The sequence below is a fragment of the Microplitis mediator genome, chromosome 9, assembly GCF_029852145.1.
Source record: "Microplitis mediator isolate UGA2020A chromosome 9, iyMicMedi2.1, whole genome shotgun sequence".
Classification (NCBI taxonomy): domain Eukaryota; kingdom Metazoa; phylum Arthropoda; class Insecta; order Hymenoptera; family Braconidae; genus Microplitis; species Microplitis mediator.
In genome coordinates, this window is record NC_079977.1 from 900,332 (window position 1) to 951,781 (window position 51,450).

At 30.0% G+C, this 51,450-nt stretch overlaps 3 protein-coding genes across 7 annotated transcripts; all 3 read right to left on the reverse strand.

Annotated features, from left to right (window-relative positions):
* Positions 1–9,757: 9,757 nt before the first annotated feature.
* LOC130674458 (activated Cdc42 kinase Ack) lies at positions 9,758–16,461 on the reverse strand. Of its 2 annotated transcripts, none has more exons than XM_057479792.1 (3): positions 15,582–16,461; positions 11,910–15,462; positions 9,758–11,829 (listed from the first exon to the last, which is right to left on the reverse strand). In XM_057479792.1, the coding sequence occupies exons 2-3, from the start codon at positions 15,443–15,445 to the stop codon at positions 11,778–11,780; spliced, it is 3,588 nt and encodes a 1,195-aa protein (XP_057335775.1). In that variant the 5' UTR covers positions 15,446–15,462; positions 15,582–16,461; the 3' UTR covers positions 9,758–11,777. The 2 variants fall into 2 exon arrangements, with proteins under 2 accessions (XP_057335775.1, XP_057335774.1); XM_057479791.1 differs by having other exon boundaries at positions 9,758–11,834; positions 15,582–16,457.
* A 1,135-nt stretch (positions 16,462–17,596) lies between these two features.
* LOC130674971 (G-box-binding factor-like) lies at positions 17,597–20,282 on the reverse strand (the record flags this gene model as incomplete). Its single annotated transcript, XM_057480425.1, has 1 exon — positions 17,597–20,282. A coding segment is annotated over one exon (684 nt), but the record flags the coding sequence as incomplete, so codon positions are not given.
* On the reverse strand, positions 20,229–50,737 carry LOC130674386 (atypical protein kinase C). Of its 4 annotated transcripts, none has more exons than XM_057479704.1 (8): positions 50,426–50,737; positions 48,648–48,871; positions 26,843–26,893; positions 25,293–25,378; positions 24,856–25,129; positions 20,801–21,723; positions 20,442–20,557; positions 20,229–20,370 (listed from the first exon to the last, which is right to left on the reverse strand). In XM_057479704.1, exons 2-8 carry the CDS (start codon positions 48,811–48,813, stop codon positions 20,283–20,285), a joined length of 1,704 nt encoding a protein of 567 aa, XP_057335687.1. In that variant the 5' UTR covers positions 48,814–48,871; positions 50,426–50,737; the 3' UTR covers positions 20,229–20,282. The 4 variants fall into 4 exon arrangements, with proteins under 4 accessions (XP_057335687.1, XP_057335685.1, XP_057335684.1 ...); XM_057479702.1 differs by lacking the exons at positions 48,648–48,871; positions 50,426–50,737 and adding exons at positions 42,524–43,398; positions 43,477–43,648 and having other exon boundaries at positions 24,856–25,138; XM_057479701.1 differs by lacking the exons at positions 48,648–48,871; positions 50,426–50,737 and adding an exon at positions 42,524–44,027 and having other exon boundaries at positions 24,856–25,138.
* Positions 50,738–51,450: the final 713 nt, after the last annotated feature.

Here is a 51,450-nt window from a genome sequence, read left to right on the forward strand (position 1 = left end):
ATCTCTAACTCAAAAACGGATTATCAGAAACAAAAAAACCAAACGGCGTTGTAATCTGTATGCATGTGGTTATCGTTGCACATAGGGGATTTTGAAAATTTTGATTTGAAAAAAAATGGCGACATATTAAAAATTTTTTCGTTATTTTTTATCATTTTTTTGGATTCAAACAGCCCTAAAAAATCTTAAAAATCAAAATTTTCAAAATCCCCTACGTGCAACTTTAGCTACTGAATAGACGAATACGGCAAAAAAAAAAGTTGCGAATCGGTTGATATTTATGCAAATTACAGATGCCACCAGTTCAAAAAAAGTAGTTTCGAGAAAAATGCGTTTAAAGTTTTTAGTCGATGCAGCGGTCAGTTGACGCGCTGTCCCAAAAATGACTATAACTTTAAAAATATTCGGAATTTTCATATAAAACTTCAGATACATATTTTTGAACATATACACTTTGATTTGATAAAAAAAAAAAAATTTTTTTTTTTGAAATTTCAGTGGCTATCCCCCTTCATAAAATCGTATTAAAAATTTTCAAAAAAATAATTAATAAAAGTATCAAAAATGTAATGAACGATATATTTTTGACTCAAAGTCCGTGGCCTAAATCTGTGCCTTCTAGGATTGGTACTCTCGTATGATGAAAAATCGATTTCCTTCTTGATACGTCACGCCCAGTAGTACAATCTCCGTTTACTTTTTCTATACATCCATCTATACATTTACAAACACCCACACATATAAATATATATATACATATATTTATATATTATTTTTTATTCTTTTGTGCACGTATGCCTACGGAATTTTAAACAACCGGCATTGATGTGTTTTAACATTTATCTTTTTTTACTTCTTTATATTTTATTTCCCTCTTTTTTTATCTTCTACTTCTTAAACTGAAAAATTGGTCTAAAAATAGGCTTCGAAAATTTACATCTCTCTTTTATCCGCCAAAAATATTAAAATTCTAATAAAAATAATCAGACTCGTTAAAAATTAAATAAATATACTTTTGTTCCCGTGTAACAGCTTGTGATTTAATAAAATTTATATAAACCAGTGAGAATCACTGAAATGAAAAATAAGTGAGAGTAGTTACGCTTGAAATAAGTTACATATAGTCTATTTATTTATAATTTTTAAAAATAAACCGCGAAAAATTTTCCACGTAAAGACGGCTTAAAATTTACTGCCAAGGGGACTTTGTTTTGACATTAAATTTAAAATCTCGATGGGTTAAAATTTGAAGTAAAATTCACACTCCGAAATTCCGGTGAAAAAAAAGAATTTCCTATTTATTCCACTTGCAGATCAATTTTTTTTTAAACTACAGAATTTCGAGTGTAGATTCAAATAAAATCCATGAGATTTTTTTTTCGAATCCATTCACTCCAAAAAAAAATAATAAACCGTATGAAAAAATATATAAAATCATATATTTTTGCAATTAAAAATATATGATATATCATAAAAAAATATATAGATATTTTGGCGGATTTAATATAAAATTATATGCAGTAGTAAATATATGTATTCCATATATTTCTTATATATTTTTTATATTGAGCTATATATATATGTATACATCTGCATTTACTCTATAATATATTGTATTGATATATTTTCTTATATTAGAAAAATATATAATTTTTATATGATATGAAATATATGCCATCATATATGTATTTTTTTCGAATGCATTCACTCCAAAAAAAAATAATAAACCGTATGAAAAAATATATAAAATCATATATTTTTGCAATAAAAAATATATGATATATCATAAAAAAATATATAGATATTTTGGCCGATTTAATATAAAATTATATACAGTAGTAAATATATGTATTCCATATATTTCTTATATATTTTTTATATTGAGCTATATATATATATATATACATCTGCATTTACTCTATAATATATTGTATTGATATATTTTTTTTTATATAAGAAAAATATAAAATTTTTATATGATATGAAATATATGCCATCATATATGTATTTTTCAAATATGATAGACATATATATTTTTTATATATGATAAAAATATATTTTTCGTATATGATACACATATATATTTTATATATCCTAAACATATACGGATTCATATATAATGAATATTATATTTTTTAGTATAAAAAAAAATATATCACATATATTTTCTGATATTTATCATATATTTTGACTATATATGTTATTTTCCTACGGGAATAAACTGATAGAGAAATCTAGTGGGTGAGAGTTAAAAAAAAAAAAAGTATTGTAACATAAAACAAGTAGATGTACTGCAGACTGCAGTGTAGTTAAACAGGTGGACAAATAGCAAGTGCGTTAATTACAGTACCTCGGCGAGGGCAAAGTATTATATACAAGTAGAAAAGCCGCATAATACCCAGGCCGAACCACCGTCCTTGGTTACGGAATGTTTACGACAACATTTGTCGTATTATATGTATGTTTTCTCGTTATATTCATACATTCTCTTTACACTATATACTATATATACTGTTCAAATTAATCTACTGTATATTGTAGTTTAATGTTTTGTCGTGCGACATGTTCTGTGATTATGCTGATTTTAATTACAAGTCAAACGATATTACATCGTCCGCGATCCATTTTTTTGAATACTCGATTAATCATTTTTTCAAAAGTTATTTCTGAGCGTGAAATTTTTCTAGTCTTTTATCTCACGTTCTCTCAGAGTGTTTACACGTCGGTTAAATAAATGGGATCGCATTATTTTTAGTTTAATAATCAGTAGGGACAGATTTTTGCCTCAATTTTGAAATTAATGGTTGCTATGTTTGATATTACGCCGAAAATATTGGTCTTATAAAAAAAGTTTTGAAACAAAAGTTACAGGAAATTTAATTTTACAAAAAAAATGTCTCTTATGATTTTTTTATACGACCAATATTTTTACCGTAATTACAAATTAAGATTCATAATGAATGATTACAATTTTTGATAATTATGAAATCTTAATTTTGAAATTACGGTGAAAATATTGGTCGTACAAAAAAATTTTTGAAACAAAAGTTACAGGAAATTTAATTTTACAAAAAAAATGTTTCTTATGATTTTTTTATACGACCAATATTTTTATCGTAATTACAAAATTAAGATTCATAATGAATGATTCAAATTTTTGATAATTATGGAAATCTTAATTTTGAAATTACGGTGAAAATATTGGTCGCATAAAAAACGTTTTGAAACAAAAGTTACAGGAAATTTAATTTTACAAAAAAAATGTCTCTTATGATTTTTTATACTACCAATATTTTTACCGTAATTACAAAATTAAGATTCATAATAAATGATTTAAATTTTTGATAATTATGGAAATCTTAATTTTGAAATTACGATGAAAATATTGGTCGTATAAAAAAAGTTTTGAAACAAAAGTTACAGGAAATTTAATTTTACAAAAAAAATGTCTCTTATGATTTTTTAATACGACCAATATTTTTACCGTAATTACAAAATTAAGATTCATAATGAATGATTCAAATTTTTGATAATTATGGAAATCTTAATTTTGAAATTACGGCTTTCTTATTAGTCCTAAAAAAAAATTATAAGAGACATTTTTTTTAGAAAATTAAATATCCTGTAACTATTGTTTGAAAATTTTTTTTATACGACCAATATTTCCGCCGTAATATCAAAAATTTGACAGCATTAATTATCAATTATTATTTTTAAATCGAAGTTAAAATTCCGGCTCTAATAATCAGTTTCTTTGAATTTTTTTAAAAATCATATCATATCAAATTTTTAGAATACACGTTTTTAAATTTAAACATATACAATAGTTGGAATTCATTAATAAATTATATTCTATCTTCCGGTTGTTTTTATTATTTAAATTTAAAATTAAATAAATATTTGATAACAAAATTGAGGAATTTTTTTTATCGCTGCTTAAAAAATTAAAAAAACTTCAAAGTCGGAGTTTCAAGTTCTGTTTTTAATTCGAATAAATCAATTAATTTATGTAATTAATATTCATAATGATAATTATATAAAAATGACGTCACGAAAAAATGTTAACAGTTGGATGAACTAAAAGAATTTTTTAATTATGTCATCTACTATATGAATCACTGATTAACACCGACTTACGAACTGTCATATTATATACTTGTATCTATATATATAATATATATATAAACATATAATGTTGCAAAAAGTCTTGTTACCGCGACCCGACAAACGAAACCTCGATAACTTTTAATACTACAAAGAAAAAGAGAGATCTACAAATACATATGTAAATATATGTACATAAAAAAATATACATATATATTTTTGTACATAAAACTAGTACCGTAAGCCCTGAAAATAACAATTGAATGTAATGATAATTGTGCACTTGGAAACTAAGTCACAAAAGGTAACAACTTTTAAAATCCACGTGACACCTAGACTGTGGTTGTTAAATTCCCTTCCGATTATACATCCACACAAATATATACATACAGATATATACATACATATATAAGGACAAACAGTGAAACATACCAGATTTTCCAGTTTGTCGAATTTTTTAACAGCAAATTCCGAGGAAATTTTTTTTTAAACTTTAAAGGCGGGAACGAACCGAATTTTCAAATTCAAATTTTATAATTACGGATCTCTATCAAAAAAATATATATGGGAATCCGGCCTAGATTCCTATGTGGGTTCTCGTATGGTTTCCTATAGGAATATCAATTTTTATTCAGATACGCGTATCAATAGACGATGGACATGGAAATTTAGATACCCTATGGAAATTACTTGCATGGAAACCCTGATTTTTATAGGAATTTCCCACAAAGAAATCCATGTACCCGTTCCTTTATGGGAATCCAGATTTACCCATAGTTTCCTACATGAATTCTTATATAAATCTATACCGTGATAGAAATTTTCCGGAATTTTCTCTGAAAAACTCACACAGAAAAAAATAATTTCTGGGCGCAAGAATTTTTTTTTATTATAAATTGAGCACAAAAATTTTCTTTGGACGTGAAAAATTTATTGACTCAAAAAGTTTTTTCTTGCTTTGAGAAAATTCATTTTCTCCGTAAGAAAATTTCTGTTTTCAATTCATAATGGAAAAATTTTCTTGGGGCGAGTAAAAAATTCTTGTGCCAAAAAATCCTTTTTTTCTGTGCAGTTATAAAGTTCTAAAAATTTTTTCCAAAGTTTTAAAGACTTTTCCAGAGTTTTTCAGAGAAAATCCAGAAAAATTTCCACCAGGGTACACTCCTAAAATTAATTCCTATAGATTCCCATGCAATCTCACGTAAATTGGTCTGATAGATTTGAATAATTATGTCACTCGAATGATGAAAATCTTTAAAAAAATTTTCTTTCTCACATTTTTTCCGAAGCTGTGGAAATTTTTGTAATAAAAATTGATTAGTAAATTAAAAGAAAAGCAAAATTTGAAAATTCGGTTACTGCTGCGCAGTCTTCAGTTTAATGCGACTCTACTCTTTTACATATATATATATATATATATATATATATATATACATATGAACATACTAAAATATTGGTATTTAAATTATATAAGAAATTAGTAGACTTAAGGGTCAAATTTCGTTGACGGGAAGTCAAGAATTTTTTATCCCGTCATCGATGACGACGTTTCGGGTTCACGGTCGCTTAAGTCACGAATTGTTTATTAAACAATTTGGGTGGCCCACATCGACAGGCCTTGAGACCGGGATATCACAGTCATTCTTTAATTCGTTGTTCAAGTCATGCGTTCCCGGAAAATAATTTTGTTTATTTCCTCAATAGAAAATGTCACTTTCCTCATAAAAAGCGTAGGAACTTTTGAAAATAGATTTTAATTACGAGCGCATATTTAAAGTCGCTCGGCTCGGAGACGTCAAAAACAGAGAGAAGTTCAAGGAAAGAGTTAATAAAGATGACATCAAAAAATTTATGCAGAGGATTCTACAGACAATCGAAACGAAAATTTCTAGGACCATATAAATTTTTTTATTTATAAATTAAGAGGAAATGATAAACATATTTATATATATCAGACAGAGATATGAATCATTGAAATTTATAAAACTTCGTAACGGAGAATTAAATGAGTCATGAGGAAGATAATTTTGTTTGTTAGAGATTAAAATTTTTTTTTTTTATTTGAAATTAAATATTTATAATATTAATTAATTGATATTATTAATTATTAATTGTAATTAAAACTCAAAATTAAAAAAAAAATTAATCACAAAATAATTATTTGTTACCGTAAAAAAAATTATGTGTGAATGTACTCTCTAAACATGAATTAGTGGAAATTTCATTAATTACGTTAGTGAAGCAGTATTCACTTCATAATCAGTGTATTTAAATAACAAAGTAGTGAATTCTCACTAATAAATTTAGTACTATAATTTTCACTAGCAAATTAGTGATTTTCACTACTGAACTAGCGATATTTTCATAATTTCTACAAGTCAAACTGTTATTCACTTCTTAATTTATGAATTTCACAATTTCACTAGTAACTTTAACTAGCAAATAATTAAATATTTTACTAGATATAAATATAATTAATAATTATGGTGCTATTTTTAAAAATTTTAATAAAAAACTTTCAAAATAAAAAAAAATAGAAGTACAGAACAATTATATATTTATATGAAGAGTACGTCAATCATAACATCACGGATTTTTTATTTCTTCATCAGTTATTGTTTGGTATCATAACGAATATACTATTTACACTCACGCGATCACATGCGCAGGTCAGCGCAGTGGATCGCATCAAAGACTTTGAATCGGAAGGACGCAGGTTCGAGCCCAGCAGCCACCGGGATTTTTTCATCAATCAAAATCATGTATACTTCCTCTAAGTAATGATTCTAATACATTAATCACATTTCGGATCTAATTACAAGTGTCTTATATTTTTTTTCGCGATATAATATTTTTTTTCACCGATGAAATCAGTGGATTCCCATATTCACTTTTAAATTTAGTGGATTCTCATATTCACTTATCAAATCAGTGAATTCCAATATTGACATATTCATTTAGTGAATATTCACTAATTCTGCGTGGTACAATTGTAGCATTGACAATTAGTGAATATTCACTTTAAATTAGTGAAAAATCACTAATTCATGTTTAGAGACTAGCGGATATCAGATAAATTTAAAATTATAAATAAATAGAGTAAATAATTTTTAAAAATTGCACTTATTAATTTTGAAATTTTTTAAATGCGCATTTTTTTCAAATTTTATTTTATTAATTATTTACTCTATTTAATTATAATTTTAAATTTGTCCGATATCTGATACATTCACTTATAAAAAAATTACTCAATATTTTGAATTTTTAGAAAAAAAACACAAAAAATTTTGTAATAATTGAAACTATTTTTCAATGTCAAAATTGTCATTTCTGTCATGACACTATAAGATTATTTTAAAAAATATGAAATTTTCCGCAATGCGCAATTGTCATATATTTTCATAAATGTAAGCATATGTTTTATATATCTACCTGTTATTTATTATTATTATTTATCAAGAAAACAATGAAAATTTTATTTATGACTTGTGAATTTAAACGCTAATATATATATCATATATTTAAGAGAGTATGTGAAATGAAAAAAGAAAAAAAACCAAATGATGTATGAATTTAAAGCGGAATATACCTGCAGCTAATAGTTTAAATACTTAAAATATGAGTTTGTAACTTTATCGTACGATAATTATAATAAAGTTATCATATAAAATTTATTTACTGCAAAGAAAGAATCATTATTGTTAAATTCGCTCGTGTGTTATTACTCATGTCTCGTATAACTTTATAAGTTTATGAATTATTTATCGGCAATTGTGATAGGTCTATTAAAGCTTCACTTTAATTAGCAGTGATATGAAAAAAAAACCTCGGAAACTTTGTAATGAGAATTTATCCATCAAAAAGTTTTTTTTTTTAATTAATATTAAGCGTATTAACATTTTTGTATTTTAATTTAAACCCCAGTAGCCGATCTGTAGCAAATTGACATCAAAATGATCCACATTTTGATGTCAATTTTTATTATCGCAAGTAAACCTTCGGCTAGCAAAATTTTCTGCTGTCAATTTTACGCCTACTGATTGAAATTAACATCAAAAGGTAACAAAATTTTTTAGCTTCATAATTTATGCTGCCAAATTGACGGCAAAAAGTATCAGAATAAAAAAATTCAAATTAGCTGCATTTGGCGCCAATTTTTAAATAATTTTTTATAAAAAAACGAACAGATGTTAATTTGTAGCAAACGTTTGTAGAAAAATAAGAAAAATTGACTTACTGCGAAATTTAATCAGCTGATGGTAGAATGGAGACTCGTGCAATTTTAGACATCCAAGGAACCGCTTGATCATGAATTGCGCAATTGTTCAATTAAAGTAAATTATATGAATGTTATACTTAAAATATTCTAATTATAGAGAAATAAAAATGAATATTCTGTTGTTTATGGATATGGGAATATTTAATGAGTGGTAGAAAATTCTCACAAGTCCTTGAAGCCTGCTGCGAAAATGCCGAATATGTACTTCTGTGGTCAGTCTCTTGAAATGGAAACAGTTCCAACTGAGAGAGACAGATGACGACTCGTGCTCTTTCTCTTACGGGCAACGAACTCCTGCGCATCTTTTCTACGCACGCAGATTATAGAATTCCATTGGTCGCTTTCTTTGGAAATTTTTTTTTGCGCAGGCGCAAACTTTTGAGCGCCAATATTTAAAAAAAGAAATTTTCATCCCTTATAATTTAGCTCGAAATTGACAGCAACTTTTCAAGTGAATTTGCATTCTAATTCGGGTAGTAAATTTACGTCAAATTGTACAGCAAGTTGTATACAAATTGTTGTCAAAAACGGAAAAGTTCGAAGTTTTACATTTGAAGGAAAATTTAAGGAAAATTTTGTGAAGTAAACTCTGCTATTAGGGATAAAACTTGATTAAGATTTTTCCAGATTTCCAGATTTTTCCACACAAGATCTGCTTTTCTGTGCATTTTCTATGTGTTTTCTATAGATTTTCTTAGATCGCGATCTTGGTTAAAATCACGGCCTCGATGGTAATAAAATTCCAACGAATGATTGTACAGTGAAAGATAAATTTTCTTTTTCCACAAGTCAGTACCCTGATAGCCAGAGTTTCTGATCAAAAAGTTGGTGTACATGAGTTGCGACCAACTTGACGACAAGTTGTCGACAACTTACAGTTCGTGTAACTGTTGACTACAAATTGGCCACAAGTTGCTCAGAAACTTGGCGACAATCTGTTGCTGCAATCTGTCGCCAAGTTGACCGCAAAAGTTGGCATCCATAAGTTGACAGCAACTTTCCGAGACACTTGTCAACAATTTTCAGCTTGTGTAACTGTTGACTACAAATTAGCCTCAAGTTGATCAGAAACTTGGCGACAATCTACTGCCGCCAAGTTGACCGCAAAAGTTGGCACCCATAAGTTGACAGCAACGTTCCGATAAACTTGTCAACAATTTTCAGCTTGTGTAACTGTTGACTACAAATTAGCCACAAGTTGCTCAGAAACTTGTCGTCAGGTTGCCGCCAAGTTGGCTATCAGGGTAGGTCCAGATTTCCTATGGATTTTAAAATCTATTTACGCGGCAATATTTAAAAATAAATTTAAAATAATTTAAATCTAAATTAAACATTTATTTTACATGTTACATTTTTATAACATTAAATTATCACTCTTATAACATTTTGTTTTAAATTTAACTTTTAAAAAACTAAAGTTGAATTTTTTCATTATCAATTATGCGAAATATATTTTTGGTGATACAATTGGCTAATAATAATAATAATAACATACGCTTACTTATTCATTCTTAATCTCAAATAATGATAAAAAAAAATACGTTATAAAAAATACAGGTTTCTTTACTATTTTACTAAATAATCAGCCAACATTCCGCTTAATTTAATATCGATTACTAAAACAGTAGTCTAATTAAATCGATTAATTAACGCAATAAATAATGAGAGTAAAATACTTTTAAGAAACCGCCGGCAAATTAAAGTAAAACAATTGCTAGCAATAGTTATATTTTTATAAATATTTGTTCGTTGTAATTGTTTAATTAAACATGTTCTCGCTTACGTGAAATTAATTAAATTCAAACTTAATTACTAATTAAATACCGTTTAATAATTTCTCATTAATCTCCAGTTAACGATTTTAAAAATACCGCGAATTTTTAAATCCCGATCATAAATTCTACCATATGACAATTATATATATATATTTTATATATATTATCATACTTTTGTAATTTTTTCCGAGCAAAGAGAGCGTTTTTCAAAAATTTTAAATCACGTAATTTTTCATTACAATAAATAATTAAATATTTAAATATTTACATGATAACTTTACGTATCTTAAAATAAAATCTAATTTAAGAAAAATGTCATAGCTAAAGAATAATAAAATCTAGAGCCTTTAGTCGCGTTTATCACAGAAACTGATTAAATAAATATCAACATAATTATCCAAAAATTTTAATTAATTATCAAGAGCATTCTCAGCCAGTACCCCCTCGACTTTTTAAAAATTTTTTACCTTTAAATGGTATCGTCAAATTTTTTGCTGCGAGCAGCTACCGGTCTGGGAGGCAGCTACTCAATTTAACTCATTTTCTGTCTAAATCTGCTGTGGTTTTTACATCAGAAAATAAGATGTATATATAAAAAATGCCCGGCAGATTTAAACAAAAAATTACGGAGTTTAATTGAGTAGCGGCCTGCCAGACTGGTAGCTGCGCGCAGAGAAAAAAATTGACGATATCCTTCGAAGGTTAAATATTTCGCTGCGCGCAGCTACCACCTTGGCAGGCAGCTACTCAATTAATCTCCTTAATTGTCTGTCTAAATCTGCTGTGGTTTTTACATCAGAAAATAAGCTGTATATATAAAAAATGCCCAGCAGATTTAAACGAAAAATTACGGAGTTTAATTAAGTAGCGGCCTGCCAGGCTGGTAGCTGCGCGCAGAGAAAATTTAGACGATTATGAAGGTTAAATATTTCGCTGCGCGCAGTTACTACCCTGGCAGGCTGCTATTCTATTTAACTCCTTAATTTTCTGTTTAAATCCGCCGGGAACTTTTTAAATATACGACTTATTGTCTGATGTAAAAAAACAGCAGATTTAAACAAAAAATTACTGAGATTGAGTAGCAGCCTACCAGGATGTAGCTTCACGCCGAGAAAATTTTAACGATATTCTTTGAAGGTTAAATATTTCGCCGCGCGCAGCTACCAGCTTAGCAGGCAGCTACTCAATTTAACTTCTTAATTTTCTGTCTAAATCTGCTGTAGTTTTTACATCAGAAAATAAACTGTATATAAAAAAAATACCCAGCAGATTTAAACGCAAAAATACGGAGTTTAATTGAGTAGCGGCCTGCCAGGATGTAGCTTCACGCAGAGAAAATTTTAACGATATGAAGGTTAAATATTTCGCTTTGCGCAGCTACCAGCTTGGCAGGCCGCTACTCAATTTAACTCCATAACTCGTGTTAAAAAAACAGAATAAAAATTTTGACGGTTGATTCAAGTTTTTAAAAAAGTGTGGAGGGGTCAGAATGCCTTAATTAAAACCTCACGCTGATTACTGTATACTTAAACAACTTAATTAATTAAGTTAATAATTATTTGATTTTGTTCGATAATTATCTCACACTATCCAATAAGAAAGAAGCCGCTAATTCCACATCATACTCCGTTTGTTTCAAAGCAGCCTCGCATTGTTGTCTGCTTGCTAAACCTAACCTTCAAAAAAACAAACAAACAAACCATTAGTACCCTAAACAATAAACAAACATAAAAGTAATTAAAATTAAGTACCTAGACAACGACTCGACTTTTGCTTGCCGGTCTTTAAGTATTTGTTTAGCAGCCTGGTTGGTGTCCCACCCAGTGGCTTGCAGTGCTGCCAATATCTCTTTCTGCGAAGCGTCACCTGCATCTTTTTGTACTTTCATAACTTTACTGGCACGAAATTCGTCATTAAGTGACATGACCAGTTGCTGAGACGCGCCAGTCAATGGAGGACTGACACCAGAAGGATACGCTGATGTCGAAGGAGCCAACTGGGTATTGACAACAGTCTCGTTCATCAATGGAAGTAAACTACGGGCACTAGTCGGTCCACCAGCAGCCGTGCCCGTATTTGGGACAGCAGCAGGTCCTGGAGATCTTGTCGGTGTGAACTGGATCAAATTGGCCTGGACATTTGACTTGAATCCATTCTGTCCTTTCATTGGACTCCATGCAGGCGGCGGGTTGTAGACTGGCGGCTGCTTCAAACTCGGGCTGAAATCAAACGGGTGATCTTGCACCTGCGTACCGTAATTACGCGGCAATGTTTGACTGTGATTCAGCATAACGCTGCTATTAGCAGAACTGTTGTTGATATTTATGTTAGCATTTGAATTTATCGTCTGCTGCTGCTGGTTCCTCAGAATACTTTGCTGGACAGTCTTATTGTAGAGAGTATTGAATTCACTTTGCGATAATTTATCTAAATTTGGCACAGTTTCGCGTAGTTCCGCGTAAACTTTTTCCGACAACACAGCGCCCGTTGGTACATTCGATGGTCTAGGTGGCGCTGACCGGGTCGGCTGTAAGTCATTTTGTACTTGGGTCAAAGAAGGCAAATTGTAGTTGTGGTTTTGATGATTACTTGCATAATTTTGACGCAAATTTGAGGATGTGCTTTGATAATTATCAAATTTATTCTGCGCGGGTGCTATTTGAAGTAAATTTGAAGACTGGTATCCAGACACTCGGTCCTGATAAATATTTTGATTTGACGGGGAGTAAATTTGTTGCTGCGGTGACTGGGCGCGCTGCCACATTTGGCCGATGATCATTTCCGTTGAGGTTTCGCAGACGTTATTACCGGGTAGTGTCTGGCTGGAGTAACTCTGACTCACTGGTCTGACATTTACGTTCTTAGTCGGCCATGAGTTCTGCACCTTGACGGGCAAATTTGCGCTGGCGATCGAGCCTCCAGAGCTGGACTGGGGAGAGCGTTTAGATTGCGGGGGCGGACGCAATTTCACTTGAAGATCATTTGAATTTTTGCAGACTTCTTTAGCTCCGAGATGTTTCTCCAGCTCTGCTAAAAATGCGGGGTCGAGTTTTTTCGACTGCGAGTTCTCGGCCTGGGCGGTTTCGATGGTCAGCTCGCTCATGGTCTGGGCGAGGTCGTGGTTTGATTTGGGCTTCGATGGACTTTCGTTTGGTCCCACGGACGGAGGCGTTGGAGGCAGACCAGTTCCAGGTCCAGGTCCAGTTCCAGGTCCAGTTGGACGGACGTTGGCATACTGCTGGTCTGGTAGATCTTCTGGCCAACTGGGACTGGGTATCGTGGGACTCTTGTCTATTTCGCTGTAGTGTTCTCTGGGTAGAACGTCATCGTCAGGTAAATTGACATTCAAATTTGTGTTCTCACTTCTGATGTCTTTGTTGAGATTTATTGAGTACTGATTTATTTTATTGCTCGAGTATTGGGACTGACTGTTGTCCTGGGAGACGTTCATGTAGGACTGGGACTGGGACTGCTGGATACTGGAGTCCGGAACGTGGCTGTAGTAACGCGAGGGCTGGTTTAAAAAAACTCTCGAAGTGTCAAAGGGATCTTGGGATGAATTGCCAGGAAAATTTTCGTACGTCCGTGGATCCTGGTCTTGTTCAGCCGCTGCATCAATCGGCTCATCTAGAATATTAATGACCCGGCGACAGGACTCTGATCTCAGTCCAGTGGCATTCAGTGCCAATTCTTCGGGCGATAAATCAATCAGACTGCCTTCTTGTGAATTAGCAGCAGTATTTAAAGTTTTAACTGGACTAGAACGTAAATCATTTTGAAATCTCGTGTAATTAAACTGCTTGCGTGACCGCGCTGCGCTGTGGGTAAATTTTTTCTTGTCTATAACTCCGACTACATCTGGCGGCTCCATGGGGTTCCGGAGATAGACGTCGTCAATAAACTGAGGGCTGCCCCAGCTTTTGCCAAACGGCGCTCCGTGTCCCGTATGAATGAATGAGTTTTCCAGCGGCTTGCTGATGTCCTCAGGCTGCTTGCGACGCATCGGGTCAACAAGACACCGCGGAAATAAAGCGACTTGAAATGTCCGCTGATTTTGTCCCTTCCACCAGTAGTTTTCAGGCCTGCCGTCAATAATAACGATCTGGTCGCCCTGCTCGATGTTCATTTTGTCCGGTTCGTCGAAACGATTGAGCGCCTTCATAACGGGCGGCACCATCCCGGTCAGTGACTCGCGTAATGATGAAAAACTTGGTCTTTCAGCGGGATCACGTGACCAGCAGCGTAACATGAGCTGGTAAATTGCTGGTGGACTTGCTTCTGGTTCATACAGACGTTCACCCTCGCGGTCTATTTTTCTCAGTATCTCCGAGCCATTTAAACCAACCCACGGCTCTTCTCCGAAGGTCATCATTTCCCAGAGAGTTACACCGAACATCCAGACATCCGATGCGTGACTAAACTGACGGGATTTCAATGACTCGGGTGCGCACCAGGGGAAAGGCACTTTTTTGTGCTCCGTCATGACGTAACAGTCTTCTTGCTGAGGCAACGCGCGCATCAGCCCAAAGTCTCCTATTTTTATTTTGTCAACGGAGCTCAGCAGGACGTTGCGACAAGCGAGATCCCGGTGGAGAAAACGTTTGGCTTCCAGATAGGCCATTCCAGTGGCGACTTGAAGCGCGTAATCGCACATCGTCAGCACCAGGATGTGCCCGCACTGTTTGCGGAGGTAATCAAGCAGCGCGCCGAGGGGGGCCAGCTCCGTTACCATCATCATGGGCTGGGACAGCACTACGCCGTACAGACGAATCAGGTTGTGGTGGTCCAGAGTGTGCATCGCTTGGACTTCCGACACAAAGTCTTCGATGACACTCGGCTGAGTGAGTGCGTCTGCTTTGAGAACTTTCACAGCAACAGGAAGCACCCGACCAGTAGGTGACGTCCACTCGCCGCGACGTACGACTCCGAAACTACCGTCGCCCAACTTGACGGACAACGTGACGTCTTTGTCTTGGATCAGACAAGTCAGCAGAGAAGTTTCCACTGCCTGCGATGATCTTTTGCTCGTCTTCCCGCTGCTTCCCGGTCGTATTTTGGTTATCAAATTTTTTTTCTTCTGCGCAGCCCGTTTTTTTTTGACGACGTCCATCAGTCGGCGTATCCCCGGCTTACCGAGTCCTATTTTTTCCAAGTCTTCAGACTGCACATAATCAAAATGATGAAGTCGCGTTACTTGAAGATCGTCACGTATGCGGGTGTAAAATTGCGAGAGTTGAACATCACGCAGCAGCTCCAGCAGCCACTCAGTTCCTTCGTCTTCGGCCATTATTTTATTTTATTGTTCTGAAATAAAAAATGATAAATTATTTAATCATGATAAATTATTTAATTCAAAATCACTTTACCGCCGGAAATTAAATAATTCACTGGCATCTTTGGTGAATTTATTTTTATTAACTTACCGATATTATTTATATTTATTTATTTATTACGTCATTACTCGTCATTTAGATTCAACAAGTGATTCAATAAATATTCCATGGACAATGTCCACCATCACTTTTTTTATCTCAGCAAATTGTCCTCGATTATTTACTTTTTTTTTTTTTTTTAAATAATAATAATAATAATAATAATTATGATAATTAATGAATTCTTGGAAACTTAACCTTCATATTTAAAAAAAAAATCATTTCAAATGCAAAGTGAACTGAATTGTCGTACTTTCACCATAGACGTAATTTCTCATCAATTGTTTCAAATATATGACCAAATATGTGCATTTTTTTTTAAAATTAGAAATTTAATTATTTAAAAATTTTAAATATGCGGGCAGAAAATTTCAAAAACTATGGGCGGAATTTTTGAAATTTTTTGGTTATGGTGTAAAAAAAAATCGAAAAAATATTAGACAGGTAATTTGAATTGTGAAAATTTTGAGGAAAATAAAAAAAATTTTTACTTAAAAAAATGAAAATGCCGGAGATTGAAATTATTTTGTCTTCTGTCACGGCACTGAAGCTGGAGCTTGTCAGGATCCAAATGTTTACGCTTTGAAAAATTTATTTGAAATTTTTAAAACCAGGTCATATTTAATTTTAATTATTATTATTATTATTATTATTTAAATAATTATTATTTAAATTACTGAACACTTTTTACTGAGACGAGTAAAATAATGAAAATGAACCGAAGCACAAATTTATCTGATCAGATATTGAATCTGCAATCGTAATTTTTATCTCCATTTTGAGTTATTTTTTTTGCAATTTTATATATATATATATATATATATATATGTGTATTTAATGTCACTTGTTTGTGGTTTATATACATTTACTTTACGTTACATTGCATGCAGAGATTTGTTGCAACCCACCGCCAGATTAGCAGCCACTGGCTGGTTATTTTTTTTTTTTGCACGCGCGCCCTCTAGTTTGAAACTAAATTTAAATTTTGTAACTAGAAATTATTAGGTCAGTGTCAGTACTTACTGAGTGTACGAAGAAATTTAAAAAAACTTTCAATTAACGCAATAAATTACTGGTACTCAAATTCAAAAATTTAAATTGCGCGCCAAATTATTAGTAATTCAAAAACAAGTCTTGGATTTAAAAACCGGTGCTCTGGTCAAAATTTATTCAGACTGACATTTTTTATTGGTCGAGGAAAATTAAGGTCCTGATTTATTTTTAATTTAAAAAAAAAAAAAAAATTTTGTAAAGAAGTAAAATTAATTTACTGGTCTAATTGTTAATTAGTATTGAGACTAATTAGTAAGTACTAATTATATATTTTTTTTGTATGATCCTGAAGTTAGCAGACATTTAAAAATTTTTGAATTTTCGTTTTTCAATAAATCAACTGAAAAAAAAATTTAAAAAATATGCACATGTAGAAAATTTAAAAAACTACAGGTGCAATTTTTTCAAATATTTTTTTTTAAATTTTTTATCGTCTAAAAAAAAATCCAAAAATTATCAAACGTCTGCTAACTTCAGTATCATTTTTTTTGTTTATTTAAAAAAATTAATTTTCTACTTTTTAAATTTTTAAATTTTCCCGCGCGCTTCTATTTACTGTCAAACTGAATTTTAAAGTGACAAGCAGACTAACTGTCATTAAAATTAAACTAAAATCTTTATAATTAAAGTATAATTTTTTTTTTTTTTTTAAATTTAAATTAGTAAAAAAAAATTGTAAAAGGCTGAAGATGAAACGCGTAATTAAATTTATTAAATATTTATTTAAATTCATATTAATTATTTATAACAACCTGAATTATTTCCTTCCAATCTCATATATTTAATAATTTTTTTTTTATCAACTTTATTTTTTAATTATATTACAATATAATAATATAATATCATATTTAATTATATTTTAAATCTATTAATAAAATACATAAAAAATAAGTAAATAATAATAAACTAATAGCTAATAATTATCATTTCTCATTAAAATTATAAATTATAATTGTAATTGTTCATTAATTAACTAGGTAAGTAATAAAAAAAAAAAAAAAAAAAAGATTTTTTATGCCGACTGCAGTAAAAAAAAAATACTAAGACAAATACTGGACATAATTAATGTAATTAAAATTAGTTAGTAATTAAATATCCATTAAAATTTATAAATCTCATTACCAAGACATAAATATTTAAATAATAATTTATTTATTATTTTTAATTATTTATTTATTTTTTAATTAGAGTTTTATTTAAATGGAATGTCAAAGAAATTAATTAAAGGCTCGTAATCAGGACACGTGTCGATTAGCACCTTGGAAGTTTAAATTTCAATTATTAATATATATTAGGGTGCTTCATTTCAGAGCAACATTTTTTAAGTGCTTGAGAAAAAAAATTATAGTTCAACACAAAAAAAAATTTTCGCACAAGAAAAAAAATTCTATGTCGATTCCAGACCTGACTCATAAAAAAATTCGATTTTCTCATTTAAATAACACGGGAAAAATTTTTTTTTTAGCTTTAAGTATTGTTAACTCATTAAACAAATCAATAGATCGAATAGACTAATAGATATTTTTGTAGGAAATTGAACGCTCTACAAAAAAGGTCTTTGTCATTTTTCGATAAATCCATCTGTTCAAAAGTTATTGGAGCTCGAAGTAAAGTTGGAGATCTTTTTACTATTCCGGCGAAACTATCAGTCTTATCACAAAATGTTGTAGAATCTTTTTTGTTGACAATTTTATTCTCTACAAATTACTATCAGTAAAATTTTTTCAAATTCCGCATTATTTTCAATTTATTTTAATTTTAATTTCCAGCTCTTAAAAAAGTGGTTTTGCTCGATTTCCAAAGCTCGACATTAAAATGGAAATAACTAGAAAACGATGCGGAATTTGAAAAAACTTTACTGATAATAATTTGTAGAGAATAAAATTGTCAACAAAAAAGATTCTGCAACATTTTGTGATAAGTCTGATAGTTTCGCCGGAATAGTAAAAAGAACTCCAACTTTACTTCGAGCTCCAATAACTTTTTAACAGATGGGTTTATCGAAAAATTATAAGAGACCTTTTTTGTAGAGCGTTCAATTTTCTACAAAAATATGTATTAGTCTATTCGATCTATTGATTTGTTAACGAGTTAAAAATACTCAAAGTTAAAAAAAAAGGGAAATCGATTTTTTCAATGAGCTAGGTCTGTAATTGACATAGAATTTTTTTTTTGCCCTTAAAAAAAAAAAATGTTGCTCTGATACGAAGCACCCTAATATATATATTTATATATATATATATATATATATTTTATTTAACTATTTTATAAACAAAAATTGCTATAAAAAATTTCTATCAAATCGCTTGCATTCTATTAATAAATTTAAATATATATTTATATATTTGTTATTTAATGCCACGGTCGTAAGCGAAATAATAAATTTTCAAATTTTTAAAATATAAAATAATGTATTTTTTTTTTTAGTTTCTAAGTAAACATTTTATTTAAATTTACAGTGATAAATTTATATATATTTTTAGCAATAAATATGTGCTCTAAAAATACACTATTTTATATTTTAATATTTAGAAACATTAATTATCATATATTTTATAATTAATAGACATCGAGAATTTATGACCTTTGGATTAATTTGACATTTAACTGATTTTTAAAACATGACCTAATTTACAAATTTTTACTGGGAATAAAAAAAATTAATTTAAAATTTATAAATTATTTTATTTTTAATTACTAATTAATAGACCTGCATAATTTTTAATTAAATGGTCGATTAATTTTACAAAAAGGTCATTAATTAAAAATTTCTTAAGCTAAACATGAAATCTTATTTTTTTTTTAATTAAAAAAAATTGAGTATTAATTAAATAAATAAAACAAAAATAAAAAGTTCTGTCGTACGACTTACGACTTCCTGGCATTACAAAACACGATGACTATAAAAAATTACTTTTATAATTATCTATAATAAATGATTAATAAATTAATAAATTAATTTAACGGAAGGCAAAACATTTGTTTAAACAATTTTTTACGCGGATTATCTTCAACGTCATCATAATCATTGAAACAATCATTATCATCATTATCATTATCATTGTCATGATCATTATCATTATCATGGATGTCATTAATCGTCGAATTAATATTTATATCATGATACTTAGTTGCTAATTCCTTTATATCAAAAGTGTACGTACAGTCATTACTTTTATCATAACGAAATTGTAATGGCGGCGATAGTCTGTACTGATTATAATTATTGTCATTTTCAATCTCATTATCCTGACCGTTGTATTTTATCATAAATATATTATCCCGCGGATGATGATTATTGTAATTATTTCCTGTATGATTAATGGTAGTGCCGTAATTTAAAGGATAAACGGATTGATATGACGGTAATTTGCAACCAAGTTCTTCAATGTAGCTCTGATGATGCTGATTAAATTGCCGATAATGATACTGGGGGTGGTATTGATGTCGCTGATAATCCTGATCAGGATCATGATGCTGCTCGTAGTAGTCAACGTAATCGCAATCATAGTGGTACTGCTGGAGCTGCTGATGCTCCTGGAGTTTGTGCTGCTGCTGCTGCTGATGATGATGATAATTACGGGTGAGATAATCTTGCTGATAATCTTCTCGATGCTCTCGATTATTTGGTGGCTCATGTCACACGCAGTCTTCGAGAGACATCAGCAAGGGATTTACGTACTCGAAGCCTTCGAACTCCGACTGATCGATGTCTTCTATCACTTTCCTGGAAATTTATTTATTTTTTATTAGTGGTAATTATTTTATTTTTTAAATAATTTGGGTTTAAATACTTACGGGTCGTCGGGTGTTAAATGCACCGGCTCGTCGGTAAATTCGGGCGGGAAATTCGCTAAATCCCGATCCGAATCTAGGCGCGGTTTGTACGGCGGTGTCACCTGCTTTTGTTCCAACTGAAAATTTCAAAATCAAGACTTTTATTAATTATTTATACTTGGGGACCTCAAGGACCTGGAAATTTTTTTTTGCCATCTAGATACCGGGAATCATCAGGATGTCAAATTTTAATTTTAATATTTGTAATAAAAAAAAAATTATGCCCTCATGATTCTCGGTGCCGTTCTCTGGAACTATATGGCGCGAAAAAAATTTCAAACTCAAGTCCTTACTACTGGTAAAAAAAAAAAAGAGCTCACCATCTCCCAATCGATTGCTTTGAAGAACGGGTGGCCCACGATATCCAAAAAGGCAGACGGACCGCGTGAGCAGCCAAGTCTTTCATTAGGTTCCTTACACAAGAAGCCTTTGAGAACAGAGGCGGCTTTAACTGATAGTGAACGCGGAATACGAATTGTTTTCTGGAGAATAACTTGGAACAAGTAGTCCTCGGTATTTTGATCAGGATTTTCGGATGCTCCAGCGATATCAAATGGACTCCGGCCGGCCAACATTTCGTAGAGTAAAACACCAAGTGCCCACCAATCAACGGAGAAACCGTACTCGTCACCACGTAGTATTTCCGGTGCAATATAATTCGGTGTACCGCAAAATGTTGCTGTGGTATCACCGTCACGGACACCTTCTTTGCACATACCGTAGTCCGTTAATTTAACGTGTCCCTCGTGGTCCAGCAACACATTGTCCAGTTTTAAGTCACGATATATTATTCCTTTTTTGTGTAAAAAATTTAAGGCAAGACTTATTTCAGCAGCGTAAAAACGTGCATGCTCCTCTGGAAGACGACGCTGTCGTTGCATATGAAACATTAGATCGCCGCCGCGCACGAACTCGATTACGAAAAAGAGCCGGGACGGGGTCTGGAAACACGAGTGGAGACCAACCAAAAACGGATGATTTGAGGCCGTTTCAAAAACGTGCTTCTCGGTTTGCACCCAATCTATATCCTCGTCATCTGTTACCAAGGCCTTTTTAATTACTTTCATTGCGTAGATTCGCTTTGTACGTTTCAATTCGACCATAAGGACTTTTGCGTATGAACCCCGTCCAATAACACGAATTAATTCAAAGTCAGCTAATGAATATTGACGTTGCAATTCGTTTGTACCGTCGGCATTTGGTATTACATCCAAAGCTAATTCTTCACCATCGTCATTCGTACCTGAAAAATAATTTTTTTTTATTCAAATAAATTTCCCACATTTTCTTATCAGACTTAAAATTATTTTTGCATTTTTTTAATTTTTGAAATACATTTCCATAAAATATATGTATATTATACATTTATATATATTAGGGTGTTTCAGAAAAAACAAATTTTTTTTTGGTATTCAAAATTGAAAGTATACCTGAAAATAAAAATTTTGGTGCCAATCCGAGCTCTTAATAATAATATTAAGGTTTGCCTCAATCCATTTTTCTATTTTCCATTTAAATTACATAGGAAAAAATTTTTTTTTTTTTTTGAATTTTCTAGCTTACAAACCACTCAACGGATTTTTATGCGCAATGAAATTTTGTGTAGGAAATTGAACGCTCTACAAAAAAAGTCTCTTATAATTTTTTGATAAATCTCATTGTTCAAAAGTTATTTAAGTTTCAAGTCAAATTTATAGTAAATTTTGAGATCTTTTCACTTTCTGGCGAAACTATCAGTCTTATTACAAAATGTCATAGAAACTTTTTTGTAGGTAATTTTATTCCTTACAAATTATTACGAATAAAATTTTTCGAAATTCCGCATTGTTGTCAATTTATTTTCATTTCAATGTCAAGATCTTAAAATTAATCAGAAATCTATTTTTTTAAGAGCTTGACATTGAAATGGATATAATTTGAAAACAACGCAGAATTTCGAAAAACTTTATTCGTAATAATTTGTGAGGAATAAAATTATCTACAAAAAAGTTCCTGTGATATTTTGTGATAAGACTGATAGTTTCGCCGGAAAAGTAAAAAAATCTCAAAATTTACTATAAATTTGACTTGAAGCTTAAATAACTTTTGAACAGTGGGATTTATCAAAAAATGATAAGAGACTTTTTTTGTAGAGCGTTCAATTTCCTACAAAAACATTTGTTGTGCATAGAAATCCGTTGATTGGTTTTTAAGCTGGAAAATTCTAAAAAAAAAAAATTTTTTTTCCCGTGTTATTTAAATGGAAAATATAAAAATGAATTGAGGCAAACTTTAATATCATTATTAAGAGCTCGGAATGGTACCAAAATTTTTATTTTTAGTTATACTTTCAATTTTTTGATACCACAAAAAAAAAATTGTTTTTTTTTTAAACACCCTAATATATATATATTGTTGTTTAAAAGTTAAAGCTTAAATTTGACTACGCAGAATCATGGCTCGTTCACTAGGAATCTATTATTAAAATTAACAAATTTCTATTTTAGTTCTTTACCACGAGGTATTCAAAAATCTAGAGCTCATATATCACTTAGTCATATTTATTCAGTGTTTGAATTAACAAAAAACATACCTTTGATTTATATATATATTAAGATTATTTTTTTTTTATATTTTAAAAAAAGTGACATACCAGATAATAAATCCATTTTTCAGTATTTATAAATTGTATATTTAAAAATAGACTAGTGTCGAGTCAGTCAGAGGTCAAAATCAAAAAATAGTAGTTTATACTACATGTGAACTAAGCGAAGAATTTGACATAACGTTGACGCGACATGAGGGTGAGGCTTGTGATGCATGAGCGCATGTGGTGGTAAGTGAGCATAACCTCAAACCGAATGGCGGGAACAGGATTATGTTTGTTTCTGAGTCCACCTGCTGGTCAGGTGCGCAAACGTGTGCTACTATAGAAATAAGTGTGAATTGTGCTACGAATACCCCCAATAAGTTCCGGTCCTCTTGTTTGGTGGCGCTGTCTGATGCTTCCCTGGTGGAAATTTTTCGGACTTTTCTCTGAAAAACTCTGAAAAAGTCTTTGGAACTTTAGAACTGAGTTTTTCAGAGCGAATTCCGAAAGATTTCCACCAGGAATGGACCCTAATAGCCAATTTAAGTTGAAATTTACAGTAATTTGACAATTTAAATTTCAAAAATTTGCCGCCCGAATTTCCCGACAATTTTTGGAAAACAGCAAAAATTGTAAATAAAAATTTACGGTTGATTTTTTCTCAATTTAGAGGCAACTTTTTTTACTAGACAAGAATCCTGATAAAAGTTTCTTTGAATTTTTCGTAAAATGTCCGTCAACTTTGGGCTTTTCCATTTTTGACGTTAAACTTTTAAGTTATTGGCTACATAACGCACAAGTGCGATTTGGTAAAATGTATAGGCTGCATATATTTGGCGCTTCCGTCACGATTTACAGCGCTCGGAAATTGAACTTTCAAAGTGGGTGTTGCAAAAAATAATAAGATGGGACCTACTTTCTTATTGGTTGATTTTAAGAGGGATAGCGACTGTGAAATTTCAAAAAAAAAATTTTTTTTTTTTATTAAATCAAAGTGTATATGTTCAAAAATATGTATCTAAAGTTTTATATGAAAATTCCGAATATTTTTAAAGTTATAGTCATTTTTGTGACAGCGCGTCAACTGACTGTTGCATTGACTAAAAACTTTAAACGCATTTTTCTCGAAACTACTTTTTTTGAACTGGTGGCATCTGTAATTTGCATAAATATCAACCGATTCGCAACTTTTTTTTTTGCCGTATTCGTCTATTCAGTAGCTAAAGTTGCACGTAGGGGATTTTGAAAATTTTGATTTTTAATATTTTTTACGGCTGTTTGAATCCAAAAAAATGAGAAAAAATAACGAAAAAATTTTTAATATGTCGCCATTTTTTTTCAAATCCAAATTTTCAAAACCCCCTACGTGCAACGATAACCACATGCATACAGATTACAACGCCGTTTGGTTTTTTTGTTTCTGATAATCCGTTTTTGAGTTAGAGATGACACCGTGGTGGGGGAAATTTTTTTGTTGCTCCACAAAAATGCTTATAACTTTGTAACAACATGATATTTTTAAATGAAAATTTATGAGAATTATCTTCAATGTATACTTTATAAAACAAAAAAAACCCGATCCCCAAATTCCTTTATTATTCCAGTCAAAAAAATTCCCGAAAATCACCTATTTTTTCGATCCTCAGTGGCTATCCCCCTTAATGAGTGCGCATATGCGCTAATAAAAATAAAAAAAATTTTTTTTTAATAAACTAATCAACAATAAAGTTATTTGTTGATGAAATTATTAATTAATAATTGTAGTACGTAATTAATATAATGAATGATAAATAAACGGGTACATACGTGGACGAGTATCCTCAATTATCGTTTGTTCAGTGGTTTCATCATCTAAATGAGCCTTCGGACTACATTGTGGTGATGAATCAATCTGTGCTTGATCGCCATTGCGATCATTTAATTGCTGATCATGTGATTGTGATTGTTGTTGTAAACTTGAACATGGTTTACGTAAATCTTTATGACATTTTTTGTGGACCAATAATTTACACTGGATGCATTTGAATCCTTGACGACCCAGTCCCCAAATTCGATCTTGACAAAGTGCGCAGAATGCGCGCTGTAAATTCTTAAATTAATTTAATACCTTACTAATATTTAAATAAATAAATAATGACCCTCGCGGTTATACCGCATAACTAGGGAATCCCCGAAACCGTGAGGAAATAATAATTATTGTTATGACAATTAGTTAAAAATTGAGTATTTAATACAATACTTACTCGGTTAAAACGTTTGGCTTGGAAAATATGACCATTGACTCTGTAGAGTTTTCTCCATCGTTGTGCTCCTCGTCTGTATATTCTTCCTGTATTAAACAACACAAATAAAACCTTTTAAAAATTTTTTTTTTATTATTTCTTTTGTATTTTATTTAATAAATGCCCGAGAGAAATTGCTTTTTATTCAATTTCAAAATCAATATATAAAATAGCTTAAATTTTTTTACTCGTTTTTATTTTATCAATTGAAAGTTAACTCTTCGCAGTTTTATAAGTAAATATTGATAATTTCAACTTTTATGACCTGAAAAATTTTTTTTTTCAAAAACTGATTGAAAAAATTCGTGATTCTGAAGTTAACCGACGTCCGATAATTTTTGGATTTTTTTTTAAGCAATAAATTGAGAAAAAAAAATATTTTAAAAAATTGCACTTATAATTTTTTAATTTTCTACATGTGCATTTTTTTAGTTTTTTTTTTTCTTTAATTTTAATTGTTAAAAAAAAATCCGAAAATTTTTAATTGTCCGGTAACTTATGATACTGAAGTCAGGCGACGTCTTATAATTTTTGGATTTTTCTTTAGGTGAAAAATTATAAAAAAAAAAATTTTTCAAAAAATTGCACTTATAGTTTTTTTAATTTTCTACATGTGCATTTTTTTAGTTTTTTTTTTTTTCTTCAATTTTAATTGTTAAAAAAAAATCAAAAAATTTTTAATTGTCTGGTAACTTATGATACTAAAGTCAGGCGACGTCTAATAATTTTTGTATTTTTTTTAAGCGAGAAATTATAAAAAAAAAATATTTCAAAAAATTGCACCTAAAGATTTTTAAATTTTCTACATGTGCATTTTTTTAGTTTTTTTTTTTTTGCAATTCCGTTAAAAAAAAAATCCGAAAATTTTTAATTGTCTGGTAACTTATGATACTGAAGTCAGGCGACGTCTAATAATTTTTGGATTTTTTTTTAAGTGAGAAATTATAAAAAAAAAAATATTTCAAAAAATTGCACTCATAATTTTTTAAATTTTCTACATGTGCATTTTTTGGTTTTTTTTTTTCTTCAATTTTCATTGTTAAAAAAAAATCCAAAAATTTTTAATTGCCTCGTAACTTCAGGGCCAAAAAATTTCAAACTGTCATAAATTAAAAATATCAATAAATTTTAATTAAAAATGTTTCATTTTTTTAAATTTACCCGACAAATTGATTTTTATGTTTAATTTACAAATTTAATTGACAATTATCCTTGAAAGTTAATAAAATTCCCAACAGCCCGATCTATCGTAGGCTTAAAAATACCAATTAATAAAATTGATTAAAAAAAGTAAAAAAAAGTTGTGATAAAAATATAAATAATAGAAATTTTAATCCCGTAAATGACAATAGACGACAGCTATACGCGGGCGAAAATTAGACGATGTAATATTCAAGTTGTTTTACACGAAAATTTGGAATAGTGCCAGCTTCCAATTCACTCATGATAATTAATTGTCTTTTACAACAATAAATATAAAAATAAAGCAGTATAATATTAATAATACTCACGGTCTTCTCCCTGACATGGCATCCCAGGTGCTGGTGGTACATTCGGAAAGACTGTAACATAGTGAAGAAAATTTAAATAATTAGTAAACTGGGATCTTTAAGTTCTAATTATAATTAGAGAGAAATTAGAATGTTTAATATATACTTTGCTACATATTATTATATATATATTACGTGCTCTTATACTTGTAACTATTGACATAAGTTTAAGTATATGTATATATTTCTTGAAAGTTTATATAACATTTGATTATACAGGAAGTCGGGAGAAAACGATAGCAAAGTAACATAAATATATAAATATATATTTTAATAATAAATTCCATTACCGGAAAAAAATATAAAATCCATAAAAAATATCAATCATTAGTTTTTTCGGTTACTTGTAAAAATAACAGCCAAAGTCGTGGGTTCGAATCCAGTTCAAGGCAAATTTTCTGTCCGACACAAAAAAATATTTTTTCAAATTATATACTAAGCTGCGAGGAAATAAAAGGGAAAATAAGTGATAAAGGACAACAAGTAAGAAGCAAATGGTGGGACGAACTAGAGGGGGAATTAACAAGTGAAAAATTAATTGCAACGTTAAAAGGGGATATAAATAGGGAACTGTGTATATATGTTGGAGAGATTGAAAAACTGTTTAAGGAAAATGATTGTTACAATATAGAATGCCAAAAAAAAATGATGACATCGCAATACATGTAGGGGAGGGTGGGGCAGAGCGGCCTCCCTGAAATTTTGATCAAAAAATAAATTTTTTTTTTTTCGACTAATTACTATAAATCCGATATGTTTGCGCATTTTTACCCCTACGCATGACATTTGGGGCAAAATGAACAAGCCCAAAATTTTGAAAAAGTGATTTTTTCATATTTTTATCGTCAAATTAAAAAAAAATTATTATAATTCCACATTTCTAGCCCTACGCATAACACCTGGGGCAAAATGGATCAGCCGAAACTTCCGGAAAAATTTTTTTTTCATATTTTTCGGCCGTTTCTCGATGTAAGAGGCAAATTTGGTCATTAAAAATTTCTAAAAATAAAATTTTTTTTTTAGTTGATAAATTTTTGAAATAAAGTAAAACTATAGAATTGTTTTTTTTTTTTTTATTAAATAACAATTAGCAATTAAGGTAATCGATAGTGAACGATTTATTACACCTAAAAAAATTTTTTTTGAGTAACATAAAACCAAAAATAGTTGTCAAGAGAAAGAAATACATTCTTAGTGATGAAAACAATTTAAAAAAACAAAAAAACGAAAAAAAAATTTTTTTATCATTTTTTGGAGGGGGGCCGCTCTGCCCCAAAAAAAAATTTTTTTTTTTCAGAATTTTGGCAAAATGTCCATAAATTTGTTCGAAGTAGGACAAAAGTAAAGTGATCTTATGGTTGAAAGCCACAACCAGTAATAATTGGCTTAGGGGGGCCGCTCTGCCCCACCCTCCCCTATAGATACTAGTTTAAATAAAGTATAAAAAAGTATAAAATTATTGTAACGTGACTGTGATAAGTGAGGTAGAAGGGTGAAATAAGATGATAAGGAGAGTGCAAATATGTAGTAAATAAGTAAAAAATTTAGTGTAAAAGAAAAAATGTAAATAATTAATATAACAAAAAGAAACAGTTTTGTAAAACACGATATGTGATACAAATAAAAACGATATTCTATTCTTCTATTTTTTTAAATTTTTCTAGTTCACCGACTTTTTTATATAAAATTTACTCATAAAATAAAATATTTGTTAAAAAAAAAACCGCATGATAAATGGATGCAAATAAAAAAAAACCGGGTAAATATAAATGATTAAGAAGCCCGAAAATAAGTCTTGCGCATATTCACATCTTGACTTGGTACTAAAGTTTAACCAACATATGTATATATTTGACCGAGGAATGAAAAGGGTGTGAGGGTGGAGTATCCGCATGGTTACATATCCTCTGGCCATGTGACCTAAAGTGCTTGGCTACGGCTACACCTCGCGTTAGCTTGTGTGTCCTACTTTGAGCTTTAGCATTACACTCTCACATCATTATGTTCTCACAATACAATACCTACTATTACTATTACTATTACCGTGTACTTGGTTGTATGTATATAAATATATATGGTAATGTACCATAGAGTTGAATGGCAACTGGTGGTGTTGTACCCTATCAGACGAAAATTCCGAGGACTAAAGAGAGAACGAGGTATTACCAGCAATTCTATTACTATGCTCGATCGACCGTATCATCCCTTGCTACGGATGTTACAGGAATCTGTTTTCTGTTTGTTACTCTTGTACTTGTTCTTGTTCTTGTTCTTGTTGTTTGTGTTGGTTCCTCGTTTAATCATCTAAAGGGTGGCTATATTAAGACGAATGACCTAAAAACTTGCCACTTGTTTATCATATATAATGTATTGTTACTTTGATAACTAATGCTAATGGACATGGGAAATATATTTTCAGGTTACACATTTATTTAATGCCCGAGGGAGTTCAAGGGCCATATTTTCATTTATTTCCTGACAACATCATTTATTATATCGCGATAGATTATTTATCAGAGAATATTACTGGGTCATGTTGTAATTATTTTAAAAGTTCGGAAGTAAAGCCATCAGCGCCGCAAAAGAAAGTTATAATAAGAAAAATCAATTAGGCTTTTAATTGAATGCTTATTTATTTAATTAATTAGCACGTGACATCTTTTAGATGATTGCAAAAGTTTGGTTTATTAAATTGACGGATTTGAATTTCAAAAACTTTCCGCGCTTTTTTTTAGTGCGGTAACGCGGCCGTTAGGCGGGAGAGTAAAAATGGCCGCCCAGATTTTGACAATCCCTCAGTTTTAGACTTTATTTATTTATTGTAAATAAACTAAAAGGATTTTAGTTGTGGAATTAAGTAGAGTTGTTGAGTGTCGTGGTATTGAGCTGATAAAAAAAATTCCGATCAATTAATTCAGTCTTGGAAAATATCGCGATTGCATACACGCTGACTATTAATGAAAATAAACATTTTAATTATTTATTTAGTGAAAATAATAAATTTGAAAAAATGTCATGTAATCTTAAGGTCTTTTAAAAAAATTCACTAAAAGACATCCAAAGTTTCATTGCAATCTAGAGCAGAGCTCGTAACCTTTTTTTTAATATTTCCCTCACTATCCAATCACATTTTCTCGAGCTTTTCACTGCTTTCTTTCATTCATTTTTTTTTTATTTTTAAGTTTCTTTTATTTAAATTTTTTTGTGTCCCGAGTCAAAGGCCAAGTTTTCATTGTCAAGAGATCGGTCACTTTTTTCTTACCCACGTTGACTGAACTTTGAACCAAAAATTATCCGTCTTATTTTTAATAAAAATAAAAACTTTAGTAATGTCGCCTTAAAATTTAATATTAAGCTGTAATACCTGACTCCAGAGACCTTGGCGGTTATTCGAAGAGAACAAGCTGTGGTATATCACCGGGTAGCCATAAGTCAATGGGATTCTCGACATCATTTCACTTTCGCGTATTCGAGTTACGAAAAAAAATATCCTATTGTCACAAACTTCAAATAAATTGTCATCAAAACTCGATGTCTTTTTTATTTTATTATATATATATATATATATAATAACTTTAACACGTGTTTTCTGTACAGCTGTCGCACTTACGGTCTCCAATAAAAATAAATAATATGACAAAAACAAAGAGAACTTGATTGAATACTAAACGAATTAAATAATTGAACAAAAAAAAACCTTAAATTATATAAATCTTTAGTTATTTAGATTTTCTATTAAATACACACGTCAGCCATGTCGACTGCATTGAAGCCCCGGAGCGACTAGAAAAATAATCTACGTCGAACCGAATCTAAGACATTATTTTTATTATTGAACTTTAGTCTATTTAGTTCATGGACTAAATTGTATTACTACTGATAATAATAATAATAATAATAATAATAATAATAATAATAAAGCAAAAAATGGTGTCATTAAATGAACTTATCAACTTGATGCCACGTTGCCATTAATAACAAGACTACTAATCTGGATAATAAAGTTGCTATCAATAACGAGCTTATCTTGTCTCTCACTTAGCCGTCATCTCTATACAAATCTCAAGAGTACAATGTGTCATACATTGTAATTAAAACTTTTATAATAAAAGTACAAAGGACACAAGTAATCATGGCGCTACATTATAAATATATATGTGTATATATGAATACGACTTTGGTGCCCGTCACAGTCTAGGGAATTCTTATTGTTTTTTATATTTTCCCTGTTAATTTCTACAGAAATTAAAAATACGCCCGTTGAATTAACATAAAATGTCGCTTGCGCATATTACCCCGCAATAAATTTTGTTTCATTATTAAAACAAGCAAAAATTTACATATTTTTTTTATTATGCTTGCATGGAAAATTTTAAATTCCTCGTAAAAAATCACGAGCTCCCAATAATTCCGGGGATTCTACGGTTTCCGTGGCGCCGCCAAACAACTGCGAATTCATATAGAACTCAACAAAATAAGACTTTTTGAAAGGATAAAATTTTTCGATATCTCGCTTAGTTTTCGAGAAAAATGAATTTTGGGAAAAATGTGATTTTTTAAAAAAAGTGAAAAATTTCGTAAATATTAATATCTGAATTTTCTTTGTATTTTTTTCCGAAAACTACATTTGAAGATGAAAATTTTGAAAAAAAAAACGTCTGGATTAGTCCATTTTTGAAAAAGTTACAGCTATTTGAAAAAAAGTCTAATTTCGTCAAATTCTACAAGAATTCGCGGTCATTTGACGGCGCCACGGAAACCGTCGACTTCCCAAATTCCGACAGTCAAATTTAAAAAATAAACTTAGATTTTTTTTCCCGCGATTATTTCAAAATACGGATTCGAGTTTTAAAATTTTAAGCCGTAAAAAATAATTATTTTTTTACCAATTAGTCTTTAATTTTTATCAAAGTAAAAATGATTTCACTACCGATAATCTAATAAAAATTAAAAATAATTACAGTAATTAATTTTTTTTTCCTATCGGAAACTTTAGTATTTAACGATTTAATAATTTTTTTTCTCTTTGTATTTTATTGGGTTTGGTCGCTCGGAATTCAGATAGGTGTTGGTCGGTGTAATTGCGATAGGAGCAATATTGTCGAATAAAAAAAAACAAGTAAAAACCTCTAGTACTGTAGCAAAAACATAAAAATAAAAAAATTAGAGTAATAGTAGTGGAATGTCGGATATAAAATGGACAAAGAGAAAAGATAGGGCCTCGGTTTGTGAAAACAAAGTGTTTTCAATTTCACGAGAGTAATTAAAACAACCAGCGACAGAGCAACAACTACATAACAACGATTTCGGGTGGACTAGATGTTTTAAACTCGTTGCCGTAATGAAACTCCGTGTTCATTAAATTGGGAATAATCTTTGATAAAATTTGAAAACTCAATTTTTCCCGCCCAGTTACGCTGACACGTGTAATAATTGGAGTTTAAATTTTAAAAGTACAATACAGTAGTGGGTACTCTCTGGCATAGTACTGAGTACTATCCCGGACAATAGTGGATACACTAGATAGCATACAATACTGTGTAAAATTTTTTTTACAGAAAGTACTCAGTACTGTCTCAGAGAGTCCCGCATGGAAAAATATATATGTGAAAAATATACTCATAAATATATGTCAAATATAGAAATATATATTTTGACATATTTTTTTTTGCCATAAATTGTATGTGCGCATATATGGTTACATATATGTGTAAATATACGTTTATGTATAAGACTGCATATATGTTTGCATATATTCTCATTTATAAGTCACATGTATTTTACATATACGCCAACATGTTTATATATATGTAAAAATATATTTTTACATAAATTTTTACGTATATACTAAATATATTTTGACTTACATATTTGTGTATATATGAGCATATATATAAAAAAAAATATATGCAGACATATATTTTTTCATATATGTTTGTATATATGTAAAAATATATTTTTACATAAATTTTTACATATATACTGAATATATTTTGACTTAAATTTTTACATATATACTAAATATATTTTGACTTAAATATTTGTGTATATACGAGCATATATATAAAAATATATGCAGACATATATTTTTTCATATATGTAAAAATATATTTTTACATAAATTTTTATATATATACTAAACATATTTTGACTTACATATTTGTGTATATATGAGCATGTATATAAAAAAAAATATATGCAGACATATATTTTTTCATATATGTTTGTATATATGTAAAAATATATTTTTACATAAATTTTTACATATATACTAAATATATTTTGACTTACATATTTGTGTATATATGAGCATATATATAAAAAAAAAAGTATATGCAGACATATATTTTTTCATATATGTTTGTATATATGTAAAAATATATTTTTACATAAATTTTGACATATATACTAAATATATTTTGACTTACATATTTGTGTATATACGAGCATATATATAAAAATATATGCAGACATATATTTTTTCATATATGTTTGTATGTATACCCACATATATTCTCTAGACTTTTTCAGAGTTTTTCAGAGAAAAGTCCGAAAAATTTCCACTAGGGATTTCAGGTATTGAAAATAAAAAAAATTCATGTAAGTTTGTGATATTGTAACAAATATGTCGAGATATATGTCAATATATATGTTTCTATAAAGATTAATATATATGTGAATGTATATATGTTGAGATATATAATTGCATATATGTTGATACATATATTGACATATATATTTTCGTACATTTTTATATATACGCAGACATATAGATTGACGTATATAAAAAAATATATGTCTGCATATATTTCTTATAGATTCCACGTATATCCTGACATCTATGAAATCATACATGCATACATTTATATCAACATATAACTGAAAATATATTTGGGGTATATTTTTTTTGCGTACATATATTTTTTATATATCACATATATGTCACGTATATTTTCGGCATATATGTTTTTTCATGCGGGGTTGCCACTACTATATTTTTTCTTACTCTCTTTATCTACTTCACTTGGGCAGGAGATATTTTAATCGGGCTTCAGACTTGATCATAACGATTATTTATTAATCATTACTGTGCACTAGATACGCTTCAGTTAACATAAAAATTATTTTGAGGTCAATGAACTTGAGTGTATTGATGCTTGATTCCTTTGGGCGTAACTTTTGTTGTATTAGTTGATTTATTTTTAAATTTTATTTTATAGGGGAGGGTGGGGCAGAGCGGCCCCCCTAAGCCAATTATTACTTTTTGTGGCTTTCAACCATAAGATCACTATACTTTTGTCCTACTTCGAACAAATTTATGGACATTTTGCCAAAATTCTGAAAAAAAAAAATTTTTTTGTGGGGCAGAGGCCCCCCTCCAAAAAATGATAAAAAAATTTTTTTTTCGTTTTGTTTTTTTTTAAATTGTTTTCATCATTAAGAATGTATTTCTTTCTCTTGACAACTATTTTTGGTTTTATATTACTCGAAAAAAATTTTTTAAGGTGTAATAAATCGTTGACTCTCGATTACCTTAATTACTAATTGTTATTTAATAAAAAAAAAAAACAATTCTATAGTTTTACTTTATTTCAAAAATTTATCAACTAAAAAAAAAAATTTAATTTTTATAAATTTTTAGTGACCAAATTTGCCTCTTACATCGAGAAACGGCCGAAAAATATGAAAAAATAATTTTTTCGGAAGTTTCGGCTGGTCCATTTTGCCCCAGGTGTTATGCGTAGGGCTAGAAATGTGGAATTATAATAATTTTTTTTTAATTTGACGATAAAAATATGAAAAAATCACTTTTTCAAAATTTTGGGCTTGTCCATTTTGCCCCAAATGTCATGCGTAGGGGTAAAAATGCGCAAACATATCGGATTTATAGTAATTAGTCAAAAAAAAAAGTTTTTTTTGATCAAAATTTCAGGGGGCCGCTCTGCCCCACCCTCCCCTACATGGGCTCGAATTGAATTATTCGAAGTATTTGTCAATTTTCAAGTTATTTATAAATTTTTGAACTGATGTGAGTTTTTGAATAATTCGAACTAGTAGAATTATTCGTCAATTTCCGAGTTTTTTTATAAATTTTCGAATCATTCATACATCTCCAGTAGAAATATATTTAATAAATTCAATACTTATACTCCGACAAACCCGTAGGGATTGCAGATCGCTATATTTATTCAATGAAACGAAATATTGACGTGAAATAATTTAAGATAAAACTTTTAAATTAAAAAATTTAAATCCATATTAATGTAATAAAAAATTAGCATAACTATAAATTTGAATAAAATAAATTTCACCGTTAAAAATTCAGTCAAGTCTATCAATAATAAAATAATAAATAAACTTTCCTGGATTTCCTTAGTATTCACACCCACAATTTATTATTTCCCTTTAAAAACATAAAACTTTTCGGTATTGATCGCGGTGATTTTATTACTTTTATTATTATCATTATATTTTAGGGGTTGATTTAGCTTAAGTTAACTTATCCAGATGTCAATGACAGCTTAAATATATTCACGAACTACTAATACAACACCTGGGTGAAATTAAATGTGCCTGAGATGACACGGTCGGATTGTCACGTAACGAGAATTAACCCTTTCATGTTATGTTGACGGTAACCGCGTATACGAGATGGTGGTAGCGTTAATTGCACCAGGGCTTAGGTGGCATGTCATTACCATTAATCTACCAACACGACTCAATAGACATTTCGTCTTAACTCGATGAAAAAAAAAAAAGAAAAAAGAAAATTGACCAAAAAATAAATTCAATTCAACCGTTTTATAAAAATTACAACACAAAATGCCTATAACTCAAAAACCATCAACTTTACGAAAAAATTTACCTTTACATTTTTTATAGAGAATTCAATTCCCTACAAATTTATACTCATGTATTTTTATCATAAAATCGATTGCTTTCGAGTTATCGCAATTCAAATGCCAAAAACTGTAAATTTTGAATATTCTTGTCTCGTGTCACTTGAAATGCCAATTACTCAAAAACTATTGACTTTACAGTAAAAACACACGGGTACTAATTTGTAGAGGATTAAATTGTCTGCAAAAAAGTATCGATTGATTTTTTTTAAAAACTCGATAGTTTTCGAGTTATCGCAATTCAAATCCCAAAAACTGTAAATTTTGAATATTATTGTCTCGTGTCACTTGAAATATCAATTACTCAAAAACTATTGAGTTTACAGTAAAAACACACGGGTACTAATTTGTAGAGGATTAAATTGTCTACAAAAAAGCTCTGATTGATTTTTCTAACAAAACCGATAGTTTTCGAGTTACAGGCATTTGAAATATAAAAAGTAGGTGTAGAAAGATTAAGTGTGATTTTGGAGTTTGTCGAGTATTTAAAATTAATTTATTTATTAAAAAATATAATTTTCAGTGATACTATTTTGTAGCTTAAGTGAGAACGGATATAGAGTGAAACAGAAAGATAATCTACAGTATATACAAGAATATCGGCCACAAGAGACAGGGGTTTCTGTATTATTGAACCCGGTAGCATATCTCCCAGTGGACCTTAATAATTTACAAATGATGTTACAGCTCGCGGCATCGGATTAAAAGGAAACTAATGGTTACCCGATAATCAAGTGAATGCTCATGTACATATATATCTAATATACATCCACATAAAGTTACTAGATACTCTGTAACTATAAAACAGCCCAGACTTTTCATCTTCATGTTTAATTACTTTTGCTCGGTCGCTTTATTTTTCAGTTAATCATTTTATTTTTATTTTTATCTTCTCAAACTGCCAGTTCCAAGTCTATTTATTTACCGAAAATTTCGACTGACTCGATTTTTATTAAAAAAGAATAAAATTTATTCGACTGCGCAGTAGAAGAAATTGACTTTTTTTTACTGCTGGCTATAAATTATATTTTTAATAGTTCAGTATTCAAAAGTTTCATTTTATTTTAAATATTTTCCGATGGCTCAAGAAAAAGGAGACAAACGAGTACAAAGTAATAAAAAACAAAGAAATACTGATGACTATTTAAAATAAAATTTAATTAAAAACTTAAACTTGTAAATATTTCCTCTTGAAAAATAAAAAGTTAATAATCATAATAAAATAACGTCCTGACTTTAAACTTTTTCGATACATTTCAAGACATCTATAAATTTATTATTTTCTACTTCAACAAACTTTTTATTCAAAGAAAAATTTAGAATTTTTGAATCTTTTTTTTAAATATTCAAATATTTTTTTTTCCCGCGCGCTCTTTTTTCAAATGTTCAAATAATTTTTTTGATCGCAAAATTAAAATTGTTATTTCCGTCTGAATTAATGTTACCTCGGTATTTTTTTGTAGTGATAAATAATTTATAAAACGTTTATATTTATCCGGATGACATTTTCTATAATAAACACTTGGAGGGTAAAAAGATCAAGAATAAAAAAAATATAGGCGGTTGTGGCTAAAAATATACCGGCAATAAAAAAATATAAATAAAAATTGTAATGGAGTATAATCGAATTTAATTTTTTTTTGCAATCAAATAAATTTTGATTTTATCGATAAAAGACTTGGAGTGAGAAAAAAAAATTAATTGGTTTAGAATAATTAAAATTTATATTTGTTTATATCCTCGCCAAATTTTAAGTCATTAGGAAAATTTTGAGAGGTCGCTCGAGAATTTTGAAAATTTTGAAAATCAACGAAGACTAATTTTTTCAAAATTTTTGGGACTTCACCAGTTCAATTTTTTATATGGAGGTCATATAAAAAGAAATGATTTTTTGGCGCAAAAAATTTTTACTCGCTCCAAAAAAATTACTTGTCCTAAGAAAAATTTCAACTTTGACTTTGAATAACTTTTGAAAAATTACATTTATCGAAAAATAATAAGAGACCTTTTTTGTAGGTCGTTTAATTTACAACAAAAATATTTAGTCTTTTTTTCGAAAGAATGATTTGCTGATGAGTGATAAAATTCCAAACTTTATAAAAAAAAATTACCATAATATTTAAATGGGAAATGGAAAATTCCCGCGTAATTTTTGAAAAAAAAATAGTCGATTTTCATAACACATTCTATATATGTATATATATATATATTTTAGGTAGTTTACGATGTTTTGAGAAGCCTCTCCAAAAATCAGCTCGATAAAAAATTTTCAAGAGGTCGCTCACGAATTTTGAAAATATCAAAAATGATCGAAATTAGGATTTTTTGTTCTAAATTTCTTCTTTTTCGTGGCAGCAATAGTTTATATTTGTGAAATCATGACTACGCTGAGAATTTCAGCCCAAAATTTGAATATTTAAACCTCGCTCAAGAATTTTGAATGTTTCCAAGTGCTGTCTTTTGGACGTTTTTGAGCGACCTTTAAATATTAATAATAAAGCTTCTCGATTTTTTCACCATCAATTTGCATGACAATGAATGAAAATATAACCCGAGAAATAGAAATATCAAGTTTATTACATACTTTTTTATTTTTTAATTCAATTTGTAGGTTTTTTCGCTTATTCAAAACTTGCCAAATTTTATTGTTTAAGACTGTCCTGTATATTTTTGGTTATGCAAAAGTTATATTTAAGTGAAATGACAATAATTGAGTTATAATAAAATATAAAAACTAATTCAAACTATTAGTTACATATTATCAGTTAATATTCAAAATTCTTGAGCGCCGTTCAAATATTTAAATTTTGGGCTGAAATTTTCAGCATAGTCATGATTTTACAAATATAAACTATTGCTGCCACGAGAAAGAAAAAAATTTAGAAATAAAAATCCGAATTTCCATCATTTTCGATATTTTCAAAATTCGTGAGCGACCTCTTGAAAATTTTTTATCGAGCTGATTTTTGGAGAGGCTTCTCAAAACATCGTAAACAAACAAATTTTCATGCGAGATCGAAAAAAAAAAAATAGTCGGTTTTTTTGCGCCACCCTAGTATATATATATATATATATATATATATATATATATATATATATATATATATATATATATATATATATATATATATATTATTAAAATCGATTACTATTTGTTCAAGTATTCACTATTCATCTTGACACAAAAGTTTCCAATATATTCTTCTCTCCTATATATAGCTATGAATATATAACAATAATGATAATAATAATAATAATAATAATAATAATAATAATAATAATAATAATATGTAATATAATCTACACTTGTAACAAAAGCGATAGCAATAGCAACAGACAATTTTCAATTTACGAATGTATATTCGGCAACAATAAAATAAACCAATGAAATTTAAATGAAAGTTATATAAAAGCTAGAGTTATTAATTTAAAATATATGTATAAACAATTTATTATGTATATATTTATTTGAATAAATATATTACGAATTAAATAAAATTGACCTCAATAAAAATCTTGGCAATAATAATAATAATAATTTCAGTTTGGCTGCTGTTTGGTCGAAGAATAGAAAAAACGATGCGGTTGACACGAAAGTAAAAGAGCAAAAGATAAAAAGAAAGACAATTGTTGTGTTTTTGACGACACGATATGATGCAATGCTGTGCTCATCCACTTTTTATATATTTTAATAATTAAATTGTATGTAAATATTGTAAAAAATAGTATGAGAATTATTTTTTTAAAAATTTGAATACAAAATACCGTCAGTGGGATTCGAACCCGCGACCGCGAAATTTTCTACCAAATCTTTTGCTCGTCGTAATTATGGAATTTATCAACCGATTTTCGCGAGCCGCGGCTCGTTTAATTCAGCAATTAGTGCTTTTTTGTCAGGGTAAAATGGGCCACTGGAATATTTAAAAAAAATCTTCAACGATTTTTAATCATCTTCTATTTCGTACACAAAATTTTCATTTCAAACGACCACAGCTTCAAATTTATCAACCCTACAAAAAATTATATCAGATTGTTTTCATAAAAAAATCCATAATTAAAAAGTTATTATTAACTTTGCAAGAGTATAAAACGCATTTGTTACAATTAAAATTAATTCCGCGTCAGTTAAAATTTATTTAATACCGGAAGTTAATTCCTTATAATTATCATGCAAACAAAAAAATTCAGCGCATTTATTTCTGTCCTCATTTCGCTCAGCTACCTCATATATGTATGCATATAAACGTATATTTAAAATATGTAATAGGTAATGAGACGTATAAAGAATGGAAAAATAAGTAAGAAGGCAAGTAATGTAAGACTTGTGCTTACAAGAAAATCTAAAGTATATCAGGCCGATTAATCACTTGTAATCAGATCACAGTACAGTGTAAGTGATTAATTACTTGGTGGTAAGCTGCACTTACTAATACATGGGTTCACTTATCACCACCTAGTCCTTACACAAACTATTTTCACTGACCACGATGACAAGTCGACTGTTAAATCTCAAAATGTCAGCACATTATAAAACAACAAACAGCGGAAAATTCATTACGAGAAGAAATGACCTACAAAAAAATACTATTTCTCAGTGTATATTTAATTATATTACTGGTAAAAAATATTTGGCTAAATATTAGACTGATTCAAAAAAATCGACTAATTTTTTTTTCTTCATTATATTGAAAATATTGTTGGAAATGACGTAAAAAAATACAGTGAAAGTTTGAGCTCTTAATATTAATATTAACAACTGCCGCATCGCAATTTTCTATTTCCCGTTTAAATAACATGGGAAAATTTATTTTTTAAGCTTTGGAATTTTGTAGCTCATGGTGAGACCAATACTTTTGAATGTTCAAGACATATTCTTATGGGAAATTTGACGCTCTACAAAAAAGGTCTCTTATAATTTTTCGATATTTTTATTTCTTCAAAAGTAATTCGAAGTTAAAGTTAGATTGACGATAAATTTTTACATTTTTTAAATTTTTTGACGCAACCATCAACTTTATCCGAAAATTTTAGAGGACATTTTTTGTAGAGCATTCTATTTCCTACAACTTATCTCAGAGAAAATTTTCGATATTTCACTTAAGTCGTATGTTATTTGCAATTAACTGAAAATTTTCTTAAATAATCTAAATTTTGTTGCTCAAAATTAATTATATTGAATTTTCAGTTAATTGCGAATAACTTACGACTTATGAGAAATATCGAAAATTTTCTCTGAGATAAGTTGTAGGAAATAAAATGCTCTACAAAAAATATCCTCTAAAATTTTCGGATAAAGTTGATGGTTGCGTCAAAAAATTAAAAAAATGTAAAAATTTATCGTCAATCTAATTTTAACTTCGAATTACTTTTGAAGAAATAAAAATATTGAAAAATTATAAGAGACCTTTTTTGTAGAGCGTCAAATTTCCCATAAGAATAAGTCTTGAACATTCAAAAGTATTGGTCCCACCGAGAGCTACAAAATTCCAAAGCTTAAAAAATAAATTTTCCCATTTTATTTAAACGGGAAATAGAAAATCGCGATGCGGCAGTTGTTAATATTAATATTAAGAGCTCAAACTTTCACAGTATTTTTTTTACGTCATTTCCAACAATATTTTCGATATAATGAAGAAAAAAAAAATTAGTCGATTTTTTTGAACCAGTCTACTAAATATATATGGTTTATAATTGCAATTGTAAATAATGGACGGAATACTGTAATTTTACGATATTTATTCACATATCGTACAACAGTGTTCCATTATCGTACGTGATGTGAATGTGTAATATTGAGTACCCAGCTCGAGTACCCGGTACTTGATGAAATTTAAATGCAGGATAAAACATTATTGTGTTTTATTTGAATAATTAATTTATAGAAATAGATACGGATACAGACACAGATAAACTTTTTTTAAAATATATAAAATAATGTAGTGTGGAAAGTCAATAGACGTGAAAAGCTTTTGAAAAGTAAAATAACTCTTCACATATAAAAAGAGCCTTTAGAAAATGAGTCTGCAATTTAAATCCTTCTAACGCGAAAACTATTGACTAAGCGTATTATTTAAATAACCCTTTTTATATCAAGATATTTAATAGTATGATGATAAAAAAATTTTCATAAGCTCACTTTAAACTTTTATCTATACAAATTTTCAATGCCAAAAATTCAAGTTTTTTCTTTTTAATTTTATTTTCAAATTTACGATTTTTATTTTTGGGAAAAATTTATGATCCTGTTAGCAAACGATCAACAATTTTCGTTTTTAAAAAATTCTAAAATTATTTGACATCAGTTGACATCGAAATCATCAAAATTTTAATTTTTTGAGTAAAAAAATTCAAGGATTATTTTGAATTTATTTTCGATACCGACAAAATAATGCAGTAGATGTCAAATAAAAATTTATTGACAAAATTTAGGGAAGGAATTATACAAAAAAAAAATATAATGAATTTCAAAATTAGATTAATAGCTTCTGCTACAAAAGCCATAAAAATTCAAATAACTGCTTATACATTCATTGCTAAATATGAATTTATTTAAATGTTAATTCTTGGAAAACTATGCGGGCTATAAGAGAAGTGGGTTGAGGCAAAATTGCAAGTAAAATTTTCAAAAAAAATTTCTGTTATTTTTTTGATAAAACTTTATGATGTCAATAAAGTAAACGTAAAAAAGTTGAACAAGTGGAGGATTAATTCTTTGAAAAATATATTTTGAGCCTAGACCTACCCCATGTGATATCATTAAGCCAAACTTCGGATGCATAGTTCGGTCTCGGTCCAATAGAATACTGGTCATAATTAATAGACGACATTGATGAAGAAGTACCTGGATCTGGTGGCAATTGATTACGATTACCGTGAATCAGGCAACTGCCTAAGCTACCAGTGAAACTGGCCCGGCTGGGAGTAGTTTCATAAATGACTTCTGGTACTATTATTTCTTCTTCGAACTCAACGTCAGTAGCATCGTCATCATGAGCATTAGCACCCGTGCCACCAATACCACTGCCACCAGTACTGCCAATACTGTTGTCAATCCGGATGTTTCTCAATCGTCTATCCAAAGTACCAGTAACTGAATGACACACTAACTCCGTTGGCGAGTGTTCTCTTGTATCATGCTGCTGAACATAAGCAGCATGCAGTGCAATAGTAGGCTGCTCATATTCCGCAGAATCACTGCCAGGTGATGGCGGATAGTTGCTTGTACCAGGAGCACTTCCACCAACACCAACTCCAATACCAATACCAACACCAACACCAATGCCCGGCTGAATGGTGACCGTATCTTTGGCCAAAGCCTGCAGCAGACCAGTCGAGCCATCAGCAGCAGGCGTACGTTTTCCAGCAGCGACAGCAGCTGCTGCAGCAGCCAATGAATAGGGATAAAAACCACCAGGTATCTGTTCGTCATCCAGATCTAAAGTTTGTTCTTCAATCTGTCTCTGCTGCTGCTGAAGTTGTTGCTGCTGAGCACCAACTTCACTAGCTGTCTGATACTGCGATTGTTTATCCTTTTCACGACGTGGCGAACGCCCACGATCATTTACTGATGTCGCGCTCCAGTAACCCCACGCCATATTCGACCTAGATCAATCGGTCCTTTATTTCAAAAACAAGGATCCTGGTTAATATTCAATTACTTTCAAGTCCACCAGCAGTCAAATAACAAACCGTTACCATTTATTACTTTTACGATAATAATTACCCAGGATTTTATTTAAAGCGAACCGATAAATCTATTGGACAACGAGACCAATGGGATTTATTTAGTGTATCCTGGGTTGGACACTTGGGCTAGTGTTTCCTGCCAGCAAGATGATGATCAAGCTTGTCCTAGTGTAGGATATCGACTGCGGCATAAGCATTAGTTAGTCGCCGCCCGGCGCGCACTAGTGTCTGGTTGTTTAACGCGCAATCGCGGACCAACAACTAGGAACAACTACCACCATCACCACCCACTGTATCATATACACATATATATATATATATATATATGTACACTTAACTTCCAAGGTACACCATTACATTTATACAAAAACTCTTGATCCTTCATGTGAATACTTGGTATTCTTGTGTACTTGTGAAGCTAACGTGTGTTGATGACTAGAGTAAGAAGGAAAAAGAGGTCGGCTACCAGGTAATTCGGCAGCTCCACGCCTTTTCAAAACCAATACTTGGCTGCTAGGGCGGCTTTACTTTTTTAACGCCAAAGATATCAAATATTAAGACTGCCAGTGCTTTTATTATTCAACGGATCTAGTTAAAACTACTTTCCACCCGGAGATTCTTATTCAGATCAATTTGATCTGGAGTAGATCCGGCAGGATTAGGCTGCAGACTAGACTGAACTAGATCCCGCCGGTCAGATTTATACCAGCAAATAATCATGTGTTTCTGTTGATTAATCAACTGGAATTGTTTTAAAAAAGACGGAAACTGAGTCGCGATTGATCTGCCCGATTTCCGTCCAATTCCAAAAGGCTTTTTTACGATCCCAAGTAAATTTAGCTTCTGAATCGAGTGTTCAAAAGTTTTACATAAACGGATCTTTGATAGAAATCTTGGGCTATCGGATCCAGGGAAAGTTTCTATTGGAACGGATCGAAATTTTGTAATCCGCTGAATTGGGTCAAGTCGCATTAGACGGGAGTTAAATAAAATGAGTAGAGATAAAATAATGATAAGGGAAATAAATTTATCGTGTACAAGATTGTTTTTGTTTATGGCACGATCTAGATTTTGTTTTGCTGTCGTCGTATTTTTGAGGTGTTTTTTGGCCGGATATTCCTGACATTCAAACACCTCCTACAACTTTGGCAACCCACTAACACTAACCCTGGACCAGATGTAAGCCAAGAGGGAATGGAATGGAATGGAATAGAAGAGTGAAGAGTGAAGAGAGAAGAGATGACACAGCCGGGGCTATATCGATGCCTCCCTTGGCGCCGTACGAGTTGAGCTTCTAGGCGTGGCACATGCCGCTACCATAAACTATTATACTATACGCTATTCTACACCTTCAATGAATCGCCTAGTTTTGTTCATCTGCGCTTCCGTCGTAATCATCATCATCATCATCACCACCATCATCATTATTATCATACTCCCGACAACCGACAGTTCACACGTGAAATATATATAGACCCATTGTCATGCCACTCATTCAATATTTCTAAAGAATTTGATTAATTGGCCTACTTCAATCATTATTTATTAATCTGTTTTTGTTAAAAAAAATTACGCTATTGATTTACACGTCTGGTATATGAGATATGGTATTAATGCTTCAATACTAAATTACAGGGAATTTAATTGTCTACAAAAACCCCAGGATAATCGACAAATTTTTACTCACAAAAACTTTTGGATCCATAACTGAATATGCATTTTTATTCAAATTAGTATTTCGCAAGAAATATGCGAGATAGGATAAAAGTCATGGGAGACAAACTTGTAAAGAATTGAATTCTCTGCAAAAAAGGTATCAATGATTTTTTATGTAAAGTTGATAGTTTTGGCGGAAAAAGCGCGAAAAGTAAATTTCCAAATGTAGAAAAGTTTTCTAAGATAATTTTTGAACGCGAGTTGATAAAATGAAAATAATTTGAAAACTAAGCAAGATACGATAAAAATGGCTGAATACAAACTTGTAGAGAATTAAATTCTCTACAAAAAAGGTATCAATGATTTTTCATGTTAAGTTGATAGTTTTGGCGGAAAAAGCGCGAAAAGTAAATTTCTAAGCTTAGGAAAATTTTCTAAGATAATTTTTGAACACGAGTTGATAAAATGAAAATAATTTGAAAACTGAACAAGATACAACAAAAATGGCAGAATACAAACTTGTAGAGAATTTAATTTTCTACAAAAAAGGTATCAATGATTTTTCATGTAAAATTGATAGTTTTGGCGGAAAAAGCGCGAAAAGTAAATTTCCAAATGTAGAAAAGTTTTCTAAGATAATTTTTGAACACGAGTTGATTAAATGAAAATAATTTGAAAACTAAGCAAGATACGACAAAAATGGTCGAATACAAACTTGTAGAGAATTAAATTTTCTACAAAAAAGGTATCAATGATTTTTCATGTCAAGTTGATAGTTTTGGCGGAAAAAGCGCGAAAAGTAAATTTCCAAAGGTAGAAAAGTTTTCTAAGATAATTTTTGAACACGAGTTGATTAAATGAAAATAATTAAAAAACTAAGCAAGATACAACAAAAATGGCCGAATACAAACTTGTAGAGAATTAAATTTTCTACAAAAAAGGTATCAATGATTTTTCATGTAAAATTGATAGTTTTGGTGGAAAAAGCGCGAAAAGTAAATTTCTAAGTTTAGGAAAATTTTCTAAGATAATTTTTGAACACGAGTTGATTAAATGAAAATAATTAAAAAACTAAGCAAGATACGATAAAAATGGCCGAATACAAACTTGTACAGAATTAAATTCTCTACAAAAAAGGTATCATTGATTTTTTACATAAAATGAATAATAAAGTAACTATAAGCAAAAATAAATTTTGAAAATATACTACTGTAGCAAATGAAAAATTTCGAATAAAAGATTTAAGATTTTTTTAAATTTCAGTCGTCAAAAGTAATGGAATACAACTTTATTCTAAACTTAGTGTGTTTTAATTAAATTAAATAATTTAAGATTCTGAAATAGTAGCAGAATATTTAAGCATAAAATAAAGTCACATGCAAGTTAAATATTCTCAGATATCCTAGAAGTCTATTTGGATTCTCGTCTCTCATTAAACAAATTATAACTTCACGATGTCAATGCATGACTAGTAATCATATATATAAGAAGGTAATTTATTTTTCATTCATTTCATAACTATTATTAATATATTTTTCTCAACTCGGGTCTTTTTCATTTGAAATATTGACGCAGCCTTGATGCAATTGACTCTATTGAATCATATTCATCACCATTATTATTATCAACCCACAGCCGCAACACTACTGTCGGGTGTAACAATTAAATTTATTTTAAATTATTATTTAACCAGCCCACATAAATTCAAAAAAATAAACCGCGGAGATTTGAAATTCGCGGGAAATATTTTTTTAAATTAAAATTACAAGTGAATATTTATCGCGGTTTAAAATATAAATAATTAATATAAATATATAAATTTTAAATAAAAAAATGTATGTACGAGTAAATAAATAGAGGAAAAATAATAAAATAAAGTGAAGCTGGTAACGATAAATGTAACAGACAGATACTTTCATTTTTGTTATTTTTTTTAACCCAACGGGTGGTTGAAGGATAAAAAAATTTAAAAAAAAGAGGAAGGGTAGTAAAGTATAAAGATAAAGTAAAAAAAAAAGTAAAAGCTAAGGTATGAAGCAAAAGACAAATAGAACAAATGCATTCAAGAAGAACAACCGCCAAATGAAAGCATTCGCGCGAGCGACTTTATTGTCAAGACTTATCCATTGATTCTCTGTCTAGTCATCACTATTTTTTTTTATACGTATACTTACACATTACTTTGATTTTAACGTAATATATGCATATTAGACTGAATCAAAAAAATCGACTAATTTTTTTTTTCTTCATTATATCGAAAATATTTTTGGAAATGACGAAAAAAAAATACTGTGAAAGTTTGAGCTCTTAATATTAATATTAACAACTGCCGCATCCCAATTTTCTATTTTCCGTTTAAATAACATGGGAAAATTTATTTTTTAAGCTTTGGGATTTTGTAGCTCACGGTGGGACCAATACTTTTGAATGTTCAAGACTTATTCTTATGGGAAATTTGACGCTCTACAAAAAAGGTCTCTTATAATTTTTCGATATTTTTATTTCTTCAAAAGTAATTCGAAGTTAAAATTAGATTGACGATAAATTTTTACATTTTTTAAATTTTTTGACGCAACCATCAACTTTATCCGAAAATTTTAGAGGACATTTTTTGTAGAGCATTTTATTTCCTACAACTTATCTCAGAGAAAATTTTCGATATTTCTCATAAGTCGTAAGTTATTCGCAATTAACTGAAAATTTAATATAATTAATTTTAAGCAACAAAATTTAGATTATTTAAGAAAATTTTCAGTTAATTGCAAATAACATACGACCTAAGTGAAATATCGAAAATTTTCTCTGAGATAAGTTGTAGGAAATAAAATGCTTTACAAAAAATGTCCTCTAAAATTTTCGGATAAAGTTGATGGTTGCGTCAAAAAATTTTAAAAATGTGAAAATTTATCGTCAATCTAATTTTAACTTCGAATTACTTTTGAAGAAATAAAAATATCGAAAAATTATAAGAGACCTTTTTTGTAGAGCGTCAAATTTCCTATAAGAATATGTCTTGAACATTCGAAAGTATTGGTCCCACCGTGAGCTACAAAATTCCAAAGCTTAAAAAATAAATTTTCCCATGTTATTTAAACGGGAAATAGAAAATCGCGATGCGGCAGTTGTTTATATTAATATTATGAGCTCAAACTTTCACAGTATTTTTTTTTCGTCATTTCCAACAATATTTTCGATATAATGAAGAAAAAAAAAATTAGTCGATTTTTTTGAATCAGTCTAATGCATATATAATTTGAGTTTAATTTGCAGAGTAAGCGTAAAAAAAAATAAAAGTTTAATTGTAATTTTAAAAATAGTCGAGACCTTGATCGTGTCTTAAAATTTTTCATGCTGCTTAGGCAGGCAGTACGTGATTAAGTGGCTTTTGGAACTGGATACATTGGTTAAAATTTAGGCAATAGTTTACTTGCTTCTAGTTAGTATCAGTCTGCTACGTGATTTTAATTTAAACAATATCAGCTACTGCTGGTGTATAGATATATGTATTTATGTATTTAACTGACCGTGTACGGTTATCTCTGGACTCTTTTCAAGCTCGTAAAGACGAAGTGCTTCGTCGAGTTCCTGTTGAGATGCAATACGACATGGATCACCCTCGTCGTCGACCCATTTCATTGTAAATTGATCCGCGCCATTACCCCCAGAAGTGAATCCGCATATTGTACGCATCTCTTCTCTCAAAGTATCCACTGTTATACCAGCAGTGATGTAGGTGATCTGTACTTTTCTATCAGATAAAAAAAAAATATTTTATTAAAACAATAATTTAGTAGAGAGTTATTACGCCGGAGGGTTTAAAAATTTATGATTAACGTCATCTGGAAAAATTAATAAATAATTAAATGCGTTGTCTAATCGGCTTTAATTTAAACCATCGATCATTGGATGACCGGGCAAAGTTAAAAATATAAAATGTTAAATAATATATGACAAGATTATAGAGGTTACTAATTACTGAGTGATTAGTAATCACCAGAAAAAGCTCTATCTGAAATTTAAAAATTAATTCATTTATTTTTTTGCACACGAAAGCGCGACGCGCTTTATCTTACACGAAAATCGGACAATTGTCCCGTTCGAATCTTCGGAACCACGATAACTTGCAAAATATGTATCAAATTGGCCTAATTTTTTTTTATTAGCTTTGTATCTATTGTCGCAAGGTCCCTATTGAGACTCACTGTCTAAATCCTTTTTGTTTGATTGTAATTAATAAAAAAAACTTAAAACCGGGGATTTATGAAAAATTTAGCTGCCATTTTTTCCTTTTTTTCCTCCACCAACTACTGGCAGCAGCACTAGTTCGGTAGGATTCAAAAATAAAAAGCGGCATGTGAGAAAAAAGGCGGGATATTTTAAAAATTCAAATAATAAAAATTGAGCTAAAAGAAAAAAATAAAATAATAATCCAAGTAATAATTGAAATAAAATTTTGATAAATAAAATAAAATAAAACAAAGAATTACAGGGCGATAATTACATCTAAGTAAATAATTACGTCTTCTCGTCTCAGCGGGTGCTCGTCGTACAGTAATTACTGACTAATTAACAAACTAAATAATCGATTGATTAAATTTCTAAATAAATAAATAAAAGTACTTGGCAGTAATGTAGTCCGAGTTACCACTTCTACAACTCACCGCGTAATTTACTCTCTAAATATGAATTAGTGATTTTTCACTAATTTCAAGTGAATATTCACTAATTGTCAATGCTACAATCGTACCACGCAGAATTAGTGAATATTCACTAAATTAATATGTGAATATTGGAATTCACTGATTTGATAAGTGAATATGAGAATCCACTAAATTGAAAAGTGAATATGGGAATCCACTGATTTCATCGGTGAAAAAAAATATTATATTGCGAAAAAAAATATAAGACACTTGTAATTAGATCCGAAATGTGATTAATGTATTAGAATCATTACTTAGAGGAAGTATACATGATTTTGATTGATGAAAAAATCCCGGCGACTGCTGGGCTCGAACCTGCATCCTTCCGATTCAAAGTTTTTGATGCTATCCACTGCGCTGACCTGCGCATGTGATCGCGTGAGTGTAAATAGTATATTCGTTATGATACCAAACAATAACTGATGAAGAAATAAAAAATCCGTGATGTTATGATTGATTACTAATTTTATAAACAACAATGTGACTCTACTGACTCTAACAAATTGACTCGACTACTTTAACAAATAACGACTCCTCAATTAATAAAATATTATTTAACAAATGAATAGTTAACCCGACAATGACAAAACGAGTTCACTTACTCCAACAATCTCCAATCTTAACCAGTCCTTCTTATTCCAACTATCCTTTTCCTCCAAGACCAAAACCAGACCCAGTCTTTCTTCCAAGTCCACCAAACCGTTCCAATCCTTTCCCATCGACCAGATCCAATCCACAATAATTATTATATAAATAACCGTTAAATAAACTTAACAAGGAATAAGCTTCCACGAGCCGTGGGCTTATATGCTCTTGGCCCATTTTGAACGATGACTAGCAGCACGTGTAGTAGTAGTAGTAGTAGATACTTGTGGAAACCAAGATGTTAGTGGTAGTTGATAGAAAGGCACGTCCGTCCACGGCGGTTGCTGCGAGCCAAGAGACCGATCGCTCGTTAGGGATGGGCGATATCTATCGATATTTCAACTATCGATGTTTTTTTTCTAAAGTATCGATGTTTTCTATTGATATTTTTTGGACAAGATATATCGATACTCGATAATAAAAAACTAAAACTATCGATGTTACGATATCGATGTTTTTTTTTCAATATCGCCCATCCCTACTCGTCGTCTCTGGCCCTCGTACCTCTCCACTCAGGTTGGCCAACCCCTAAAACCAAAAGTCGGGACTCGACCATAGCGACCACGGCGCATCAGTGACTGTATTTTCTTCAGTTGTTGACAGTTGTTGAAGAAGGAGGGCGGATCTTTTGGCGCGAGTCGAAATTTAATTTAAAATCTAATGTGGAAGGATTCCACCCCGTTACATGTACTTCTATTTTTTTTTATTTTGAAAGTTTTTTATTAAAATTTTCAAAAATAGCACCATAATTATTAATTATATTTCTATCTAGTAAAATATTTAATTATTTGCTAGTTAAAGTTACTAGTGAAATTGTGAAATTCATAAATTAAGAAGTGAATAACAGTTTGACTTGTAGAAATTATGAAAATATCGCTAGTTCAGTAGTGAAAATCACTAATTTGCTAGCGAAAATTATAGTACTAAATTTATTAGTGAGAATTGACTAATTTGTTATTTAAATACACTGATTATGGGGGGA

Excerpts from the sequence above, each read along its gene's own strand:
- LOC130674386 (XM_057479701.1), bottom strand. The coding sequence starts at position 43,376 with ATGGCGTGGGGTTACTGGAGCGCGACATCAGTAAATGATCGTGGGCGT. Across the intron at positions 20,558-20,800 it reads AAGCAATCGATTGGGAGATG|TTGGAACAAAAGCAGGTGAC; the intron begins GTGAGCTCTTTT and ends TGAAATTTTCAG. Across the intron at positions 20,371-20,441 it reads CATTTAACACCCGACGACCC|GAAAGTGATAGAAGACATCG; the intron begins GTAAGTATTTAA and ends ATAAATTTCCAG.
- LOC130674458 (XM_057479791.1), bottom strand. The coding sequence starts at position 15,445 with ATGGCCGAAGACGAAGGAACTGAGTGGCTGCTGGAGCTGCTGCGTGAT. Across the intron at positions 11,835-11,909 it reads AAAGTCGAGTCGTTGTCTAG|GTTAGGTTTAGCAAGCAGAC; the intron begins GTACTTAATTTT and ends GTTTTTTTGAAG.